Here is a 72,089-nt window from a genome sequence, read left to right on the forward strand (position 1 = left end):
CTTAATACTAGTTAGCGAGGTAATACTAGCTTATATTAATAATAAATAATAGGATTAACTAGCCTTTTATATTAATTACTTAAATAACTATAATTTATTCTTAGTTTCTAGGTTATATTAATTTTAGCTTTTTATGCCTTTTTATACCTATAACTACTATTCTGCTTATAATTATACCTATAAAAAAGCTAATTTTATTAAAGTTTTAAATATTATCTAATTAAATATTATACTTCGCGATTATATTTACTATAAGCTAAAATTACTTATAGATAATAATTAAATCTTCGCACTTAGCTCTCTAATAATTATATTTTTTAAAAAAAAATATATCTTAAGCTCTAGGTATTATCTAACAAAGTTATAAGCCTAATGCGTGCTAATTAGTAGTACGGCCGCGGTCGGCAAATAATTAATTAGTTATTTCTTTAAAACTATAAAGCTAAGGGGGAAATCCTCGCGAATCTAAGTTAAGAATAAAGTAAATAAGGATCTATTCCTCTAGATTAGATAGCTAATATAATTTCTAGATAGTATTATATTAAGACTAAATCTCTTTATAGCGATTAATAAGAGTATTATAATTAACCTTATAGATTATTATAGCTTATTAGAAGCTAAGTTTTAATTAATTTTAATAAGCTTAAAGGGTAAAAAGCATTCTAGCCTTATAATTAGTAGATAATATATTAAATAATTATAAATTAATTAGTTAAATTATAAAGATATTAAATAAGAGATTTTTAGCTAACTTACTTATATAGCTAATTTACTTATTATATAATATATATATATAACTTATATAATAAATAAGTATATATAGTATAGGTATTTATACCTTATAAAAAGAAATTAAAAAGCTCTTAAAATTTAAGATAAAGCTTAAAATAAATAAAGTTTTAATATTAGACTTATTATATAATATATTTTTTATATATTTTTTTAAAAATCTTATAATACTCCTTATAAGGTAGTATAAAAAGTATATTTATATTATATATTTAATTATTTCTCTATAAAGGGCTTTTTTAAAAAATCTAAAAAAATTATTATAAGGTTTCTTAAAAGATTAAGTTTATAAAAATACTCTTTTTAGGTTTTTACTTATTTTATAAAAAAAATTAAGAGGTCTAGGGTAAGTGGGATTTTAATAATATAATATACTATTATATATACTTATTTATTATATAAGCTATATATAACATATATAATAAGTGAGCGCCGCAGACAAGCGAGCGCCGCACTTTTCCCTCCTATACCTAACTTTTCATTTAATCAATTAATTATTAACCACCAAATATATCAGACCTAAATACTAAGGCTAGAACGCTTCTTGCCCTTTAAGCCCTTCAAAATAACCCAAAACTAAGCATTTAAAGCGCTATAGGGATATATAAGATTAATAAGCGGCGGCTACGTCGCCGCCAGCAGGGCATTTAATCCCGACGCGATACTATCCTAAATTCACGCCGACTATCTAATCTAGAGGAATAGATCATAGTTTAATTCATTCTCGACCTAGATACGCGAGGTTTTCCCCCGCGATTGCGTGCTATTAAAGCAATGGCTAATCGACTACTTGCCGACCGCGACGCGCCACCCATCGGCAAGCGCTAGGCTTCTAACTTCGTTAGGCGATAAGAAAAGCTAAAGACGCGTTTTTTTCATAAATATAATTACTAGAGGGCTAAGTGCGAAGATCCAAAGGAAATCTAGAAGTGGTTTTAGCTCATAGCGAATATAATCGCGAAGTATAGTATCTAATTAGATAATATCTAGAACTTTAACGAGACTAGCTTCCTTATAGGTATAATTGCAAGCGGAATAGTTATTACTAGCGCAGAAAGGCATAATTAACTAAAATCAATATAGCCTAGAAGCCAGGAATGGATTATAGTGATTTAGGCGATCAATGCAGAGGGCCAAGCGATTCAGCTGTTTATCATAGGTGCGGGCTAATATCACCTCGCTAACTGGTATAGAGAAAGTAACCTCCCGGGCGATTAGATTATTATAACCTCCTAAAATGGCTAGACTGATAATAAGACCGGTCTCGAGTGGCTAAAGCACTTTAACCGGTATATAATTAAGCGATTAAATAGTCGCTATTATCTTTTAGTCCTTAATAGCTATAAAAGTTACTACTCTATCGACTTTAAGAGATATTATAAAGAGAATAAGATTATTACGCTTTATATACCGCCTTATTTATCTTATCTACTTTAGCCTCTTAATATCAGGTACTTTAGCCTACTTAAAAAGGCTTATAGTTAAGAAATAAAGCATTTAATTAGATGCTCTATTACCTATGTTTCTAAGACCGAGTTCTTCCTAGCCTTCTATGCCGCTTATTAAGCTATTATAATAAAACAAAATATTAGGTCTACTTTTAGAGGGGCTAGACTTATCCCTCTTAACCCGGAAAGTATGGTCTTAAAGCTTAATATGCAGCTATGGACTCTAATGCCGGTTAAGGAGGAGGCTAGGCCCTTAACCCCTTGGGCTTTAAAGACCCTAAGGATAGTGCTTAAGGCTAAATCTTAGTCTAAATACCTTAAAAGATAAATCAAAAGATATTAAAGTAGCTCCTTAGAGTTAATTCTTAAGGCATTAAAGTATCTTTTTAAGGGAATAAAGGCAATTATATATAAGATAATATTATTAAGAGCTAAGATATAGGATCTTTAATAGGCAAATGAGATACTAAGCCAGCGCCAGAGGGCAAAAAGAACCTAGCTATAAAAGAGAGGGGTAATAATAGTAGAAGAAGGAAGGTAAGTAATTAATTAGATAGATATTAATGCATAGGTAGTAGCTAAATCGTCGAGAAGTAGTGGTTAAGGAAGGTCAGCGCGACTAGGAGTTTAGCATTATAGAGTATATAGTAAGCCCGGTTATAATACTAGAATATATTAAGTAGTAATTAAGACCTCCGGGGAAGAGTATAGTAAGTAGTTTTAATTAATTAATTAATTTATTATGTTTTTATTATAATCTTACTAAAAAGAGTTAAGAAAAGTGCGGCGCTTGCTTATCTGCGGCGCTTGCTTATTATATATGTTATATATTATATTATTATATTATAATTAATAAGTAATTAATTAATAATTTCTTTTATATTATATAACTAAGGTAGGAATCCTTATAAACCTAGATTAAAAATAAACTAAATAAAAATCTCTTCCTTTAAATTAAATAACTTATATAATTTCTAGTTAATATTATATTAAGATTAACTACCTTATTAGTAGTAATATAATTATTACTTATTAATTATATAAGTACTTATAGTATATTAAATACTTAGTTTTAAGTTATTTTAAAGGGCCTAAATAGTAAGAAGAGTTCTAGCTTTAATAATAATAATTAATATATTAGGTTATTAAGAATTAATTAATTAAATAATATATATAATAAGCGAGTTAGCTAGGTAAGTAAGTAAGCTAAAAATCCCTCACTTAATATCTTTTTAATTTAATTAATTAATTCTTAACTACCTAGTATATTATCTATTAATTATAAGGCTAAAATGCTTTTTACCTTTTAGGCTTATTAAAATTAATTAAAACTTAGCTTTTAATAGGCTATAAGGATCTATAAGGTTAATTATAATACTCTTATTAATCGCTATAAAGGGATCCAATCTTAATATAATACTATTAATAAATCGCATTAACTATTTAATCTAGAGGAATAAATTATTATTTAATTTCTTCTTAACTTAGATTTATAAGGATTTCCCTATTAGCTTTATAGTATTAAAGAAATAGCTAATTAATTACTTATTAATTATAATATGCTACTAATTAGCACGTATTAGGCTTTAAACTTTATTAAGTAATACCTAGAGATTAAGATATATTTTTTTTATAAATATAACTACTAAAGAGCTAAGTATAAAGATTTAATTATTATTTATAACTAGTTTATACTTATAGTAAATATAATTACAAAGTATAATATCTAATTAAATAATATTTATAATATTAATAAGACTAGCTTTATAATAGGTATAATTTAAAGTAAAATAGTTATTATAGGTATAAAAAGGCATAAAAAGCTAAAATTAATATAGCTTAGAAATTAAAAATAAATTATAGTTATTTAGGTAATTAATATAAATAGCTAAGTAATCTTATTATTTATTATTAGTGCGAGCTAATATTACTTCGCTAACTAATACTAGGATAGTAACCTCCTAGGCAATTAAGCTATTATAATAACCTAAAATAATTAAACTAATAATAAGACTAGCCTTAAGTAGCTTAAATACTTTAATTAATATATAGCTAAGTAATTAAATAATAATTATTATTTTTTAATTCTTAATAGCTATAAAAGTTATTACTTAATTAAATTTAAGAGATATTATAAAAAAAAAATTATTAAGCTTTATATATTACTTTATTTATCTTATTTACTTTAGCCCCTTAATATTAAGTATTTTAATATATTTAAAAATACTTATAGCTAAAAAATAAAGCTTTTAATTAAATACTTTATAATATATATAATAAGTATATAATATATCTAAGTATATAATGCACTTTTCTTAAACCTTATTATTATAAATTAAAATAAAAATATAAAAAATTAATTAATTAATTAAAACTACTTACTATACTCTTCCCTAGATATCTTAATTACTACCTAATAGGTCTTTATATTATAACTAGGCTTACCGCAGATACTATAATGCTAAACCCCCGGTCGCGCTAACCTTCCTTAACTACTACTTCTTAATAATTCCGCCACTACCTATGCATTAATATCTATCTAATTAATTACTTATCTTCCCTCCTCTACTATTATTACCTCTCTTTTCTATAATTTAATCCTTTTTGCCCTTTAGCGCTAGCTTAGTATCTTATTTACCTCTTAAAGGTCTTTATTCTTAGACCTTAATAAGGCATTCTTATATATTATTACCTTAGTCCCCTTAGCAAGTGACTTAAGAGCTCTTAAAATTAACTCTAGGGAGCTACTTTAATGCCTTTTAATTTATTTATTAAGGTATTTAGACTAAGATTAGGCCTTAAGGATAGTCTTTAGAGTCTTTGATGCCTAAGGGGTTATAGGGCTAGCTACCTCCTCGGTAGGCGTTGGAGTCTATAGCTATATATTAAGCTTTAAGACTATATTTTCCGGGTTAAGAGGAATAAGCCTAGCTCCTCTAAAAGCTACCTTAATATTTCTTTCTATCATAGTAGCCTAATATGCGGCGTAGAAGGCTAGAAAGAACTTAGTCTTTAAAACATAGGTTATAAAGCATCTAATTAAATGCTCTATTTCTTGACCATAAGCCTACTTAAGCAGGTTAAAGTACCTAATATTAAGAGGCTAAAGTAGATAAGATAAATAAGGTAGTATATAAAGCGTAATAATCTTATTTTCCTTATAATATCTCTTAAAGTTAATAAAATAATAACTTTCATAGCTATCTAGGATTAAAAGATAATAAGAACTAATTAATTAATTACTTATATACTAGTTAAAGTATTTTAGCTACTTAAGACTAATCTTATTATTAGTCTAGCTATTTTAAGTTATTATAATAGCTTAATCGCCTAGGAGGTTACTTTCTTAGTATTAGTTAGCAAAGTAATATTAGCCCGCACTAATAATAAATAGCGGGATCGCCTAGCCTTCCGCATTAATCACTTAGATTACTATAATCTATTCCTAGTTTCTAAGCTATATTAATTTTAGCTTTCCACGCCTATCTATGCCTATAACGACTATTCCGCTTATAATTAGACCTATTATAAAGCTAGTCTTATTAAAATTATAGATATTAGCGAGGTTAATATTATATTTCGCAATTATGCTCTCTATAAGCCTAAACTAATCGCGAATAATAATTAAATCTTCGCATTTAGCTCTCTAGTAGTTATATTTACGAAAAAAATATATCTTAACCTCTTTATATCGCCTAACGAAGTTATGAGCCTAGCGCTTACCGATAGGTAACGCATCGCAGTCAGCGAGCAATTAATTAGCTATTTCTTTAATAGCACATAGTCAGGGGGGGAATCCTCGTGAATCTAGGTCGAGAATAAACTAAACTATAATCTATTCCTCTAGATTAGATAGTCGGCGTGATTTTGGAATCTAATCGCATCGCGATTAAATTCCCTGTCTGCGACGACGCAGCCTTGGCTCGGAGACCTTATAGATCTTTGCAGCGCGTTAGACGCTTAGTTTTAGGTTATTTTAAAGGGCTTAAAGGGCAAGAAGGGTTTTAGCCTTAGTATTTAGGTCTAATATATTTAGTAATAGAAAAATTAATTAATTAATTAAAAAGTTAGGTATAAGAGGGAAAAGTGCGTCGTATACTTAGATGCATTGCATGCTTATTATATATATTAACTTATATTTTAAAGACTAAGTTCTTCTTAGCCTTTTATATTATATTTTAAGCTATAATAATAAAAAAAATATTAAAGTAATCTTTAAAGGAGCTAGGCTTATTCCTCTAGACCTAGAAAGTATAGTCTTAAAGCTTAATATATAGCTATAGACTCTAATACTAGCTAAAGAGGTAATTAAACTATTAACCCCTTGGGTTTTAAAGACCCTAAAGATTATACTTAAGGCTTAATCTTAGTTTAAATACCTTAAGAGATATATTATAAAGCATAAAAGTAGCTCCTTAAAGTTAATTTTAAAAGCTATATAGTCTTCTTCTAAGGAAATAAAAATAATTATATATAAGGTTGCCTTATTAAAGGCTAGGGTTAAAGACCTTAAATAGGCAAATAAGATACTAAGTTAGCGCTAAAGGGCAAAAAGGACCTAATTATAGAAAAGAGGGGTAATAATAGTAAAGGAAAGAAGGTAAATAATTAATTAAATAGATATTAATACGCAGGTAGTGGCGGAATTATCGAGAAGCGGTGGTTAAGGAAGGTCGGCGCGACCGGGGGTTTGGCATTATAGTTGTCAAATGTAATGATGTATTCAATTGTTGTTCTTCTTATGTTCCTCGGCGAAGCCTCGCTAAGGGGAAGGAGCGATTTCTGCGCCTTCCTAATTGAGCCTAGTGTCATCACGTGACACCCTTCAAGGCATGTGGCAGGCTGTCACATTTGACACACCCCCTTTGGTCTGCCCTTCAGGCTAACCTAACCCTATGATGCCTTCGATGGGCTCTCTAATATATAATTTAATTTATCCCACGGATCTTCCTTTATTAATAGCTTCTCTAGTCGCTGCTTATTATCAGCGAGCTCTCGGCGATAATTCTCCTTAAGTAATTCCTTTTTATTTATTATATTTAATTATTTTCTAAAGATTCTAAAGGGCCCCTTAGCTAGGCTCTTTATCAATCTATTAGCTATTATCTAAGTAGATAATATATAGTTAATTAAGACCTTTCCTTTAGTGACTACTTATTAAAGCTAGTAATTATATATATCTATATGCTAGAGCTTTATTTATAGCTATATAAGCTCTATAGTAATGAGTTAAATAGTCTAAGTATTATTATATTAAATTTAAATAATTAAAATACTTTAGTGAGTGCTTATGTAGTATGCGGTAGATATATACTTATTAGGAAGGGAGATCTAAAGCAAAGAGATAAATTAGCTCGCAAATATAGCTTCTTTTGCTATGCTTAAGAGGGCTAGGAGCTCTATTTCTATTATTAAGGTTATTACTATTATCTCCTTATTAGCTCTCTACGCGATTATCCCTCTAAATAGCTTTATAATAAAGGCTTAGGAGCTCTAACGGTCCAGCGAGTTATTAGCAAAGCTTATATCTAAGGCGACTTTAAGGGTATTATCTAGTCCTCTAGGGATCGCGCTGAACTCTAAGCAAAGGTGCTTTGAGCTATTGAGGTATCTAAGTATGTGATTTACGGCCTTATAATATAAGGGACCTAGATTCTAGTTAAATCTCGCTAGCCGGCTTAATACAAAGGCGATATCTAGTTAAGTTATCACCGCGGCATAGAGGATCTTACTAATCTTAACCTAATAGTTATAAACTTTATGTGTTAATGCTATTCCTTTGTATGGGAGAAGCTCTTCCTTTGTTATTAGGGTCGGCGGCCCTTCGCTAGGCTCTTAGCTTAACCTCTTAATTCCTCGGGCTGCCTTCTTATAATAAACTACTTATGAGAGCTAGATCTTATATTAGCTATAATCTCTTATGACTTTAATGCCTAGGAACTATTAAAGGTCCTGACCGCCTTTGAGATAATATTATTACTATAGTGCTTAGATAGCTATTATTATAGCTTCGCGGAGCTCTCGGCGAAATACTAATATATAGTTATTAATATAAAAAAAGAATATAATACTTCCTTTCTACTAATAGTAATTCTCGCCGGCGACCCTTTAAAAGCTAATTGCCTTTAATCTAATCTCTAGGTGCTATTACTAAAGTAAGGGTAATCTTCTTAGGCTATATAGTACTTTCCTTAATTATAAGACCTCGCCGTGCTCTTAATAACCCGGCGGCATCTATATATAAATAACTTCGTTAATACTAGTATATATAAATATATTTATAGCATCGTATTAAAGTAGCTCTAGGTTAAAGCGCGCTATAATAGCTATAAGTATCTTAAATAATATTCCTATAAGTATTATTACATAGGTCTCTCGGGGATCCCTTGCTTATTAGTCGCCGCAGATAATTAATTATGCCTTAAACTTAGTTAATCTTCTATGCTTATTAAGTTTATAGGTATAAACCTAATAGCATCCTAGGATTTAATGCCTTGCGGCGTACGCTTAGGGAACCTTTTCCTAGGAGCTAGTTACCTTATGGCCCTATAAATAACTCTTTTTTATTTCTTTAAACTTATTCCTATAAGGGTATTATATTAGCTAACTATTAGATAGGAGAGGATAGAGGTTTCTCTAGTGAGTGCTAATTAGGCTAGCTTTTTTCTTTTTTAGTGAGCTCTTAGGGGCGCTTCTAGCTACTCTCTTAGTAAGAGTGCCTAATACCTTTATCTAAAGTCTTATCTTATCTTAGCTTTTATTTTTACTAGCATGTCTTTGCTATTAAAGTAATAATATATTACCCTTATAGGCTAATATACTCTTATTAAAGTTTTTAAGGCGCCTACCCTATATAGCTATTATTAGGTAATTAGGCTAATACGCTTTATATAAGTTATTTTTAAGTCTCTTACGTGGTTTTATACTTATTAGAAAAGCGGCTTTCTATAATATTTAATATATAATCTACTCCCTTAGTAACTCTTCCCTAAAGGGGCTACTTTTATCTTTATTACTACCCCCTATGCTAATAGCTATAAAAAAAGCTACTAGCAGAGACTGCGGCGGAGTTAGTATAGGTTTAAATCTTACCTTTATATAAGAATTATTACTTAAGGTTTATTATATATTTATAAAGGTATTAGCATACTTTTTTATATTATTTCTTTTTATATTAATATCTTATATAACTCTTATATTTTTACTTATTTTAATTAATTAATTAATTTATTATTATATATTATATAAGTTTATTTTTTTAATCTCTTTAATAAGCTTTAATAAGTTATTATTAAAGTATTAATACTTATTAAAGATAATATCTTATATTATAAATACTTTATCTTTTAATAAATTTTAAATTTTATATAAATTACTTAATATATAATTAATAAGAAATCCTAGCTAAGCCCTTAGCGCAAGCTTTCTCTTTCGCTAGCGGCTTAATTATATATTACTAGTTATAATATATGCCTTATATCTATAAGATTATAGGTATAAGAGGTTAGGCTAAGTAAGAGGTAAGCACTTACTAAGGCAAAAGCATAAATAAAATAACTTATATAATAACTTTTACTTCCTAGAGGTAATTAGTATTTAATTATAAAGGTAATATATATAATAAGCGAGTGGGACAGACAAGTGAGCGGGATAGCTAGACTATGTACTAAAACTAGGATTTTTAAACTTTAATAAAAACTTTAATAAAATAGCTAGAAACTTATAAAGAGTATTTCTAGCTATTTAACTTATAAATAAAGTATATCTAATTTTTATAGATTTTTAAAAAATCTCCTTTATAGAGAAATAGCTATTTATATAGTGCGAATATACTTTTTCTAAACTACCCTATAGGGTATTTTTCTAATAATCTATAAAAATCAGGATTAATAATATATTATATAATTAAGCTAACTTCTAATTTTTAGCTTTCCTTAGCTTAATATAAATTTTCTAGAATTATTTAAAAATCCTAGTTTTAGTATATAATCTAGCTATCCCGCTCGCTTGTCTGTCCCACTCGCTTATTATATACGTTATATTATATAAGTTATTATTTTAGGCTATAAGATTTCTAGAAAGTTAGCTTTAATTCTTATATATTAAGCTTTAGTCTTAATAACTCTTATTATATATTTTATACCCCTATTTTAGGCCTAAGTATTTAAGGCTAAAGGCTTAATAATAATTCTATAGGTACTTAGTAATTAAGTAATATCTAAGTACCTTAGTAGCTTATTATTAATCTTAATTCTTTTTACTTAGATTTTATATTAAGTTAGTAATATTACTAAGAAGTTATTTAATATTAGTAATAATATATTAGATATTTGCTTTATAAGATAAAAGTCCTAGGTATAGCTTATTACCTAGTATATAATTATTATTATAAAAAAAGAACTTTATATAACCTAGCTTAAAGTTATAAAAGTTAATAGCTAGCTAATTACTTAGCGAGATAAGTATAAGAGACTCCCTTAGCGCTCTTTGCACTTATCTCTTTATCTTGCCTTAAGTATATAAATTATACTTATATATTAAGATATGCTCGGTGAAGGTTAAGTAAGCTCCTCGCGCGGCATTTAATAGCTATAAAATAATATTAGGGCCTAGATAACTAAGGCATTAATACTAATAGTCTATATTTTCTTAAATAAGTTATTTCTTTATATATATAATATATTTATTTCTTTATAGAGGAATAAGTACTAACATATATAATAAGCAAGCGCCGCAAATAAGTAAGCGCTATACTTTTCTTAACTCTCTTTAGTAAGATTATAATAAAAATATAATAAATTAATTAATTAATTAAAACTACTCGCTATATTTTTCCCCGGAGGTCTTAATTATTACTTAATATATTCTAGTATTATAACTAGGCTTATTATATACTTTATAGTGCTAAACTCTTAGTCGCGCTAACCTTCCTTAACTACTACTTCTTAATAATTTAGCTATTACCTATGCATTAATATCTATCTAATTAATTACTTACCTTCCTTTCTTTATTATTATTACCTCTCTCTTTTATAGCTAGGTTCTTTTTACCCTCTAGCGCTAGCTTAGTATCTCATTCGCCTATTAAAGATCCTATACCTTAGCCCTTAATAATATTATCTTATATATAATTGCCTTTATTCCCTTAAAAAGATACTTTAATACCTTAAAAATTAACTCTAGGGAGCTATTTTAATATCTTCTAATTCGTCTTTTAAGGTATTTAGACTAAGATTTAGCCTTAAGCACTATCCTTAGGGTCTTTAAAGCCTAAGGGGTTAAGGGCCTAGCCTCCTCCTTAACCGGCGTTAGAGTCTATAGCTGCATATTAAGCTTTAAGACTATACTTTCTGGGTTAAGAGAGATAAGTTTAGCCCCTCTAAAAGCAGACCTAATATTTTATTCTATTATAATAGCTTAATAAGCGGCATAGAAGGCCGGGAAGAACTTAGTTTTAGAAATATAAGTAATAAAGTATTTAATTAAATACTTTATTTCTCGATTATAAGCCTTTTTAAGTAGGCTAAAGTACCTAATATTAAGAGGCTAAAGTAAATAAGACAAATAAGGCGGTATATAAAGCGTAATAATCTTATTCTCCTTATAATATCTCTTAAAGTTAATAGAGTAGTGACTTTTATAGCTATTAAGGACTAAAAGATAATAGCGATTATTTAATCGCTTAATTATATACCGGTTAAAGTGCTTTAGCTACTTAAGATTAGTCTTATTATTAGTCTAGCCATTTTGGGAGGTTATAATAGTCTAATCGCCCGGGAGGTTGCTTTCTCTATACTAGTTAGCGAGGTAATATTAGCCCGCACCTATGATAAATAGCTAAATCGCTTGGCCCTCCGCATTAATCGCCTAAATTACTATAATCTATTCCCGGCTTCTAGGCTATATTAATTTTAGTCAATTATGCCTTTCTGCGCTAATAATAACTATTCTGCTTATAATTATACCCATAAGGAAGCCAGTCTCATTAAAGTTCTAGATATTATCTAATTAGATACCATACTTCGCGATTATATTCGCCACGAGCTAAAACCACTTTTAGATTTCCTCTAGATCTTCGTACTTAGCCCTCTAGTAATTATATTTATAAAAAAAACATATCTTTAGCTTTTCTTATCGCCTAATAAAGTTAGAAGCTTAGTGCTTACCGATAGGTAGCGCGTCGTAATTAGTAAGTAATTAATTAGCTATTACTTTAATAGCATATAGTCGCAGGGGAAAACCTCGCGTATCTAGGTTAAGAATAAATTAAACTATGATCTGTTCCTCTAGATTAGATAGTCGGCGTGAATTTGGGATAATATCGCGTCGGGATTAAATGCCCTACTAGCGGCGATATAGCCGCCGCTTATTAATCTTATATATCCCTATAGCGCTTTAGATACTTAGTTTTAGGTTATTTTAAAGGGCTTAAAGGGCAAGAAGCGTTTTAGCCTTAATATTTAGGTCTAATATATTTAGTGGTTAATAATTAATTAATTAAATAAAAAGTTAGGTATAAGAGGGAAAAGTGCGGCGCTCGCTTGTCTGCGGCGCTCGCTTATTATATATGTTAGGTTATTTTTTAATAGCTTTATAATTATAGTTATTACTATATCCTTAGCGAGCTATTAGTGCTTAAGGACTTACTAATTATATATCTCCTTAAGGTAATATAAGAAGCTATAATCTAATTATCTTAGGTAGTTATTCCTAGGGCTTATATCTTACTATAAGCCGCGCTTCCTTAGCCTTATAAAAGAGACTAAGTTACTTATAAACTTCTTATAATATATTATATTATATAGCTATAGCTTCTTTAGCGAGCTATTAGCTCCTTTTATAGTAATATTAATTAATTTATAGCTATTAATAGCTATAGGGATAATCCTTATTTAAAAGAAATCCCCTAGTATAGTAGTAATTAGTTAAGTAAAGCATAAGAGATTATTAAAGATATATATTATAGCTCCTAAGTTAAGAATAACTAAGTTCTTTAGTATATATATTAATTATTATAAGAAGTAAAAGGTAGCTTAAGTCTTTTCTTAATATTTACTTAATAATTAGTTTAAAAACTTTAATCTCTTTATTTTTTTAATTTAATCTATAAGTAACTTATTAATAAGCACTTAGCTCTTTATAAGCTTAATAATCCTATTATTAGCCTTCTACTAATTAAGCCTTATTTCTTTAATTATATAATAATAAGCTAAGAGTAAGTAAAAGCTATAATAGGCCTTATACTTACTAGACCTCTTTTCTTCTTTGCTTTATTTATGCTTAATAGGGCGACTATTACTTTAGCTATTTCTTAGCATGCCCTCGCGGATTAATAAGCTACGCGGGTTTTATCCCCTTTGTGCTCCTTAATAGCCTCTTTTATGCCTTTCTCTTTTATAAAAGTTATTCCTTTCTTAGTTATTATTTATATCTTTAATACTCTTAGTTATATTAATTAGTAAGTCTTTAGTGGTTATTAAGCTAAAAGCTCTTAGCTTAGCCTTTCTATAAGGTATTATATAATTATTTATAATACTATTTAAGAAGAATTATATATCTTATAATACCTTTACTAATATAAAGGTATTTTTTCTTATCTCTTCTAGGTATAAAGAGTAATAAAAATAAATCTAAGTCTTATAATAGCTTTAGCTAAGGGCCTATATATATTTAATAAACTATAGGCTTACTTCCTTTAAGTCCTTAAATCTTACTTTAAGAAGCTTATAATATACTTAATTTTACTTATTTAACTAGTCTTTTATTTCTTTCTTTATTAATAATTTCTTTTAATAAGAGATCGCAAGGGTTTTAATATATTCTTAGCGAGCTTATATCTTATAGTTAAATAGGTTAATGCCTAGGTATAGCTTTAATAAGGCATATTACTTATTAATCTCTTTATCTATAGTATAATATTAGTAAAGATACTCTAAGCTTATAGTCTTATATATTTATTCTTATAGATTATTAATCTTTTTTATAAGGAGCTTATAATCCTTTCTTTTAGATATATATTCCGCGTTTAACGCGGTCTAAAGAGGCATATTATTAATATATAGCTCTATGATATCTATTACGCATATACTCGCTAAGCGATTACTATTAGTATTCCTCTTATAGAATCGCTTTATCTATGGCCTCGATGGGGCGACTATAGCTTTATTGAGGCTTAGGCCAAGTCTCTATGATGCCTCGGGGTCGATATAGCCCTAAAGCTAGGCGCGTTTTACCTTTGATTTAAACTAATTAGCCCAGAGGGTCTAGTCTTCGGTGGTATATAGGTAAATCCTCGCTGAGGATTTAGCGTTTAAAGATATCTTAAGTAATTAATTAATTGATTGATTGGTTGATTGCGCAAGTGGCTAGTATTCTGACTATTAATTGTCAAATATAACGATGTGTTTAATTGTTGTTCTTCTTATGTTCCTCGGCGAAGCCTCGCTAAGGGGAAGGAGCGATTTCTGCGCCTTCCTAATTGAGCCTAGTGTCATCACGTGACACCCTTCAAGGCATGTGGCAGGCTGTCACATTTGACAATAGTATCTACGGTAAGCCCGGTTATAATATAAGAATATATTAGGTAGTAATTAAGATATCTAGGGAAGAGTATAGCAAGTAGTTTTAATTAATTAAATAATTTATTATATTTTTATTGCGATTTCTAACTAGAAGGTTAAGAAAAGTAGCTAACTCGCTTGCCTGGCTAACTCGCTTATTATATATGTTAAAAAGTTAAGTATAAGGTAAAAAAGTGCAGTGCTTGCTTAACTACGGCGCTTACTTATTAAGTATGTTATATTGTTACTTTAAAGTTTTATATAATTTACTATAGCGCCGCTTTAATAGCCTGGTCGAGGTTCTCCTTTTGCAGTCCTAGCTGCTCTAGTTTCTTTAACTCCGCCATATTAACCTTGTGGTTAAAGTCGCCGCCGTGGCCCTCCAAGAAGTGTGTGACAAAGAACTTAACAAAAGGTGCGAAACCGTCGCCCTGACTAATTTTTTCCTCATACTCCTTAGCCACCTCGTTCACATTCCGGGACTCAAGGTCCCAATCCGCGTCCGTCGTGCCAGTTGCGCGCTGAACAGCGTCTAGGATCTCCCGCTGCGTAAGGTAGAACGATGGCGTGTACACAGCTTTGTTCTTGTACTTGGCCAGATCAACCTCCGGCAGGCTCAGCGCCGCAGCAACTGCCTGACCAGTGTGTGCGATGGTCGCCGTATTGACCTTGGCGTCGGCACCGCGCCAGATCGTTGCCTTGCGAGCCTTGGCGTCGATACCCCATAAGCCCGCAGCGAGACCGCCATCGAGCCACGGGCCGACCGCCACAGAGACCCAACTGCTAACACCGAGCTTTTCAATCAAATCACGAATGCTCTTCTTTGCAATAAGAAGCCCATTCTCCTCTACAAGCTGGCCGGCGAAGGGGTCGGGGCCAAACTCAGATGGGAAGACGTAGGGGACGCCCACCTTAGCGGCCGCGCGGATCGCAGGCTCCTGAAGGTGGACGAGTTGAGGCAGAGGCGGCATTAAGACTAAGGCATCCTGGCCTTTGAGCACGTCGGCGAGGAAAGCTTCATCTTCAAGGTTTCCGTTCTTAACAATGACCCCGACAGGAAACGTGCTGATAGCCCCGGGTCGCTGAATAGCGGTAATAGTATGGACGCCCAGTTTGAGGAGGGATTCGATAGTCGGCTTCCCGAGCTGGCCGCTGCCGCCAGTAATGGCGATCTTCCGTCCCTGGATTTCTGGAGCCATTGCGTATTAATTGTAGGGCCGTGGTGGGTTCACTCGGGGTAACGAGACGGTCGGGCTGATTTGCAGTCAGTATGTGAGGTTATTTTGGCCAAGTCGAGCTGAGCTTACCTTTAAGTAGTTGAGAGACTTGGAAGTTGAGGGAAGTTTAAGTTACACTGGGCGGATTTTAGGTTTGCCTAGACATACGGCCGTGATAATCCATGCTTTTTGGTTGATCGGAACTGCTTTTCTCTGCAGAGGCAGTTACTGCACTCTTACCTCACGATGATTTAGCTGTGATGATTTGCATTGTCCTTTTGTCTGATTAGTAATTTTCTAGAGCTTTATAATAATGAGATGGTCAAACGCAGGTTATTAATCCTGATTGATGGTTGATGGCATTACCACGCCTGGAAACCTCGCTAATCGGGGCGGGTATTTCCGCCTTTGCCGCCTTTGCCGCCTTTGCCGTCTTTGCCGTCTTTGCCGTCTGTATTTTCTGTGCTTTGCTCAGGCCCTTGAATTTGTAATCAGGAGAGCGAAGTAGTGATAGGAAGAGGTGATCTTAATGCGGGGTTAAAAGCATCGGAATGTCCGGTGGTGGTCATAGCATTCAAGCTCATGGCACATGGGGAGAACAAAAACTTAAACTGATCACTCGGCGAACCTACCAAACCGGATGTCCGGATGTGACGTCGCATACGCTATATGAAACCTTAAATTTCGGGCTTTTTAGAGGTCTCGGGATTATATCACTTGGGCTTTGTATCTCCTCTGCTGTGCGAAGACTTGCCGGGTAGGGTAATGTGACTTGACGCTTCTCCTCTAAGTTTCGGGCCACTTTATCGGTGAGGATCTTATCTCCTCTGCTGTGCTAAGACTACAGCAGGTCACGAGCCCCACTTGGCCGCGTCATTGACAAGGTACCTTCCGCTACCTGCAAGTTGCCCCTCGACGCAACACCATAGATTTTACTAAGGGATATCGTCAATTTCCTATCAAATTGAAACATCAACTATGCCGTCGGTACCTAAGGAAGCACCAATTACCAATGCCTATGATGACAATAGCTTTATTGAAGACCGTAATTGCAGCCGGCTGCAGCCCGACGATGTCACGTGCAGACCCAATCTCCCCGCAACCACACAGAGAGGTTACAACTTTCAACCACAACACATCACATATCGCGCCTTACGGGTCAAAGAGCTGCCTAACGAGCCTCTAGACTTCTTCTTGCACTTTATCCCTTATTCCCTCGTTGAGAGATGGGTTCAATATACCAATATCTGGATCGCCGGCCTCTTCCATGAGCGACCACTTCGTCCGCAGGCCCGCCTTCGCAAGTGGAGGCCAACAACGGTTCCTGAGCTTTACATCTGGTTAGCGATACTCCTCTACATAGGAAGCTTCAAAGAAAGCAAGGTTGAGGATATTTGGAAGATCGCTGACTCTAGCCACTAACGGCCAAATCACTCTATTATCAAATATATGACTTTTGACCGCTGGTGGCTCCTCTTCCGGCATCTTCGCATTTTCCCACTTCTCGATCACTGTGATGATATTCCTAGAGTCTTCCAAGCTGTGGCTGAGTGGTCTAATATTCTCCAGAGCGTTACTTTATCTTTCATTGAGCTAGGGAGTTATATTTCTGTTGACGAGGGAATGATCCGATACACAGGCCGGTCTAAGCAGAAAACCAAGATGAAGAATAAGCCGATAAAGCTAGGGCTCAAAGCCTGGGGTGTTGGTCAGCAGGGAATCCTCTTACGGTGGCTTTGGCACAGTCCAGGGAAGAAACACGGTCCCGTCGGCCTATCACGAATTACACACTTCAACAGAAGCATCACGGCCTATGGCCACAGCCAAGAACGTTATCAAAAGCTACGAAAGAAGAAGGGAAAGAGCGAGATGACGAAGAAGCAGAAGAAGATAACCCTCAACCCCACACAGAGCGTTGTGCCGGCTCTCGTCAACCTCCTTCCCCAAGATCATCACTATCACGTCTTTTTTGACAACCTTTTTAACTCACCAAACCTCCTACGAGTCCTCCGCATCTCAGGCCACGCCGGCACAGGTACGGCACGTGTGAATAGTGGCATTTATCGCCCCATACGGCAGCTCAAGAAAGACGATACGAACGGTGCCCGGCTTCTCAGATTCAACGAGGTGGTTGCAGTCCCCACAGAGGATAACCTTGTACGCTTTAGAGACGCGTTTTAGCTGCGTTTCCCCTACTAATTAGTCGTCTTCTAGGTCAATCAAATCGCTTGGAAAGACAACGCCCTCGTGCTCTTTATGACGACCTTATACACCGGTCAAGAGCGCATTTTACGGAAGAGGAAGAGGCCCAACACCATACACACCCGTGCCCGGCCGATCCAGCGGTTCTTCGGCAATGAGAAGATCAAGGAGTTCGAAATCCCCTCTATTGCCGCCGACTATAATGACTGGATGAACGGTGTAGATCGGAGCGACCAGTTGAGGGCATCACAGGGTTATAAACACCCGTATCGGCGCGGCGCTTGGCAGGCTCTCGCGTGGTCCTTCTTGCTCGAGATCATGATCGGCAACAGCTACAGTCTGCAGCTTTATGGGCAGCCTGCTTGGGATAAGATCAAGGTGCAACGGAAGTGGCGAGAGCTCGTAATTGATGGTTTAATTGCTAGGTTTCACTCACGAAGTCAGTCAAGGCGAAGATACCGATCTGGAGACGAAATTACGCCTATTTCCCTACATAAACGCGTCTCACGAGGAAGCCCGTCAGCCTGCCTCGCTTGTCAGCATCAACAGCTAGGAGAAATCAGGTCACGAAGCAAGAGGCCGCCGTTAGTGAGCATCAACGGCAATGTGAGGCCGCGGGCCAGGGTGCCGCAGTCACGAAGTGGCTGCGAGCAATGCAATGTCGCACTTTGTAACAACGCAGATTGCTGGGACTTTTATCATCATATAAATTAGGTGGGCTAATAAGTACCTTTCATTTTGCGCATTTTAATTGGGCTGACACCCTGGTCGTGACCCCGCTGTAGTCTTAGCACAGCAGAGGAGATAGACGTCAAGGCTGATTCGGTCATCATTGCCAAATCTGGGGCTAATATTCTAGCTTGTAGTTCGCTGACCGTTGATCCACCTGAAGATCTGTTCGACGAACCATGTCAAATGGGTTTCCCGGTTCGGCGATCCCACGGGGGGCACCTTGACTAACAAATGGGTCCGTAATTCGCAAAACACCTCCTGCTATATAGGGAATGCCACCTTCAAGTCCGACATGAAGTTCAAGGGGGACATGGAAGAACGATGTATGTTGAAGTATAAGCAAGTCATGATATTACTGTGATATAATAGCGGAATAATTAACGCGGCTCGTGCCCCCTCATCACAGCTGGGCGATTGCAACCCATCCTTGTCTCCGCACAGCATATGGAAGGGTCTCTTGAGTGTGCATAAGCCGTTTATGAAACGACTCCATCCACACAGCCTCCTCCGGAACATACTGGGTCGTTATGTGGATACATCGAAAGCACCGCATCGCAGCTCTCATAGGCGCAATCAAAATCTCGGGTTGCAGGATATTGACCGACGAACTGAGGCCACGACATATTTCTGTAGCTATCTCACGGGCGGTCTGCATTTGCAATGAGTAAGTTTCTTTGTCAAACGGTAGTTTTTCGTGGGGCGATGGCTGAGATATGACCCGGCGCAGGGTTTCGATCCTGTGGCAGATGGCGAGTTGTGCAAACCAATGATACAGAAATGCAACGCCTGTTCGACCATCTTTCAATGAATAAGAAATCGGCTGATGCGGTCGAGACGGGGGGCCTTCTTGTTCGATGGCCTCTTGGTGCCAATGGGTGAGCCGTTCTTCTAACGAAGAGAGACTGCGTGTCAATGATTCAGCGGAGGTTCGTCGCTCTGCTGTCGCCTGTAGAGGTACGATCCTCTGTATCCGAACCAGGAGTGGCGGAAGTAATATCATCAAGTCGATGAGCCGGTCAAAGTAGTCTTTTGCATAGAACTGCCAGGGTATGCAGCACCATTCTGGAGCCGAAAGGAAGGTTTCTCGCCTTTCAAGTATAGCATTGCCAATCTGGTTTCATGACTCAGCCCTTATTTTCTAAGACTTGACGGGTGAGACTGGCTTGCAATGGCCGAAAGACGTTGACGAAAAACTGGTAGTTAACGAACTGGCGGAAGAAGGTTGGGTCTAACCGTTGGACCACACTTTCGATCCACTCCAAAGTTCTCGCTGGTATGTCATGCTGCAAGCAGATCAGGAACAGTATTAACATTGGCGAGGGGATTATGCCATACCTCAAAATAAAGCGTTTCACAAGCGCTAGTCATAGTAGCTTGGCGACTGGCGTATTGCAGTCGAGCAAAGCATCGTACCTCCAAACGCAAGTCGATATTGCTCAACAACGGGTACGGGCTCGAACTGTGTGGGGCAGAATGCCATGGGCCTGCAACTGGTCCTGCGTTTCGTGACGATGATCTAGCCTGCGTCAAGTTCACAGCAGGATTTTCATGCTTATGGCCAAATCACCAGGCGGAGACGGAGTTTGGTGTGACTCGGGACTTGCGGTGCCCGGCGGCGTTAGTTGTCCGTGAGCTTCAGGCCTCCTCTCCTTCGCATAATAGACAACTTTCCCTAGTTTGTCTGGCGTCCCTGTGATAAAAACTCGGACCCTATCATAGCCTTCACATTGTCTTCCGCGGGCAATACATTTCTTGCAAAACGGTCTTTCGTTGCTGCACTGTTTCGTTGTTAGCCTCTAGGTGTAGTTTTGCAGAACATCGACGCCAACGACTAACCTTAAGTCTGCGTTTCCGACATGTCTCGCAACCTTCGAACTTTCCAGGTACACCGACCATTGCATTCAGCTGTGAAGTTGCATGCCGTTACTGCTATGATGCAGAATCTTCGAGGGAAGGAGAGCTATCCCTTTTAAGCTGGATTATTCGCTATGAACTCTCATTTAGTTGTGAGGGCTGACCCTTTGGTTACACCTTTACTACGTAGTAAGTCCCCTACAGGGGTCGGCCGCTCCGAGCTGATAAGTGGGGATGTACTCACCGGATTGTCGTGATGCAATTCATCTAAAGTGCTGTTCTACGTGCTGATCAGTCGCTGTAGGGCTGTCTTTGGAATCAAGTGAGGAAGAATTATTAATAGGAAAAGCGGGCGATTGGCTACTCAGGACTCTGAAGACCTCTTCCGTCAGCGCTAACCAAAGCCATTCAACTCATCACTTGGATATTTGGAAATATAAACGTTTTTGAACTAATGCAGGAATGATATTTTGAGAATGTGAGGACTCCTTTCTCTCAGAAATCACCGCGCGTAGAGACAACAGAGCTACGGAGATGTTGAAAGCCTATCAGCTTTCCATTCCACACCGACTGATTGTTCACCAATCAATGTTTTCAGAATCATTCGACACAATCCTTGCCTACAACGTCAGCTAAGGTCAGCAAGCCATTACCGCAGTACCTTAAGCATGGGCAGTGCTGATGCCAGACCCTGTTTCTTGTCACCTTTAGCTTCGTATTCAAGCTTCCCTAATAACACAAAAACATATAATACGAATCATGTAAGCCGTGAATGGACTCTGTAGTTAGAGGAAAGGCTTGCCTTTGAAACTTCCCGTGAGAACCCTCAGCGTTAGTCTACCCAACAAAACAATGTAAGCCAAACCGTTTATGACCCTTGTAACTGCTGATCTCACTGGAACGACTGGCACGGGTCGTGATTGGGTGCGTTCTATTTTTAAGCCTTGCAAACTCCATGTGTTCATATTTCCATTCTTGTGGGATATCCACCACAGTTGCATGGCGCTTCGCCAATCAAGTATCAAGCGGTCCGAGTACCATTACAATATATTGAGGATGAGAAGTATGGCAAAGTTGTCTCAAAATTTTCGTGGCTTTTAAACCCAATATATCAGGGTGATCCAGGTGCAGGCTGCATCTTGCGATCATCAGCTTTTGCGCAACATTATCAGCCTGGCTTCAAATTCCTCATACAAAAAGAGTTCACAATTTAAACCGAATTTTGTCCCCTTGCTAGATGGTCAACACTAATACTCTGCTGCTGGGCCTGGTCAGCTCTCTCGCAGCGGCATCCGCCACAGACTCTGCAGGCGCTAGTAAATAGCGCTTTCTTACGAGACGGATGGGCGGGCGGTTCACTTCGCGATGTTACCTTTGCATATCATGTGACAAAATTTGGCATCCCCCTAAAGATCAGACGTCAAGCTACGAGCTCTTTTTAGCTTCGGAGGGCGAGCCATAGCAGATCTCTTTGCTGACAATAGGGGGTACATACCTCAACAGCACCACACATAGACCCAAGAACGCGTTATATTATAGCTGATTATATCTTTGGGACTTCCATAAGGCAAACCGGGAAATCTAGGATCTAGACGGGAAGTCTGCAACCTTAGACTCATTCCTGACACTCGTGAAGGATGGTGGTACACGGCGAATGGTGCAAAGAGGGGAATGCTACCGCTTTGATGAACAGAAGCGGGATAATCCACCGGATCAGCGGGCCAGAATCCTGATTAGTAAACCGGATCCAAGAACTCGCACCATGAGATTTGGATATTTCATTACCCCCAATTAGCTCTAGTCCACGTACATATCGTTGGCCAAAGTTCAAGGCGGCCAGACACCCCGAGCAGATATGACGACAGGAGAGCTAATTTAGAGCTTGCTTAGTTATTTTCTTTGGAACTCGTGAACCTATTAGCTCCCAAGGGTGGGACTAAGTACCTTTCCCCGCTATAGCCCGTTTAAAAAAAAAGAAAAAGAAAAAGAAAACTAAAATCCAATTTATGGGCTAAGCTATTATTGGACAGGCTATTACCAAGCAATTTGCCACTTAGGGGCCGTACGGAGTATGCATGTAATCACTCCGGATCAGCGTTGCCGGCTCGAAAGGGAAGCTGTTATAAGTCAAGGCAGGTTATTCGGCCGTTGTTGGTCTCTGTCTGAAAGCGTTCCCTTGCACCCGACTCCTTTTTTCGTTTGGCCAAGCGCCTCAAATCAACCCCAAGATTGGTTGAGACCAAGAGGGTTACAATTCTTGAGAATGGCGTCAATCAAGTCTCTATATCCCCGGGCTTGGGACAACCGCCTGCCAAAGAACAGCCCGGTGCTGAAGAAGGCCCGCAAGCCCTTTTTCATGGCGGTCGGCACCAACTTCCTCTATCTCCAGTTTCTTTTTCTTGGCCTCTTCTGCTACATCTTTGGCTCCCTATTCTTGCAGACGAGCCATACTCACAATCTTCACGTCGTCTTTGTTGACTACGATGGAGGCGCCATCGGTCGCGCTGTGCGGGGTGCATATGCGTCTCTTCAAGGGCAGAGATTTCCTTCTTTAATCGAACGATCACCCTCGGACTTTCCAGCCACGGCCGATCTGCTGAAAGCGGTCTGTAAGACGAGATACTGGGGAGCTCTCTATGTGGCACAAGGCGCATCGAGCAGGCTGCAGGAGGCATTGTCGGGGAGCGCAGCAGCGTCGGCATACAACAACGCGGACGTCATGGCGTACATATGGAATGAGGCTATGTATGCACCCACCGTTGACTCCGCCATATCAGCCAACCTTCAGCTTCTATCTGGGGCTGCCAGGGTGGCATACAGTACTGGGGAGGGGACGGGCAATATTACTTCTGTCTCCGGCCCTGCTGCACTTTCGGTCTTCGCAGACCCGTGGGAGCTCCAATCCATCAACATCCAGCCAACGACGCAAGGATCGAGGGCAATCTATAACACCGTGGTCATCATCTTGATTCTGATCCAAGAGTTCTTCTACCTCGGCACTATCAACGGTCTCTACGCTCAGTTCAAACTATACGCCCGCGTCGACCCGTACCGGATCATCGTCGTCCGCAATGTGATTTCCTTTTCTTACACGTTTATTGGGTCACTATGCGTTATCAGTACCATCTGGGCCTTTAAATCAGGATGGGATATCAACGGGAACCAGTTCGTCTTGTCCTGGGTCGCGTTATGGCTCTTCGCGCACATCAACTTTCTCACTCTTGACGTCTTTACGATATGGCTGCCACCTCCGTTTGTCCCAATGGCCCTCGTATCATGGATCATCTTTAATGTCACCTCCATCTTGTTGCCGTTTGAACTAAGCCCGGCATTCTATCTCATCGGGTATATATTCCCGGCTCACGAGCTCTATCAAGTACTGATAGATATCTGGTCTCGCGGTTGCAATCCGCAACTGCACTATGCGTTACCGATCTTGTTTACCTGGGAGCTGGTGACCCTCATCTTAAGTGCTCTTGGGGTCTTTCGCAGATGTCACTTCGCGACACTTGGGGCAGAACTGCAGGAAAAGGAGTTCACGGAGCGCCTTGATGCCGCGGTGGCATTCGAGATGGCAAAGATGAATGAGATGAAGCGAAACCATCCCGAGCCTGCGAAGCCAGAGGCTGAAGGAGAGCCTAAAGAAATACTCTCTGGGAATGCTATCTCCGAAGGTGGAGACGGAGGGGAGGTTGTTCGAGAAGAGCTGGCCCTTGTTCTTAAGCGGGTCGACACCAGACAACAACGGGAGCAGGAAAGGGCGAGCACGGCCTGCAACTTTGGGCCAGCATTCAACCTACCATTCCGTCATGAGATTAGTGATGACATGTAGTTTACGTAAAAGTTTAAGGACAGCTAAGATGGGAAAATGCAGGGCAGAACGGAGAAGGGGCAGGAGAGGCGAAATGCAGACAAGGGAAGAAAGGATACCAGGGAAATGGAGAAATCACCTCAAGGAAAGCCCCGGGAATCGCATCGAAACTCTTGACTAGCAACTCAAAATTGTGGTGGCTTGAGCGCATTGAGGAACTTGATAGTGTGGATAATATCTCAAGAAAAGCATTTTGGAATATGAAAATAAGGTAACGGGCGTAAAACAAGTGATAGATAACTGTGCTCGGTAGATACGCTAGTCAAACCCAGTAATACGAGTTCTCGTGCTAACTGAACGTAATAATAATCATCACCGAGGGCCAGATACTACCATCCGATTTTTTCATCCCAAATGTGTGTGTTGAAGCCCCTTCAGCTTACAACTCCGAGTATAAAGATGGCTCTTAACCCACCTGAAACTCCCAACCCGCTCGGGCTCTAGCATCATTCTTCCTGCACTATCCAGAAGAAAGAAAGATTTAAAGAGCAAGTTTTAGGAACCATGTCGAAAAAGCTTCTTACACTTGTTGAGGGGCCTGGCACTCAGGGTCTTTGCTTGATCAACGCCGAGGGGTGTTAAAGTAGTGCAGGCAGATGTCAACGACAAACAATCTCTCGCCAACGCCTTTGAGGTGAGATGAAAGACTACAGGGTCTCGAAAAAAAAAAAGATGATATCTGCAACCACAGGGCTCATCCGCAATATTTGGCGTGACTAACTCCTTTGAGCCGTTTGCTAACCACGGCCCTGAAAATGCAGTGGAGATTGAAACCGCCCAGAGAATTAACAGCGCTAAAGCTGCGTCAAAGACCACTATACTGGAGCATTTTATCTAGAGCACTCTCCCTAATAGCGCCAGGGTAATTAAAGATAAATAAAAAATCCCATACTTCGTGGCAAGGAATCAGGTAGACGGCTATATCCGGCAAGATAAGGCCCTACTTATTAAAAGTATATTCTTCTAAAATACCTTCTATAATAATAATTTCTTATAACATATATAATAAGCAAGCGACGCACTTTTTTATCTTCTATCTAACTTTCATTTAATTAATTAATTGCCAACTATAAAATATATTATAGTTAGATATTAAGGCTAGAACCCTTTTTACCCTTTAGGCTCTTTAAAATAATCTAAATCTAAGCATCTAAAAGGCTATAAAGACTTACTAGGTTTCTAAGCTAAGGCTATATTAGCAATAAGATAGCATTTAATCTTAATATAATATTACTATAAATTTATATAAGCTATTAGATCTAAAAGAAAAGATTTTTATTTATTTTATTTTTAACTTAGATTTATAAAAATTTCCCTCTTAGCTTTATAATATAAAAGAAATAAGTAATTAATTACTTATTAACTGCAATATATTACTAATTAATATATACTAGGCTTTAAACTTTATTAAGTAATAATATATATATATAGCAAGTGCACCAGACAAGCAAGTGCAATCCTATACTATACTGTAAAAAATAGCCTATCCTATACTTCCTAACTTTTTCTATAAAATAGCTATAAATATAAAAAAAGTATTTCTATAAACCTAATATTTTAAAAAATCTTAAAATAATTCTTTTAGATTTTTAAAAAATATTCCTTTATAGAGAACTAGCTAAGTATATAATATAAATAAGCTTATTTTTAAACTACCTTATAAAGAATTTTCTTAGAATTTTTTAGAGAATTATATAAGATTAAATAATATATAAATAGTATTTTACTAAAATCTTATTAATTTTAAGTAAGATTTTAAATTTTAAGGTATTTTTTAATTTTCTCTTTTTAGGTAAAAATACAAGTAGTGCTGTTGAATAAGAGGAGCAATTGCGATCGTGCCGAAAACTAGTGGCGCGCCCTGTTTTTTGGCGCAGTTGAATTGTTTAACAAGTGCACTCACTTGTCCGGTGCACTCGCTATACATAACGTACATAATAAGCGAGCGCCACAGACAAGCAAGCGCCGCACTTTTCCCTCCTATACCTAACTTTTCATTTAATTAATTAATTATTAACCACTAGATATATTAGACCTAAATACTAAGGCTAGAATACTTCTTGCCCTTTAAGCCCTTTAAAATAACCTAAAACTAAGCATCTAAAGCGCTGCAGAGATATATAAGATTAATAAGCGGTAGCTATATTGCTGCTAGTAAGGCATTTAATCCCGACGTAATATTATCCTAAATTTATGCTAATTATCTAATTTAGAGAAATAAATTATAATTTAATTTATTCTTAACTTAGATATATGAGGTTTTCCCTTATAACTATATATTATTAAAGTAATAACTAATTAACTACTTATTAACCGCGATGGGCTACTTATTAGTAAGCGCTAAGCTTTTAACTTTATTAAGTAATAAGAAAAGCTAAAGATGTATTTTTTTTATAAATATAACTATTAAAGGGCTAAGTATAAAGATCTAGAGAAAATCTAAAAGTAGTTTTAACTTATAGTAAATATAATTATAAAGTATAATATCTAATTAAATAATATCTAGAATTTTAATAAAATTAGCTTTCTTATAGGTATAATTATAAGTAAAATAATTATTACTAATATAAAAAGGCATAATTAATTAAAATTAATATAGCCTAAAAGCTAGGAATAAATTATAGTAATTTATTTAATTAATATAGAGAGCTAAGTAATTTAGCTATTTATTATAAGTATAGGCTAATATTACCTTGCTAACTAATATAAAAAAAGCAACCTCCCGGGTAATTAAATTATTATAACCTCTTAAAATAGCTAGACTAATAATAAAATAGGCCTTAAGTAGCTAAAGCACTTTAACTAGTATATAATTAAGTAATTAAATAGTTACTATTATCTTTTAATCCTTAATAGCTATAAAAGTTATTACTTTATTAACTTTAAGAGATATTATAAGAAAAATAAGATTATTATACTTTATATACTACCTTATTTATCTTATTTACTTTAGCCTCTTAATATTAGGTATTTTAGCCTACTTAAAAAGGCTTATAATTAAGAAATAAAATATCTAATTAAAGACTTTATAACTTATATTTCTAAGACTAAGTTCTTCTTAGCCTTTTATGCTGCTTATTAAGCTATTATAATAAAATAAAATATTAGGTCTATTTTTAAGGTAGCTAGACTTATCTCTCTTAACCTAGAAAGTATAGTCTTAAAGCTTAATATATAGCTATAAACTCTAATGCTAGTTAAGGAGGAGGCTAGGCCCTTAACCCCTTGGGCTTTAAAGACCCTAAGGATAATACTTAAGGCTAAATCTTAATTTAAATACCTTAAAAGATAAATTAAAAGATATTAAAGTAGCTCTTTAAAGTTAATTCTTAAGGCATTAAAGTATCTTTCTAAGGGAATAAAGGTAGTTATATATAAAATAGCATTATTAAGGGCTAAGATATAAGATCTTTAATAGGCAAATAAGATACTAAGCTGGTGCTAAAGGGTAAAAAAAACCTAGCTATAGAAAAGAGGGGTAATAATAGTAAAGAAAGAAAGGCAAGTAATTAATCAAATAGATATAGATGCTTAGGTAGCAGCGGAATCATCAAGGAGTGGTGGTCAAGGGCGGTCAGCGCGATCGGGGGATTAGCATTATAGTATCTGCGGCAAGCCTGGTTATAATATGTAAGACTGAAAAATATAGATGTAACGGTCTGACCCCAAAGGGGCTCAAGCTGCAGCTAACTAGCTTCTACCGTGCCGCGATGCTGCGGCCCCTTAGCTGTAACGGTCCAGCTGAGTATATTGACAACTAGCTGAACGACTCTAACGAGTATCCTAAAGCTAAGGAAGAAAGGAAAAGAAAGTGAAAAAGGAGAAGCAAAAAGAGCCCCTTTTAGCTATTGAGCTTATATGGGTCTTAGTCGAGAGTGCAAGCCGAGACCCCCACGGGCTTAGCCCGTTATAATACCCCCCTCCTCTCCTCTTCTAGGGGGAGGTTTAGATCCCATCCTGCTATGCTGAGCCTTATAGCGTGCTAAAGCTGCTATATTAATTATTTAATTAAGTGGTTCCCATGTTGGCTTTATATAGCCTGTCTATTTCACTAGGGCTTTTTATTACTTACGCACCTTCTTAACTTATAAGATCTCCTTAACTTTATATTCCTCGCTATTATCTATTAGTATAGCAGGCGGCTAATAGTTATTAGACCGCTAGGAAGGCAATGAGTTATCTATAGCTAGCCATAAGAGGGAAATATGGAATATATTATAGATCCCTGGGGGGGTATTAAGGCGGCAAGTATATAATCTAATAGTCTTAAGGACGGTGTACTTGGCTGAGAGCTAGTTGAACTTCCTAGAGGGTCGGTCTAAACGTATATAATAGAGTCGTAGCTATACCTTATCTCCTGGTTTAAACTAATTAGATAGTTGCCGTCGGGTATTTACGTTCTCCTCTTATCGCTCTTGCGCTGAGGCCATTATGGCCTATGCCTATTTGGCAGCTTCTTTTAGTCTTTAGATAATAGACTCGGCCTAAGCTACCGGCGACTTCCCATCCGGTTAGAGCCGTTTATTAATCTCGATAGGTTCTAGGTTATAGCTATGCGTGAGGAAGAACGGACTTAGTCCTATAGATATTACTAGACGGTTATTAATAGCTACTGCTGCTATAGGCAGGAGTTCGTCCTAGTTATCCTATGCATAGGTAGCGAAGATATAGATATATCTCTTAACCTCCTGATTGGCCCTTTTTATAGCTCTATCGGTCTCGGGGTGCTAGGCTATTAATAGCCTCCGTTAGATGCGGAGTAGCTTATATAGCCTCTTCCATATTCGGCTTATAAATTAGGTCCCTCTATCTATTATAATTCCCCTAGGGATACTATAGTATTAGATAAAGCACCATAATAAGGTCTTAGCAATAGCACTAGTTATAATCTCCTTTATAGGTTTAAGGATAATGCTCTTTAAGAGATAGTCTATAATAACTATAAGGTTTATAAAACTATTTAATTAAGTAGGTGGGAGGTCTATAATAAAGTTAATAGATATCTCTGATTAGATTTGGTCTGGGATTAAGAGTGGCTTTAAGAGGCTATAGTATTTCTCTCTCTAGATAATGCTCTAGCTATAAGTATTATAATTCCGCATAAATTGCTATATATCTAAGTCAAGTCCTAGCTAATAAAACCATCTATTAATAAGGGACTTTAATATATCCCATCCTAGGTAATTAGTAAGCGCCGAATTATGCGTATCTTAGATAATCCTCGTACGGAGCAGCTTATAGCTCGGGACCTATATCTACTCACGCTAATAAAGCTATTCTCCCTCGTTAATTAAGCATTTAAATAGCATAATAGGGAGTCCCCACTATGAAGGTAGCTGCCTTTCGCCTTATTATATAGCCTTATGGATTAGCTAGTATTAGTTATATTGCTATAATCCTTAGTCCCATAGTTATTATAGTTAACTATTAGCAAAAGGGTTCTTAATTTATCTATCTCGGTCTACTTCTTAATCTCTAGGTTAGTCTATATTACCCTTTGAAACATAGCTTACTTTTCCCCTTATGATTAGATGCTTCTTATCTTTCTTTTCGCTTAGCTATAAGAGCTATAGGTACCGGCCTCTAATCCGGTTATCCTCGTGATCCTCTGGCATATCCTACTCTCATCATAAGAGGGCATCTAGGATAATAGCCTCTTTGCTAGGTCGGAATTAGATTATAAAGTTAAACCGCGATAATATCTCTGCCTAGCAGACCTACCTTTCGCTAAGCTATTACTTCTTTATAAAGTATTAGAGGTTAAGGTGGTCTATGAGGATTAGGAAGGAGGCTATGCTCCTTAATTCCGCGTCTTAGTATTCTAAATAGTAGATAATTATAAGTAGCTTTTTATTATAGATTAAATAATTATATTTAGTAGGTAGGTTTTTCTTTAAGAAGAAAGCTATTAGCTAGAGGACTTTATTCTCCCCTACTTATAAAAGGGCACCCCTAGTGATATATCTAGAAGAGTTAGTCTTAAGGATTATCTCTTAGTCGGGGTCCTATTGGGCTAGCATAGGTGCATTAATAAGGAGCGCTTTAAGCTCCTTAAAGGCTATTTAGTAATTATTTAACTAAATAAATGCGGCCTCTTTCTTTATTAGGGCTATGAGAGGTAATATAATAGAAGAGAACCTTAGGATAAACTACTAATAATAGTTTATAAAGCCTAAGAACCTTCTAACTTCCTTGACCAAATAGGGCCGCTCTTATAGTTAGATTACCTTTACCTTCTCTAGGTCGACTTAAATTCCTCGCCTAGCTTTAATAATAAATCTAAGGTATTTAATACTTATAGTCTCAAATTCGCATTTATTAATATCAATCTATAGGCCTGCCTCTTGCAACCTCTGGAGGACTAGCTTCACCTTCTTCCTATAGTCAGCTAGGGACCCATCTAAGTAAATAAGGATATTATTAATATAGGCCGAGCAGAACTTATCTAAGTAGTCCCATAGCGTGTGGTTAATATATCGTTAGAAGGTCACTGGGGCGCCCATAAGGCCAAATAGTGTGACTAGCTATTTATAAAGGCCATACCAGGTATAAAACGCTGTTTTCCACTTATCTCCCTCTTACACCCGCACCTTATGAAAGGCAGCGATTATATCTAGCTTAGTTAACCACTTTGCCTTAGATAGGGACCTTAAAGTCTCTTTAATAAGCGGTAGTAGGTATCGGTCCTTTTTAGTGATCGCATTAAGACCTCAGTAGTCTATGTAGAACCGCAAGCCGCCCCCTGGCTTCTATATAAAGAGGACGGGGGCTAAGGCAGGGGAGCTACTAGCACATATGAATCCCTTATCGAGTAACTCCGTCAGGGTTCTTCTGAGAATAATCAATTCCTCGCGAGATATTCTATATAGGGGGGCCCCAAGGGGGCTCTTTCTCCCTTCTATCGGGCCCTTATTCTAATGGGATCTTATGGTCGGTACCGGGTCGGTATAGTAGCAATTAATCGGCAAGCTTCTAATTAAATGCTCTTAAGAACTCATGGTAGTGCTCAGGGAGCTTTTCCCTTAGATCTAATCTCTTCTTTAGTATAAGGGCCTTTTTAATATCTAGGAGGCTCGCAGAAAATACTCTTAAGCTATTATGTTTTCCCTTTTATTTCTTAGCGCGTTGAACTAGACCTGCGAAGACTATGCTAGTTAGGCCTAGTAGATTAGGTTATTAGAAGCTCTTAGGGTCTCGCTTGTTTACCTAGTAGTTATATAAGCCTATATATAGTTATCCTCTTATAGGCTAAATAGTAATATCCTCTTTATCTATCTAGGTTTATCTAAGAATAACTTTATCTCTCTGGCTTACTATAATATAGAGGAAGACTTATTTCTTGCGGTAGCTATTAATATCTATATCTATATATATCACGTGCCTAATAGCACCTGGCGAGGATATATTTACCTGCTTGAGTGTTCGTGGGATAATAGGAATACGCGGCAGGCGCAGCTTGCAGGTGAGGGCATTAGCGATCGTTCCATAGCATAGATATCTACTATTAATAAGGGCTATTAAGTAATATTCTCAATTAATCCCTATATTAATATAAAAAGGTTAACTATCTATTTAATCCTCTAGCTCCTCCTACTTAGCTTGAGCCTATTAGTGCTCTTAATGGCGATTTTAATTAGGAGCTACTTATTTTCTAATTCCTCCGCCGAGGCTGCCTCGCTTAGGCTGCTAGCTTTGTCTTTATCGCTTAGGTCTTAGTCTCTCTTCTTTCTTAGCTTGCTCCTTATAGCCCTGGTTTTGCGCTTAGGCTTCCTTACCTCTTTTAAGTCTTACTAGCTTCTTTAGTATTAAGTATAATAAGTGATAATATAGCTAACCTCGCTGCATTAGTAGTATTTCCGCCTATCTAGGAGCTTTAATCTATATCTCCTAACCTTCGTGGGTTCCTAATCTATATAATTAGATGCCTCCTTTGATGGCGGTGACCTCTATCTAGGTTATTCCTAGTTAGGGCTTGGGCCTCGTCGTTGCTCCTGCTGGTTGCTTAGCTTCTAGTTATAGAAGCAGAGCTCTTCTAAGTTGGCCCTAAGGCTCTATAGCGTATTAATAAAGGAGGGATATATCTTCAGTAAACTAAGCTAGCCTATAAGGTAAGAATAGAGCTCTTAGTTAACTATACGCTTAAGGGCATTAATTTATACTAAGTCTACCTAGCTAGCTCCTCTGCTATCTATGAGCTCCCTCTTAAACTTAGGGAGGAAGGATATAAAGCTTTTCTTATCTTCTTATTTTATTATCTCTAGCTGGCTAAGAGCTCGCTGCTTAATATTTAGGTCCCTATAGTAGCTAGCTAAGTATATTATAAATTCGCTTAGCTTAAATTACTAGTTTAAGCCTCTTTTTTTAAAGAAAGCTATTACTATTACTTATAGCATTTTAGCTAGTTTAGAGTAGATATAGGCAAATTAATCTAATAGTTCGCTAAAGGCAGGGTTATTAATGCATAGTTTACTCTATATTTTGAGTTACTAGGCCTAGAATTTCTATTAAGTTTTATTAAATCATAGGGGGTTTAAGAGGATTAGTTTCCTCTTTATTAATAGTTATTTCAGCGAGGAGCTTCATTAAAGTTTAGGTCTAGCTATATTTAGGGGCTCTAGTGGTTACGGCGTTAGAGCTAGTATTATAATCGCCGACTAGATGGCGCGAATCTGATTCCTTATCTCCTCGCGGTCGGTTTCTCGTTTGGCGCATAGGGCTCGCAGTTCCTCTGATATTTGTGTCATCATTTATATTATTATCTAGGAGGCTTAGCTAGGGGAGCCCCCGTCTTGGTTAAGAGCTTCCATCGTGGAAGCTACTTATATCGATCGTTCGTATCGGTTTATCTCATTAGGCAGGGTCGATTAATTAAATGCTTATCCCTTTAGGGGATCTTCCACTAATCACTCCGGTAGCGAGGTCTTAGGGGGGGGAACTTCTGCTACTCGTGATCTACACGAGGTCTTCGCAGGGATATACTTAGCTCGACCGCCACATAGGCAAGAGCCTTCTACTACTCGTGATTAGCACGAGGTCTTCATAGAGGTATACACACAGCTCGACCGCCATATAGGCAGGAGCCTTTTACTCTTCCGGGCTTAATTATATAGAAAGCCGAGCAGGGATTAGACTAATTAACCTAATTAATTAGTCTTCCTATTAAAGGACGGAGCTTTAGGATAATATAATAGTCTAGCTGAGTATATTAATAACTAGCTAAATAACTCTAATAAGTATCCTAAAGCTAAGGAAGAAAGGAAAAAAAAGTAAAAAAGGAGAAGCGAAAAGAGCCCCTTTTAGCTGTTGAGCTTATGTGGGTCTTGGTCGAGAGTGCAAGCCGAGACCCCCACGGGCTCAGCCCGTTACATTAGCCACTAAGGCAAAAGGGTAAGTCAATAACAGACCGCCAGTCTGTTATTATAGCTGCAACTATAGGGGGCCGGCTCGGCGCCACAGCGCCCAAGCCATCATACGGCACAGCCCGTAACAATAGACTATAAGGTCTGAATAAGGTATAGGGTAGGTAACTAAAATAGGAGGAGAATAGGCAGAGGATTCAGTCCTTATAAAAAGCTAATTAGCTAGATAAGAGATTATAGGCTAATAAAAGTAAGTTATAAAATAAATAAAAGTATAAAATAAAAGGCTAGCTCCTGATTAGTGGTCTTTATGCTTATATTACTTCAGTATGTAAAGATCTAAGAAAGGAAAACTATTCTAAGAGAAAGCTATTTTCTTATAACTAATAGCTCGGAATCTATTAGCCCGATTTAGATAAAAGTTATACCATCGAATAGCTCCTTTCCGAGGCCTTATAACCATATATAATATATATCAGTCAGATAGCTAATAGCCGAGCTATTGCATAAGAAAGATAAAACCTATAGGGTTTTATATTTAAGGTATTAAAAACCAGATAAAAAATACCTATATAAAAAGACCAGCTTTAATGGACTTATTAGGCTTTAAATAAAGCCCTAAGTCTGGGTCACGTGACTGACCCTATATGTCTAGAACCACCCAGGAGGGAGGTTTAAATAATTCTATAATATCTCACTTATTTAAGCAGTTATAGTTTAGATAAGCATACTATTAAATAGCACTAGTAGTATACTATAGGGTAGCGAATTACTAGACTTATATTTTATAAGCTAAATTTCTTAGAATTATTTATATAAAAGACCTTTCTTATAAAAGTCTTTAACAAGGATTAACTCTAGGGAGCTACTGAGTTGGGGGGAAAAGGTGCTAAGCCATTTTGGGCCATTGGGTAATTTCCTATACGTAGAAAAAGGTCAGAGGCCAGTTGCCTTCAGCCATCATCATCATCATCACTATCGTCATGGTCAACGAGAAAGGGGCAGCTTTTGGGCTCTTTCTCTAACCAAATTTTCATTGTTATCAATTGATCAATTGCCCTTACTATTTTATATTGTGTTTACCTCACTAAGAAGCATGTGAGATCCTATTTTGAAAATCCCCCGAAGAAGGTCACGAGGCGTTCAACCTCGCTGTGGTTAGTATGTTCTGTTTCTCTAACAAACTACTTTAATACCTTCTAATTCGTCTTTCAAGATATTCAGACTAAGATCCGGCCTCAAGCACGGTCTTTAAGGTCCTTAAGACCCAATAAGTAGAGGGTTTAGCCCCCTCCTTAACCGGCGTTAACATCCATAGCTACACATTAAGCTTCAAGATAACACTTTCCGGGTCAAGAGGAATAAGCCCGGCTCCTTTAAAGGCTACCTTAATATTCTTTTTAGTTATTATAACCTAATATATAAAATAAAAGGCCAAAAGAACTTAGTCTTCGAAACATAAATTATAAAGCATCTAATTAAATACTTTATATCACAACCTGACATTCACCTAACCCCACAGCGCACGTGACCGCCCCACACTTGGGAATAAGCGCCAATTAGAGGAGGATTACCCTGAACCTTGATTACCCCGATCTAAGGACCACTGTGATCCTAGGATCACGGCGATCCCAGAACAACTGTGATCCCTTTATAGCTAACTTAGTATATAATACGCACATACGTGTACCCTCTTATGTACTTTGTTGGAGGAACAGAACACACCAACCACAGCCAGTTTGTATGGTCATGTAACTTTTCTCAAAGACTTCTAAAGAAGGATCCCACACACTTCTCGGTGAGGCAAACACAATATAAAATAGTAAGGGCAATTAATCAATTGATAGCAACGTAGATTTGGTCAGAGAAAGAGCCCAAAAGCTGCTCCTTTCTCATTGACCATGATGACAGTGATGATGATGCTGATGGCCGAAGGCAACTGGTCTCTGACCTTTTTCTACGTACAGGAAATTGCTCAATGGCCCAAAATGGCTTAGCACCTTTTTCCCCCAACTTAGTACTAGCTACCTTAGCTATTAATATAACTTGGTTATACTTAATACTATTAAGCATATTACTAGACGTGACTTATACCCTGTTTAAGATAACACTAGCTTCCCCTCTACTAATATAAACCAGCACGACTGGTTTATTCCCATAGGACCAGCACGATCATTACACTTTATTTCTTAACCATAAGCATTCTTAAGCACGCTAAAGTACCCGACGTCAAGGGGCTAAAGTAAATAAGATAAATAAGGCGGCATATAAAGCCTAATAATCTTATTCTCCTTGTAATATCTCTCAAATTTAATAAAGTAGTAACTTTCATAGCCATTAAGGATTAGAAAATAATAGCGACTATTTAATTACTTAGCTATGCACTGGTTAAAGTACTTTAGCCACTCAAGGCCGGTCTCGTTATCAGTCTAGCTATTTTAAGTCGTCGTAATAGCCTAATCGCCCGGGAGGTTACTATCCCAGTACTAGTTAGCGAGGTGATATTAGCCCGCACCGATGGTAAACGGCGAGATCGCTTAGCCATCCGCATTAATCACCTAAATAATTATAATCTATTTCCAGTTTCCAGGCTATACTAATTTTAGCTTTCCACGCCTATCTATACCTATAATAACTATTCCGCTTATAACTATGCCTATTATAAAGCCAGTCTTATTAATATTATAGAAATTATCTAATATATATAATAAGCTTATATCCCAGACAAGTATGTGTCCCAAAAATCTTTACCCTTTATATTAAAAATTGCTATAAAAACACTATAAACCATTCAATTAATTAAAACTACTCACTATACTCTTCCCTAGATGTCTTAATCACTACCTGATAGGTTCTTATATTATGACTAGGCTTACCGCAGACACCATAATGCCGAACCCCCGGTCGCGCCGACCTCCCTTAACCACCACTCCGCGACGATTCGGCCACTACCTGCGCATTAATATCCATTTGATCAATTACCTGCCTTCCTTCCTCTACTATTATTACCCCTCTTTTCTATAGTCTAGTCCTTTTTGCCCTCCGGCGCCGGCTTAGTATCTCATTTGCCTATTTAAGATCTTTGACCCTGGCCTCGAGTAAGGCAACCTTATGCATAACTATCTTTGTTCCCTTAGAAGAAGACTATATAGCTTCTAGAATTGACTCTGGGGAGCTACTTTTATGCCTTTTAACTCGTGTCTCGAGGTATTCTAACTGAGATTAAGCCTTAAGCATAGTCTTTGGGGTCTTTGAGACCCAAGGGGTCAAGGGTTTAGCTACCTCCTCGGCAGGCGTTGGAGTCCGTAGCTGCATATTAAGCTTCGAGACTATACTTTCCGGGTCAAGAGGAATAAGCCTAGCTCCTTTGAAGGCTGACTTGATATTTTTTTCTGTTATAGTGGCCTAAAATGCGGCGTGGAAGGCCGGAAAGAACTCGGTCTTTGAAACGTGGGTTATAGAGTATCTGATTAGATGCTCTATTTCTTGACCGTAAGCGCTCTTGAGCACGCTGAAGCACCTGACGTCAAGGGGCTGAAGTAGATGAGATAAATAAGGCGGCATATAGAGCGTAATAATATTATTCTCCTGGCAATATCTCTTAAAATCGATAGAATAATGACTTTTATAGCTATTAAGGATTAAGAGACGATAAGAATTAATTAATTGATTGGTTATATACCGGTCAAAGTGCTTTAGCCACTCTAGACTAGTCTCGTTATTTGTCTAGCTATTTTAGGTCATCGCAATAGCTTAATCGCCCGGGATGTTGCTTTCTTAGTACTAGTTAGCGAGGTAATATTAGCCCGCACTGATGATAAATAGCGAGATCGCCTAGCCTTCTATATTAATCGCTTGGATAACTGTAATCTATTCCCGGTTTCTAGGCTATACTAATTTTAGCTTTCTACGCCTATCTATGCCTATGACGACTATTCCGCTTTAAATTATGCCCATTATAAAGCCAGTCTCGTCAAAGTTATAGATATCTTCTAATTAGATGCTATACTTCGCGATCGTATTCGCTATAAGCATAAACTAGTTATAGATAATAGCTGGATCTTCGCACTTGGCTCTCTAGTAGTTATATTTCCGAAAAAAACGCGTCTTAAGGTCTAGGTGCCGCTTAATAAAGTTAGAAGCCTAGCGCTTGCCGACGGGTGGCGCATCATAGTTAGCGAGTAATTAGTTAGCTATTTCTTTAATACCACGTAGTCGCGGGGGAAATCCTCGCGAATCTAGGTCGAGAATGAACTAAATAATAATCTATTCCTCTAGATTAGATAATTTATGTAATTTAGGAATCTAATCGCGTTAAGATTATATGCCTTTCTAGCGGCGACCTAGCTTTTTAGGGCAGATATTATAGATTAATATAGCGCGTTAGATATGTAATTTTGGGTTATTTTAAAGCGCTTAAAGGGCAAGAAATATATTACCCTCGCTATTGAATTTAGATATGTTTAGTGGTTAAGAATTAATTAATTAAATAGAAGAGAGAGAGATTAAGGGATTTTTAAGACATATACTTATCTAGGACATAAGCTTATTATATACGTTAATTAAATACTATACTTTGCGATTATATTCGCCATAAGGGTAAACTACTTATAAATAATAATTAGATCTTCGCACTTAGCTCTCTAGTAATTATACTTATAAAAAAAACGCATCTTAAGCTCTAAGTATCACCTAATAAAGTTTAAAGCCTAGCGCACGCTAACTAGGGATACATCGCGGTCGGCAAGCAATTAATTAGCTATTTCTTTTATACTACATAGCCAGGAGAGAAATTCTCGCAAATCTCGGTTAAGAATAAAATAAATAAAGATCTCTTGCTCTAGATCAGATATCTTACATAATTTCTGCTAGGGTCGGACCGGAGCTTATGTAGCTAAGGTGAACTGGTTGATTAAATATCTAAGACTAAGGAAGGGAGAGAAAAAGAGAAAGAACTAGCTGTGACCTCGCTGCGGATTTTATGCAGGGCTCGCAGCGGGGCTACGGAGAAGGATTTCTCCGGTCTTGGTTTTTCCAGGGGGAAACAACCTTCCTCACGGGTTCGCCCGTAATAATTTCTAGATGGTATTACGTCTAGATTAAATACCCTTCTATCGACATCAGAGCGTTATTAAGTTAACTATATAGATCTTTACAGCGCATCAAAGCTTTAACTTTAAGTTATTTTAAAGGGCCTTAAGGGCAAGAAGGATTCTAGCCTCTCTATTAGACTATAATATACTAGGTAGTTAAGAATTAATTAATTAAATCAAGAAGGTATAGGTTAAGGGATTTTTATTTCACTTACTTGTCTGTTTCACTTACTTATCATATACGTTAGTTAATAAGTAATTAATTAGTTATATCTTTAATAATATAGTTAGAAGAAAAATCCTTACAAATCTAAGTTAAGAATAAAATAAATAAGAATCTCTTTCTCTAGGTTTAAGAGCTTATATGATTTAAGGATCTAATTAAGTTGAGATTAAATACCTTATTGCCAGCGCTATAGCTTTATATCACTAATATTATATATCTCTATAGCACGTCGGAGCTTTAGTTTTAGGTTATTTTAAAGAGCCTAGAGTGCAAGAAGGATTCTAGTCTTATTATTAGACTGAGATATGCTAGGTTATTAAGAATTAATTAATTAAATAAAGACAATATATATTAAGAGATTTTTATCATGCATGCTTGTTTGTCATACAAGCTATATATATATATTATATAACTTTAAGTTAACGTATATGTATAGCTTGCGTGACAAACAAGCATGCGTGACATAGGTATTTATACCTTATAAAAAGAAATTAAAAAAGCTCTTAAAATTTAAGATATAGCTTAAAATAAATAAAGTTTTAATATTAGACTTATTATATAACGTACTTAATAAGTATGTGCACCAGACAAGTAAGTGCACCACTTGAATTTCTACCTTAAAAGACAATTTTAAATAAATTCTTAAAAATTCTGTAAGGATGCGAAGTGCCTGAGGGCCTCCTTATATACTGATGTGGCAGGCAGTGCCAGCACGTTGTGCTGACACTGGCGGATCTTTTGGTCTATTGGATTAGTTTTACACCTGCCCGATACTCTTACAAATTCAAACTAGGCTTAAAATAGCTAGGTTTAAAAAGTTAGGCTTATTGCATAATATATAACCTATGGTAATTTTTTTAGATTTTTATAAAAAATTCTTACTAAGCTAGTATAATAATAACCTATTTACACTGTGTAATTCGCTATTTCTATATAAAAGAAAATTTTTAAAAATCTATAAAAATTATTTCTAAGCATTATATATAATTAAATAGCTAGAAATATTTTTTTAATAATTTTAATAGTTAAATCGCTAGTTTTAGAAATATAAGATTTCTGTATTTTTAGTTACATAGTATGCTGGTGTATATACTTGTTTGGTGCATATGCTTATCATATATATTAGTATATTAGTTTATATATATTTTTAAAAAATCTTATAATACTCCTTATAGGGTAGTATAAAAAAAGTATATTTGCACTATATATTTAATTATTTCTCTATAAAGGGCTTTTTTAAAAAATCTAAAAAAGTTATTATAAGATTTTTTAAAAGATTAGGTTTATAAAAATACTCTTTTTAGGTTTCTAGCTATTTTATAGAAAAAGTTAAGAGGTCTAAGGTAAGTGGGATTTTAGTAATACAGTATGCTGTCACGCATGCTTGTTTGTCACGCAAGCTATGCATATATGTTATAATTTTAAAGTAATAAAAGTATTATTAAATTTAATAAAAGTTATAAATAAAATATAATATAAAATAAAAGAGGTAAGAGTTATTTATCTTAATTCTTAAGGGTAGCTGTTAGAAATCCTAGGTCTTCTCTAGGTTATAAATTTCTAAAAAAAAAAATTAAAAGCAAAATTTAATAATTTATTTTATAGCTAATCTTAAGGTTCTTGTAAGGAATTCCTAATAAATTCTCTTAAATTTCCCTATGAGAGCCTTATAGAGAGTTTATAAAAACTTTCTAAGAATTTTCTAGGAGTTCCTTAGCCTTTTTTATTATATAACTTTTAAGAGATTCTATAATATAAGAGCTATTATAAGCTTAATAATATAATAAGTAAAATATATATTTAAAATTATTTTTTTTATTAAACCTAGCTTATTAATAAAAGGGCTTAAAGGAATTAAATAAAGTAATTAATTAAGGTTTTTAATATCTATTAAAAAATTAAAAAAATTTATTTATTTAATAATTAGCTAAATATCTAATAAGGCTAAGTTATAAGGGACTTAACCTAGGTATTAATAAATATTATTACTAAGAATAATAACTTTATAAATCTTATAAATAAGAATTAAGAGTATAAAAATATTAAAAAACACTCAACTCAACACAATAGCAGCATTTAAACCCAATGCCGCAGAACACCGTATGGTTCGAAGCCATTATCCATACTTTACCCCAACTTGAGGGATTCTCATCTCCGTATTCCCTTGTCCCTCCACATCTGCGATAGCCTGACCTCGCCGTGGCTTGACCGTAGGTGCATCAACGACCATCTCCAACTGGCTGTCCTTGCCGACCTCTCTCACTACAGTCATGAGCCTCCAAGGGTGCCATCTCTTGACCCCCGCTCCAGCGTTTTTCAGACCTTCCGGGGCCTTGGACCGTAACGCAAGCGTCAGCAACTGGCCGAAATCTTCCCATGCGGAGCAATGCCATGGCCTTCGAGCCAAGACAATGATGGCTAAATGAACAAGCGCAATAGCAACCTGGAGAAACAGCATTGCGAAAGCAAAGGGAATAAGTGTGCCCGCCCCGAACTCATAAGCGTAGACATGCTCAAAGTACGTGTTATCGATAACTGTGGAATTGGAGTAAGGCACCGGCGAGGTAGGGCTGTCTTGTTCATCGCCTTCAATGTCCTTGGTTCGGGCTAAATTGTTTGCAAGATAGGCTGCAAGAAAGGGTGGGAGACAACTGGGCGACAAGACTTCACCGTCGCAGTAGTCAAACGCCTTCAGATAGGCAGGGTTTTTTCGTGAAGCGTTAGTCGAGCCCGGAGAGGCGCCGATACCCTCCAACCAATCCTCTTCCATCTTGATGGTATTCTCAACGTCAGCCGTTTGCTGAATATATTGCGTGGCATTTCCCATTGGAAACCGTAGCTGGGTTTGTACCTCCAACGATTCCTGCGGCCAGAGCCAGACCTCTGCTTCCACCCAACGCGCTTGGACAAGGCAAAGCTTTGACGTCAAGCCCAAGTCTGTCAAGTAGGGCACGAAGAAGATACTCGCCGAGACTAGTATGGGGAGTAGGTGTTGGATATCCAGAGGTATAACGGCCTCGTTGTACCAAGCCAAGTCGTCAGGCTTTGTAGGCATGCTCTTGCGAAGGTCGGGTGTATTTTGGGGGTCAATTCTCACAGTAAAGTTGTGCGGGAGACCCCCCCAAAGTCGAATGTTGCCGACATCTTTGACTTCATTGATTTGTGGTCCATTCTGGCCATGTTACAGCGGACCTCGACCAACGGTTGTTCCCACAACTCCTTTCCAGATAGCTTAAGGGCGTTGGATCTGATGAGAATCCGCGTCTGAAAAAGGTATTGCGTAAAGTCGCGCCGGAATCCTTCAGCAACAAAAGCCATTGGGCTGACGGCATAGGCAATGTTGTCAAAAGGTGCTTCTTCCTCAGGAAGTGAAATCGTGATTTGCCTATGAGGCGGCTCTGGGGGAGAGGTTGTCGATATGTTTCCCACTCTGGTCGGTTGCCCTACCTGGTCCCCACCCCCGGGCATTATCTGCTTGAGGGTTTGCAGGATCACGGACAGATCATGGTTTATGCAGTCCTGCTTCTTGGCCAATTCGCAAGTCTTGTAGCCAGGAATACTTCGGTTGTCGAGTTTCATGGCGTAGGGATCTAGTCCGACAAATTGGGCCTTTCATCGACTCCTCAGTTTCGAATGAGGTAGGCGTTGGTGGCCGACGCTGAGAGCTGCCACCAGTCAAGGCGAGGGAGCATTGCAATAGCAGAGGATGGGCCCGCCGCCAGACCTAAAAGCGAAAAGGCGAATACCACCACGGCAGTAGCAGTATGAGAGTATCGGCTTGCGGCAGGGCTTAGCTTTGCGGACCAGAATTCCCGGCTGATGAGGTATCGTAGGGAGAAGCCGAGTTGGAATGGGGACGAAAGAAATCCCAGCGGAATACCAGCGTTGCCGAGAAGGCTGTAGTGAATTCTGTGAAGGAGGATGTCGGCCAAGGAGACTAGGGTTAAGGTTTCTTGTACCTTTGCTGCGAACTGAAGAGCAGCGAGCTCATCGGCAGTGGGGTGAAGCGGATGCCAGCGTATGTTTTTGAGATGAAGTGCTAGGAGAGCGGTTGATACTAGTATCGCTGGAAGATGGAATAGCATAAAGTGTCCAAGTGCAGATGGTCTGCTGTTAGAGCAAACCTCTTTGAGAGGTTCAGTGGTATGTGCAGAGCCGTTGCAGCAGCCGTTCCTGTTTCGCAGTCTTCTAAACAAGGTACAAGAATTCATCCTGGGTAGTAGAGAAGTAGTCCAGTGCAAGACATGAGTTTTCGACTCTTGAAATGACGGCCGAGCGACGGTGTGTGAACCCGTGTCGTCTATCAAGTCACTTGCAGGTCGAAAGTTCGTTTCAGAGGCATCGTGGATTCTCGATTGCAGAAATTCTTGCCCAAACTCAGTTAGCGCAGCAGATTGCAGGTTCTGTGCCATTCTCTGAGTGTGCATGCAGCTTGAGAGTTCATGGTGCTAATTGCCTGGTGGTCTTGCTGACGATTTGTATTCCCGTTAACCACCTCTACCGCCTTGCATGGCTACAACATCCTACCCGTGATGATGGAATTGTTACATTGGGGCTGGCAGTGGCAGGCATACTTTGAACTTTGTTGGGCCCAGCGGCCACATCCTCCTACACATCCTTCGACCAATGAATGAGATCGCTAATGACATCAACCTCCTCAGCAAACGGCAAGGCATCCGCGGAGGTACTCATTCAACTGCGAGGAGGCCTACTGTATCCCAAGGTTATGCATGTCGTATTCGTTAATAAGAATGGTGCCGCCAAATTTATCGAGGCTTAAAGGAACCTTCCGTTCTGCACCACAGCCGTGTCTCCTTTACAGACAATAGGGAGACTCCGCATCCAGACATCCCAAGCCAGCTCGCTATTTTAGGTTTGGCTTTTGTACTTTGATGCGCATCTACACGTGCCGCGGGGAGTTCTTCTGTGGCGGCGTTGTAACAACTTTCCATGGTCTTTGCTGCGAGCCTGCTCCCCTCAACTCTCGCTCCATGGTCTTTTCCGGTGAAATGAGCCAACCAACCGGGCTTGCCACATCCTTTTCACTGACAGTAAAATATCCAATGTTCTCGATGCGCTCTCAAAAACATTACCAAGCTCAGCCAACGCCTGGCAGCAAACATCCAGATGCGCAGTTACTTGAGTTCTATCACGGTTCTCCAGCTCTGATACAGCGGCGTAGACCAAGATCAGGGCTGCCGTGAATGCTATATGGACGAACAAGACATTCGCACGACGCAGAGAGAAGCGGAGTTTATAGCCTCCAATCAGCTTAGCAATGTCGATGGCAGATTTTACGCACATGCTCCGTGCATGCTCGTGTCCTGCACCAACTCGAGGATAGGGCTGAATATAGCTTTTGGCAACAAAGGGGCGGTGAAGAATCATGATGCAAAAGGCATGTTGCATACTGTTGATGAGCGGTCAGATGATATCCAGTGAGATGTTCTCATGATGAACTTACTGCAGGATCAGAGTATGCGGAAGATAGACACCGGCACCCAAATCATCCACATTCAGTGCCAGTTCCGGTGGTAAGGTTGATTTCCACATGTTCAGCTCATGGAGGGTGTTTTCAGCCAAAGACTGCAGTTCAATCTTGTTGACGTCCGTCCTGCAGTACCTGAGTTCTGTTAGTTTACATTGAAATAGCAAGGTTATGCCAATCTCACATCTTGTATCCAAGCTCCGACATGATCTCATACAACGCGACCCATCTACTCGCGATGAGTTCCTGTGTATCTGGCCACGATTGTTGGTTTGCAACCGGAGTCCCATACGGTGTCCAAAAGGTGATAGGATGTGTGATAGAGTCTTCAGAAGGCCGCTTTAGAGTAACGTTCTCGAGTGTATTATGAAACGGTCTGCCGAGATAGAAACCCCACATCCGATCCGTGGCGAATATTCCCCAGAACGTGACGTTTCGGACCCGGGCTTCGATATCTGACATTCTGCCACTTGCGACATACGGTGTCGGATCAATATGGAGACCTAAGTCAAAGGCAAGCCTCATAGCCATACCTAAACAAGTCGGTACCTGTCAGTTGAATGAACCAAGACAAGACAATCACAAGACATACCGCTATACAACCAACCTCGTGTATCACGGGTAGCTCCTCCTTCATGGGTGCTTAGAATAGCAAGGGCCTGAACAGTGCTAAGTCGAGGTTTGTCCAACTCCGAGTCCAGAAGACTCTTTGCCCGATTAGCGAAGAAGTCACTCAACGGAGCCGGGAGTTCTGGATGTTTGCATCGCTCGAACGATGCTCCAACAGCGCACCTATGAACTGTTAGCAAAAATCGAAAACTTTGCTGGGAAGTGCGTTTTACATCGCATTCACAAGAAACTCGCAATAGAGTCCGTCCTCTTTGGGGCTCAGCATAAATTCGTCGCGAGCAGTTTCGAAAGCCGCCTGATCAACCACGCGAAGACTCGGGTTCTGCCAGGTAAAGTACAGAGTGATAAGGTGGTTGATGAGCTGTTCGTCAACCGCATGGCCCACGCCTGCAGTATCAAGTATGGCTTGAGCACTTTTTCGGCGACTAAAGTTAGGAAAGTCATGCCCAAAATCACCGTGGACCAAATGAAGATTAGACGTGGCGCCGTAGAATCTCCATTCCCCGTTGGCATTCAGCAACAATGTCCCCAGTCGCTCAGAAAATTGGTGCGAGACTTCTGCTGAATCCTCCTCCTCCGTGTGCTCTTCATCGTCATCCGGAAGAGGAGCTAAAGCCGAGGGATCTGAACTACCATGGTTATCCTGGAGTGTTGTAGGGTTCTCACTGCCCAAAGAAATTGGCAGTGGACCAACTAGCCGATCTCCAATATCTGCGGACAGAGACGGCAGGGTAGACATGTACCATATAAAATCTGCATCAATGTTCGTATCCATAGGTAATTGATGCGATGATGATGTACTGCAACCCACTCTAGTCTGGTCTGTCATGTCTCCGGATAGTGTCATAGGCGTTTTGATCGTCTCTGTCGAGATTGACGCGTCAGACTGGAGATTTGCCGCGCCATCACCTTCAAATGTTGAGGACTGAGCGATATTCTCACCCAAGGGCATGGCTTGGCTCAACTCAGGCATCTCAGGCGCGACCTCTTTCTCAGGGATTGGCAGAGAGTCCCCATACGACTCTGTGAGATACTGCAACATTACACTGTCTTCCTCGATAGGCGTGGGAATCTCCATGTCTTGATGGCGAATGCATGCTTCCAACTGAGAAACGCGACGCGAGAACACTTCAACAGCCCGCCGCAATGAGATCCTGGGTAAAAGGTTAGGTCTAAATCTTTAGAGACGCGCAGTCCACGTACCTTCGCTTGTCCATACGAACATTGTAGGAACAATCACGATTTTTGCTGCTACATATACCACAAGTGGGACGCTTCCCGTCACACTGTAGGGTCGTAGAATGTGAGCTGATGTTGGAGCCATCGAGGGCTTGATGATGCTATCACTTACCTTGACCTTACTCTCTCTGCATCGTGCACAGGCCGTCGTGATGTGACGCCGGCTCGTAGCCTGGGAAACTTCAACATCTGACATGGTCAAAACTACCATAAAGCGAAGGGATCGTGAGAATGAAGGTGGAGAAGGGAGTTGGGGAGGAGAAGCGTTGCTTTGGTCTTCCCCGCATTCGACTTGATTAGAAATTTACAATGTTACGCCACTAAGACGTTATTGGTTAGATACAGATCGCTCTAGAATGCGGGGTTACGCAGCTCCTTTTCACGGTTACTCTTTCACCTCAAAATCGCCTGTATTAAGCCCATGCCATGTACTTCGAAGCCTTACACCAATTGCATCTGTCTTGATATCTTCTTGTCTTGTCATGTTCTTTTCTTTGATGAACTCGTCGTAACCATCAATGGAGATATCACGTGAACAAACTTCAAAGACACTTGTGGCAATATTGGCCACCCCACTCGGAATCTATTTCCCGATAATGTCTCTAGCTGGAATCCACTTATGGAATTGCACTGGTCTTGGTCACCCTACCAACTGCTTGATGAGACAGGCGTCAGTTTCGCGTGGTGATCACACTGGTCGCGAGGCCAAATTAAACAACAGACTTTCTGCATTGCTTTGTAGTATTTGCGAGAATTGGTGTCTACTCATCAATTATGCTACATGTCTCCATAGAATGATTTGGAAATGACGTCAAGAGTACACGTAGATTGCAATTTAGAACTAACCCGAAAAGCACTGAATCAGAAAAAGATCATTGTAATGTATTGAGTAGCTAAATCGAATGGCCTATGATAGCATTGAGAGATCAAATTTATTTGAAGGTGAGCCTCGGCCAAATGATGATGAAAGGGATTTAATTAGAGCATGAGGCTACCGAATTTCTTCAAGTTTTCTGCTCGAGTACAAGACGTGTTCCTTGCAGGGCCCTTTCACCTACTCCCTGGTGCTGTTGTTGTTGCTGCTATCATCCACATGGACGACCCGCGGGTCCTTTTCAGCACCTTCATTTCGAGCTTCCTCGGCATCAAAAGCAACGCATCTCTCAAACAGGTCATCAATCTCCTCCAGTGATAACTTGGCAGTCTCGACATAGAAGACCTGGACAATAATAACAAACGCTGCGTTCAAGACCGCATAGATCAAGTAATACCGCCACTGGATGTTGCTGATCCCGACGGGTGTCACCAATACCACGACGTAGTTACTGATCCAGTTGGTAGCTGTTGCGATTCCGGCTCCAGCAATACGCATTTGTTGAGTGTTGACCTCTGCCGGGTAGAGCCAGGGAACAGCAATCCAAGACAGTCCAAAGGTCGTGTAGTACCCAAAGATAAAGGCTACGGCGACCGCTTGCCATTGCTTAGTGTTGATGCCCAGACCAGTAGACACCAGAGCAAAGCAGAGAGCCTGTACGGCTGCGCCATAGACCATCATCTTCTTTCTTCCAAACGACTCGATGTACAGGGCTGCAATAAGGGTTGAGCACAGCAAGTTGACGGCATTGCAGGCGCCAAGAATAAGAGAGAGGTTTCGGTTGACCCCGAGCGATGCAAACACCACAGGCAGATAGTAGTTGATGATATTGATGCCTCCAAATTGCTGCATGAATTGAGTACCAGCACCAAGCAGCATACGTCGAGTCGTTTGCAGGCGATCGTTCTTGAAGAGCGACTTGAGGCGGAATTTGGGCATTTCGGCTTCATGGCGGAGATTGTTCATCATCAAATCGTAAAGCTCCTTTGTTTGCTCTTCCGACCTGTTCGAACCGCCAAGTCTCTTCAGGATTGTGTACGCCTCCTCGTTGCGGCCCCGCATGGCGAGCCATCGTGGTGAGTCGGGGAGCCAAGGCAGGAACATGACAGTGAGCAAAGCGAAGAAACACTGGAAAGCCAGGGGAAATCTCCACGAGACAGGGTTGGTGGGGATGTGAGACATGCCATAGTTGAGCCATTGGGCCATGACGTTGCCGACTTGGTTGAGTCCCAATTGCAAAACCATGAACCGTCCTCGGTGACGAGGATCTGCGGTTTCGGATTGCCAGACGGGGATCGCAGTCGTGTTCATGCCATTTCCGATACCAGCGACGAAGCGTCCTATGATCATGACAGGGACGTGGTATGCAACTGTTTGCATGACAGCTCCCACTACCAGGATAGCACATCCCCATGCGATAGTCAACTTGCGGCCCATTCTGTCACCAAACCACATGGCAAATATAGCTCCAGCGAAGCAGCCGAGATCATAAGTAGCAGTGATCTGGCCTTGGAGTGTCGGGTCGGGGTCGTTGAAGGTCTCGATAAAACTGGCGTTGCCAAGGAAGGCTCCGAAGACTCCTTGATCGTAGCCGAAGAGCGCGAAGCCTGCCCCTGAGGCGAAGGTGATCATGGACATCAAGGCATGGCCTTGGAGGTTGTCGAGAAACATTTCGCTTATTATGCAAAGTGTGAAATATGGTAAAGAAGTAAAGCGGTGGAATCAATTGTGATGTGATTAATGACAAGAGGGACGAGGGCTCGTATCCCTAGTCTTTATACCTAGAGGATACATTGCCAGCCTACCGCCTATGCTCCCCCAAATGATGGTCATAGCACAGACGACGTACCCGTGGGCTCGACTAAAAGGGATCCCACTAGAATAGTCGGCCCCCTTTAGGTCGAGCCTACGGGTATCTCACAATGGATTTCACTTCCCGAGATTAGGGTTTCCGTTCGTTAAAGTTCAGACCCCGTGGGGAATTCCGGGGTGAGGTCTATGGTGCGACATGGCCCTGTCAGACCCCATCAGATGTTCATTTCAGAGCCATGGCTGAAGTCTGGGCCACAAGAGGTGCCAGAGTAACCAATTAGGAGACAGAAAGCCTACCCCTTATCGTCAGCCACTCACTAACGGACCAGGTTTTCCCTTACGTACGTGATTTTTTGCTCAAAAATGAAGCTATCGCAATTCTGACTTCATATTTAAATTCAGAATGAGCAAGGGTATTGATGGGAACTTTCAGGCGGCGCTGGAGCTCCACCAAAGTGGTGTTTCTATGCCGGCAATCAAGAAGATCAGGCAGAAATGCCGATATAACATGGACAAAGTAGGAATAATAGAAGAAATCGGGCTCAATGATATTTTTCTAGGAAGCTCAGAGAAGAAAGGCGTGATGGTGAAGCAGCCGGGAGCACGCTCTTGGATTTCAATGCTCGAATGTATCTCGACGGAAGGGAAAACCCTCACTCCAGCAGTCATTTTTAAAGGAAAGACGGTTCAGTAACAATCGTTCCCGGATGATCCCGACTTCCTCGAAGGCTGGAACTTCACATCATCAGAAAATGGCTGGACCAGCAACCAAATTGCCCTGAAACGGCTTCGCGAGGTGTTCATTCCACAGACTCAGCCGGAGAAGAAGGGGGAAGCTCGCCCCTTATTGTCGGCGGCCTCAGCAGTCCGGAAGGTAAAAATGGAAGATTCATGCCATTAGTTCCATTTAAACCTTCATTGATATTTCTTTTTTTCAGATTTATTAAATTGTGTGTTGTTGAGATGTAAAAAACGACATCTGCATCTCTTCTTTGGTGCTGTGAAAAACTGGTCCGTTTCCGGGGGTGGTCCGTTAGTGGGTGGCTCACGTTATTCAGGCCCTGAGTCCCTAGGAGATAATCGTTCTAATCTAATAAAGCAGGAAATGTGCCGGAAATTAGGTGGTTTGATAGATCTATTGAGGTTGCTACTGGGTCTGATCACTCTTCAATTGGGCGGAAGAAGCTTGGCGGCCCTCATTCTTGCCCAAGACTGAATGTACCCATCGACTGTATCAATCTCTTCCATGAACCCAACAGAACGTGCATGAGAAAGATCGTACTGTCTATCAAAGTCGAAATCCACCATCATGAAGTGAGTGTGTCCCCAACCCTGTTCATCAATAAGCCTCTCGTTGAGCCCATGTCTCTTAGCGACATTGATCCATGCTTGCTTGTTCTTCTTGACGAAATCCAGCATCGGAGTGGCACTAGCATCAGGCTGACCGCCAACGAGACCGAAGTGCTCGCAGAGCTTTGGCCAGACCTGAGCCCAAGTGATAGTCTTTCCATCCGCTACATTAAAAACGCCACCATCGCCACATTTATCGGAATTCAAGGCAGCGTAGATCTCCATCTTGGATAGAATATCCTGGAAAGTGTCCGAGTGCGTCGAATGATACCCGTGTTCGTAGCCGGGGAATGGAACTTTGGCTCCAGTGCCGTTGACTTCCTTGAACATTGTAAGATAGATGGCAATACCTTGTGCCATGTTCATTGCGTTAGATCCTGGGGCAAAGCCCACGATGCCGTCAGGACGGATCTCAGAAAATGTCCATTTCTTCCCATGGGAGAGGTCCTTGAGTAAATCATACTGGGTGTAGTAGAAGATCTTACTCGCCCACGGTTCCGGAATACGGGGATGCGTTTCTTTCAGAGGGGGTGAGATGTTGACCTCTTTAGGAAACTCGAGTCCATAACTGGGAGTTCATGTTAATACTGAGATGAATAGTCAGAGGAGAGGTGGATTACCCTTTGCCGCCTGTTTGCAAAATGAAAACCTCGAACTTTGGCGAGACCGTTTCTACAGCACGCACAGCAACTTCCAAAAGGCTCGTGTTTACTGTCCTGAGCGATTCGAAATCATCTTTCGGAATGTACGCTGGGCCATGTTTAGTGACCTGGACAATATTGTCAGGATAAAAATGGTAAGCAAAAACTCACCAGTAAAAAACACGTGTGAAACAGTGTCAACGTGTGGGACCTTTTCCTTGAGTGTGGCAACGACTTCATCGACGCTTTTGGTCAAATCAATACCCGAAACCAACTGAATTCGATCGTCGTATGGGATCTGGAGCTGTCCAATGGAAGTTGGTCGGTTCGTGGTACCGGTGATACAAGCGAATGCCGTTGGCGAGGGGTAGATCCTTGCTTGGTTCATAAGAGACCAACCGGAAATACCGGAGGCGCCAAAGATCAATGCATGAGCCATGTTATCGTGGTCTGGTTTTGAGTAAAGAGACTGTCTCGTAGAAATTGGTGTATTTAGCAGTGGATTGAGTGTTTCGACGCAATAAATAATAGGCCGAGAGCTTTCGTTCGTAACGTGATGCGGACCCCTCACAAACCCTAAGATTATCAATATGACGTGCATCCTCTCGGAAAATAGATCCCGTTAGTCAAAGCGCCCAAACAGTCTCGAACGGGTGTCTCGGCCACCTTTGATGGAACAATCAATTGGATTGTGGAAGGTTCTTGAATTTAAGTTCTAATTCGCGCTAGATACACTAGCCTGACTCGTAGACTGGATGTTGAAATCCGGTTGTGCAGCTCAGATTGATGCAGTATTGATGTCGCTTATCGGGAATCACTCACCGACCGAGGATCGGACTCGGCAACGATGAGAGGGATGCAACGATTGTAAAATATTCGCATAAAGTAAAAGGCTTGAAAGATCACAAGTAACGAATTCAGAAATCTGGGCAATTGCAGTCAACCATTAGACATGGCGACTGCAGTATTAACCGAAACCATCCAAGCTCAAGAGCTACGAGGAGCGAAGGATCTTAGACAAGTATGTCGGCTAAACCAAACACCAACGTCTGCCATGTGGCCGACATCCATCTTGACAGCAACTGACAACACCCCAGGTTACCAGAACAGTTCAAGCACCGCTAGACGATGAAGTACAGATTGCTATGAGGGCTACAACTCTCTGCGGCTCTGACCTTCACTATTTCACTTACTATCGGAACGGTGACTTCTGCATCAGAGAGCCCTTGAGCCCTGGACACGAATGTGCGGGTCTCGTCGTCGCCGTTGGATCCAAAGCCGAGCAGCAATATGGTGTAAAGGTTGGTGATAAAGTCGCTGTCGAAGTAGGCGTACCTTGTGATGATTGTGAGCAATGCTTGGATGGAAACTACAATGTGTGCGAGAAACTGCGCTTTCGGAGCAGTGCTACTTGTTTCCCTCACTACCAGGGCACCTTGCAGCAACGCTTCAATCATCCGGCCAAATGGGTACACAAGTAAGTGTCTGATATCATGGACAGATACCTGTCAATCCACTAACAACTCCACCCGTTTAGACTGCCTGAAGGCATATCTTATGCTGAAGGTGCCCTTCTTGAACCTCTTGCCGTTGCGATACATGCTGTACGAAAAGCGAACGCAAAGCAGGGTGCAAGCTGTCTCGTTGTCGGAGCTGGGGCTGTGGGGCTTCTATGTGCTGCTGTTGCAAAGAGCTCGGGTTACAGCAACATTGTGATGACGGATATCATACAAAACAGACTTGATTTCGCGCTGAGCAATGGATTTGCAGACAAAGTTGTCAAGCTCCCGAGTAGACGGGCGAAAGACATCGAGCAAGGCCTGGCCTTCGCCAAGGAAGACGCCATGAACTTACGAAAGGAAAACGACGGCAAGACTTTCTCAAGAGTGTTCGAGTGTACTGGTGTCGAAGCATGTGTCAGGACATCTATCTACGTGAGTACTAGCTTATGCAAACCAGTTTCGTTATCTCAAGTGCAACTACTGACATACTGGGATGAACAGGCAACACGTAACGGTGGCAAAGTACTCCTTGTTGGGATGGGCACGCCAATTCAAACCCTGCCAATCTCCGCTGCAGCTTTACGAGAAGTTGATTTAGTCGGAGTCTGGCGATATGCCAACTGTTATCCCCACGGGATTGAGTTGATGCAACGCGCTGGTAAGGGAGGCGTCCCTGATGTCAGGAAACTTATCACACATCGTTTCCGAGGGTTGGATCAAAGCCTGGAAGCTTTTGACATGGCCGCAAAGAGTTGTGATCATAATGGAAATTTGGTTATCAAGGTAGTTGTAGAGAATGAGTAACAGAATCCAAACTTATGTCAATTGCGCTCGGTCCTCGATCGCTAGAGGAAGAATTCAGATGATATTTGTACCCGAGTCTGTGCTCGTATTCAACCAAAGTTTTCTTGGTCGGAATATGGATGACCTGGAGTATGCACAAGATATCGATCTCCACTGCGTTTAAAGTGACAAATATGTCTATATTTTATTGTAATCTACCCTACAAGCCGCCATTGGGGCAGCCCATCTGCCTCTCCTCTATGCTACGTGGATATTAGTACAAGAATGTGATGTTGATTGATACTCACTCGCAAGGATCATCTTCATGTACACCAGTGACGAAAGACGCACTGCTTGTCAGTTTTTATCTTTTTAATACTTGATTAGACATTCAGCCTTGCTTAATTTAGTTAGAGAACCAGAAGGGTACTCTATCAACAGTGCCATCACTGATCTAGCAAGAGTTTCTGATAAAAGATATGAGATACGAGATACGCTACCTCACAGCCAGATTTATATGCACCACAAGGTATTTCTTAACTCATCAAAATTAGTCGAGAAATTTACCATTCGCTGTGTCTGCCCCCGCACCCCCAGCGGATTCTGCGACGTTAGCAAGGGAGCCTGTTGGAAAGGAAGATCGCAGACAGGTCAAGTTTGATGATCCCGTGCGCATCATTGAGACAAGATGCATGGAGCCCAAAAAGTGAGAGCAAGAAACAATTCGTCTAATCATTTTACCCCAGAGTACACTAATGTTTACCTGCCAAAGACTCGCTTTTCCCCGCCCTGTGATCCCTTAGCGCGTGGAGGTGACACTTCCAGGCCGGGATCAAGTTTCCGACACTCAATTGTGGGCCGAGCTTACCGTCTTCACTTGACTCAGTACCCTAGAGTTACATATATCTCGCCAGTTCCTGGCTCAGCCTATATCCCTCCTTGCTTACTACTACCACTTTCTTTCAACTTGTTTCTGGAGAGACCAAACGAATATCATAACGAGCTTGAACGTTCATTCAATTAGTCCCCAAAATGCCTGCACAAAAGAACAATGCCCCCCGAAGACTAAAGGTCGGGCTGGTGGGAATCGGCCGCATGGGGCGACATCATGCCATGAACCTGCTCCATCGAACTCCTCGAGCAGATCTCATTTGTGCCTGTTCACCCGCTGAGGCAGATCTGGTGTGGGCAGATGAACATCTAGTACCACATGGAGTTCATGTCGTCCCCACTTTTGAGGAAATGATCGAAACTCCAGGTCTGGAAGCCGTCCTTATCGCATCTGCAACGTACCTCCACACCTCTCAAACCACGACTGCCTTGGACAAGGGATTGCATGTGCTTTGTGAGAAGCCAGTATGCCAAACTTTGGATGAGGTCAGTAATGTCGTACAAACTTTACACTACTAGAGTCGCTTACATTACTGCAGCTAGTCGCTCTTGTCGATAAAGTCGAGGCCCGCCCTGGGGCAACGCTCATGGTGGCATTTGTGCGTAGATTCGATGAGAACTATCAGAGCGCCCTCAGCCAAATCAAGCAAAATGCCATTGGAAAGCCCGTGGTAATTCGCTCTCAAGCCAGCGATGTCATTGATGAGAGTCCATACTACAAGCAGTATCTCAAGGATTCTGGGGGTATATTTGTGGACGCCACCATCCACGACATAGACCTTTCCCTTTTACTATTCGGAGATGACTCCCAGCCCAAGTCCGTGTCTGCCGTTGGTGTGAGAGCTATCCACCCAGAGATTGAAGCTTGTGGCGATGTCGACAATGGCGTGGGTATTTGCGAGTATTGGGATAATAAGATCGCATTTTTCTACAACAATAGGATGGCAGCACATGGATATGACAACGCCACAGAGATTCTCGGAACTAAGGGTAAGCTATCTGTCAACCTCATCCCAAGACGCAATGCTGTCGAGCTTTGCGACAAGGATGGCGCAGTCAAGACGTTTGCGCACACAGGCTGGTACGAACGTTACGAGTCAGCATTCGTTGGGGAAACTAATGGATGGGTAAATGCGCTTCTTGATGATACGCCTCTGCCTGTACCTCTGCGATCGTCTTTGACATCCCTCAAGATCGCAACTGCGCTTCAGGAGAGTCTGAGAACTGGGAACAAAATTTGTTTTGATCGACAAGGAAACCGAATCCAGGAATGATGTTTCTACTCTACAACAGCTATATAGCCATGGCAATCATAGAAAATTAGAACATATTAACTGTCAGGTTCGGTTCCAAAGATGCTACGTGTGACTGTTACCACAGGCTAATCAATTTTGTGGTGCATATGACATGTTTGTCGACCATTATAAAGCTAGGCTTCGGTTGACCAGTATAATAGGTCGATATCCTTCAATCTCTCGAATTCCTAGTTCATGGCCTACAGCAGCGAGACTAGAGTAAAACCTAGCTCGAAAAAGCTCGATAGCGGCTATGGTCCGTTGTTCGAGGTTGTCAGCGTTAAACGGCAAAAAGTTGGGCTTCCCGGTCTATGGGTTTATCTAGGTTTGGATTGCATTTTCTCCTAAGTCGAAACTACCGACTCGTATAGTTGCTGTCGCCATTGGTACAGAATTGTAGTAGTTGTGGCCGTATTTATTATGCTGGTGAAGACGTGATACTATTCAGGTTGACCAAAGTTGGTGATGGAAGCGGGAGTTACAGAACGCGGAGTCAATGAGCGCAGAATGCGGGATTATTCATGAAAGAGAGGTACATTTCAATTGGTGGCGTTGTCACCTGTACTGAGGTATCTTTTTTTTTTTTTCCGAGTTAAGGGCCCCTTTTCCTAGTTATTGGACCCCCCGTGGGAGCGGAAGCTCCCACGGGGAACGCCGGACTAGAGGCCCCCACAAGTAGAATGAAGTACTTGCTGCTGAGTCGGAAACTGACTTAACGAACTTCGGGGTGTGAATTCCGGGTTGCGCATGGCACCCTAGCGGAAGTGCTGATGAGACTGACACCCTAGATCGGCCGTTGTCAAACGCATGCACGGGTCAAATAGATAAGAGCAGTTAGCAACCCAGGTTGATTTGTGTATAATGTATTATATAAACAGCTTTGGCACAGCATAACACAGCATACACCAAGATTTGTTTCCAATTATCGTCGAAAATGACAGTATCCAATCAGACCTTGGCGCCGCTAGTGCCTCTTAGCCGAGAGGAGAAGGCAAACGGCTGGCCTAAGCACATCGACGACGACGATCAAGCCGTCCTGGTGCTACGAAACCTCATTTTCGACATTTGTAACCAGAACAATGGTGGACATGGTGGGTCAGCCATTGGTATGGCCGCTATTGGTGTTGCACTATGGAAGCACACAATGCGTTACAATCCGTCGAATCCAGAATGGTTCAATAGAGACCGTTTTGTACTATCCAATGGTAAGTTACTGGAGCCTGTGAGTTGGCGTCATTTCACCAGCATTGCTAACTTTCTTTGATAGGTCACGCCGCCATGTTTTTGTATGCTCTGAACCATCTCGTCGGCTATGACGACTGGACGATGGACGAAATCAAGGGCTATGGAAGTGCTAAAGTGGATGGCTACACGACCCTTTCCCATGCTCATCCAGAAATTGAGGTTCCAGGAGTCGAAGTCACTACAGGACCCTTGGGTCAAGGTATCGCCAATGCTGTCGGTCTCGCTATTGCAAGCAAGAACCTGTCTGCGCGCTTCAACCGGCCTGGCTTCGATGTTGCCACGTCTCGTATATACTGCATGACTGGAGATGGGTGCTTGATGGAAGGAGTGGCACTGGAAGCCATGTCAATCGCTGGCAACCTTCAACTGGATAACTTGGTCGTCATCTATGACAACAACCAAGTTACTTGCGATGGACCCCTCGACTGGATCAATGTCGAGGACATCAACTCCAAGATGCGTGCAAGTGGCTGGCATGTTCTTGAAGTTGACGATGGGTCCTACGACGTCAAGAAGATTGCCTCAGCACTGGACTATGCAGAAACTCTCATCAAAAAGCCGGTCTTCATTAATGTCCGCACAGTCATTGGTCTTGGTACCTCTAGTGCTGGAACATTCAAGGCGCATCACGGTGCATTTGATGCTGAGAGTGTGGCTGAATCAAAACGTTTGGCGGGACAGGATCCCTCTGCAACGCACCAAATACCTTCTTCCGCCCTTAAGTATTTCAGAGAGAGGAAGCAACACGGTCAGAAGCTACAAAGCGACTGGGAGAGCTTACTCGAGGAATACCGCTCAGCTCATCCCGAACTAGCCGAGGAGTTTCGAAAGAGACGAGCTGGCGACAATGGAGATGAGTGGCGCAGGAGTCTTGAGACGATAGACTCAATGCAGTTCAGTAAGAATGCCACACGTGAGGTCAATGGATCTCTCATGGAAACGCTATGGAAAGCCCATCCCGCGCTTACTGGAGGCGGTGCGGACTTGGTCAACTCCAACAAGGTTACCTATGACCCTGCCGAGGTGTTTCATCCATCTGTCGGCTATACTGGGCGATACATTCGCTACGGTATTCGCGAGCACGCTATGGCATCTATTTCGAATGGCATAGCAGCTTATAGCCCAGGTACCTTTCTTCCATTCACTGCCACATTCTTCATGTTCTACATCTACGTAAGTTTAATTCACTTCAAGGCATTGGATGAACTAGCCTAAAACTCAAAACCGGTGCTGACACTATGCACAGGCTGCTCCAGGAGTTCGAATGGGTGCTCTGAGCCACCTGCCTGTGATTCACATCGCAACGCATGACTCATTTGCTGAAGGCCAAAATGGCCCAACTCATCAACCTGTCGAACTGGACTCTCTGTATCGTGCTATGCCGAACTTGACTTTCATCCGACCGTGCGATGCAGAGGAAGTGATTGGTGCTTGGATGCTTGCTATCTCAAAGACTACCGGCCCTTCCATGCTTTCACTTGGGCGAGATCCAGTTGGACCAGTTCCAAACACGGATCGATATAAGGTTGCTAAGGGTGCATACGTTGTCAAGGACGTTGAGAATCCTGATCTTATCTTGGCTAGCTGCGGTACCAACTTGCACCATGCTGTTGCGGCTTCTGAACGTCTACTCGCCTCAGGAGTCTCAACCAGAGTAGTGAGTACTCCAAGCTTCGACCATTTCGACGCACAGGATCAGTCGTATCGAGAGACTGTATTTCCGTTGGATGGAACCCCCATCGTGAGCGTTGAGGAGTATGTTGCAACAACCTGGGCACGTTATGTAACCGCAAGTGTGGGCATGAAGAGCTACGGTTACTCGGCGTCTAACGCCAGCAACTATAATCGATTTGGTCTTGATGCTGCAGGCATAGAGGCTAGAGTTAGAGGCTATCTGAAGGACTTGGGTGGAAAAGATGCTAGGAAATCAGGATGGCGAGCGATTTAGACACAAATTGGCGGTAGGATGCCGCCAAAGATCATGGTGACATATTGGCAACCATAAAATCAATAAGATTTGCACATTCAGACAGTTTTATTGCTTTATTGTATGGTGCATGCAAAAAGTAGGTATAACACTCCCTTACGTGAGCCGTTTCTTTGCTCACAACATGGTATCTCACTTCTCAGTGACAGAATGTACTGCCAACATACCTATCATCAGAAGCCCCAGACTGTTGAATAGTCTTTTTATTCCAACTATATAAGAGTAAACTGTAATAAAAACTGGAGTTGCAGTTATATCAAGATTGCGCCCAGCTGCATAGAACATCGAGGTTGATCCTGAGAATCATGCAGTTCACTGCTACGCCAAGAAGATCACCAAGGCAAGGGTTTATTCTGGAATTCATTCCTTACTATGCGCTAAAGAACTTACAAAGAGAAACGTCGGAACATGGATCCCGGACTGCACAAGTATATAAGGCTTGTATGTGCGGAGTCTCGCCCCTCCAATAGTACACTCAAAACACACGGGTATCCTTTTTCATACTCAAGCTTTTCCCAAACTCGATCTATACTCGCAAGCTGGCCTCGTATCAACTTCAAGATGTCACATATTCTCTCTGGAAAGGTTATCGCGTAAGTGTGGATGAAACTAGGGTCAAAATGTACAGAGCGTTTACGATCCAAGCATCGCTGGTTGCAGCTCTGGAATAGGACGTGCAATCGCCCTAAAGTGCGCACGACAAGAGACAAAACTCGTTCTTCACTGTCTTGGAGATCCTTAATCATCAAAGGATATGGAAAGTCTGAGAGATGAGCTAGGAAATCTCCGAGAACAAGACGGCAAATCCCGTCAAGTCGTGGAAGCCGTAGCCAACGTGACCCAGCCAGATGCTGGTGACTAGTCAGTACCTTCTAGTGATGTTATTTGCGACCAAAGGTCCCGTGTTGTAGCTCAATGTTCGGTGTAGAATTGTCAAAGCGGCGGTTTCAACGTTTGGTGCTATCAATGGCATCGTTCATAATGCTGGCATCTACCAATTCGAAGACTTTTTAGACGTCACGCGACCACAACTCACAAACCACATGGATGTGAACTTTACTGACCCATTTAGCATCACGCAAGCGGTCGTTCAATAGATGAGCAAACAGAAATCTGGAGGCTCCATCTTCTGTATCGCTTCTGTTACTGCATCAATGGGATCTGAACGTCTGGCACACTACGCATCTACCAAAGCAGCAGTTTTAGGACTCAACAGGAGCTGCGCGGTGGCTTTGGGGAAACAAGGTATCCGGTTCAATTGTGTCAGTCCGGGAACTATCGGAACATCAATCAATGAGCAAGACCTGGCAGGGCCAAAGAGACTTTTGATGGAGGGCAGAGTTCCTCTCGGGCGGTTGGGAGTACCAGAGGATATCGCGAAGCCTGTTGTCTTCTTCCTCAGCGACATGGCACAATACGTCTCAGGACAGAACTTGATAGTTGATGGTGGGCCTTCATGGTACCGTCATCATGTATTTCTCATAGATACTAGCGCAACAGAACAAGACGTTGAAAGACCAAGGTCTAGGCCAAGGTGCTATTCTGCAAGGATCTAGCTACTCGGCCGAATCAGCAGCTGCAAATAACAAGTCTAATGCACAGTTCAGGCGATATTCCACAATGCCTCCGCAATTGGAAGGACCGAGGTCAAATGACGACCGAATACGTTGAGCTAGTAGATAAGAACTAATTCTCAGAGCAGAGGATCAATTCGCGGGGAAGTAAGGATCATTGAGGGGAAGCCCGAAATGATACGGCAAGTAGTCCGAAACAAGTGAACGGTGTGAACGGAATCTATCTCACGTGATGAAGCCTGCGGGACTTGGGATTTCCGTGACCCACCTAGCAGAAGGATCGAGGTGCGGCAAAATGGTCGGAAGCCAGATCCCGACCAATTTGGACGGCGAATATTGCCTAAAGGCATGACATTCGATGTGTGGGGACGATGGATTCATTTCCGCCTTGTAGAATGATAAATATAACCTCTTCCTTTGACTCGATACGATTGTGAGCTTTTGTTGAATCCAACAGAGCACTGTCATTCACAATACAATTCTCTTTGCTTCGCTTGACATTTGACAATACTGTTCACTCAACTGAGCGACGTCTGTCGAGCCTTTTTGGCCCCGCACTAGCTCCATTTCGACCTCAAGAACCACCTCAATTCAGTAAAGGATGGCTCCTTCAGCTATTATCATTGGCGCTGGGCCGTCTGGCATTGCCATGGCCCACAAAATGAAGCATGAGCTTGGCTTCAACGACTTCATCATTTACGAAAAGATGGACGGAGTCGGAGGCACTTGGAGGGCAAACAACTATCCTGGCTGGTAAGTAATTTTGAACTCAACCACCTCAAGGCCTGACCGTTTTATCTGAGTATACTAACCCGAGCTATAGTGGCTGTGACGTGCACTCTCATCTGTATTCATTCAGTTTCAATCTCAATCCCAATTGGTCGAAGCAACTCGCCGAACAAGGTGAAATCCTTGAATACATTGAGGATACAGTCGACAAGTTCCAGTTACGTCCCCATATCAACCTCTCAGTCGAATGTCTAGGCGCCAAATGGCACAAAGCAGAAGGCCAATGGCATGTGAAATTGAGAGACCTCCAGACGGACATCACCTTTGTCCGAAAAGCTACCATGTTCATCTCGGCTGTTGGAGGAATTTCCATGCCAAGAGATGTTCGTTTCTCTATCCGCGTTCGTTGATTACCATTAACTAACACTCTCCCTACGATAGGTCCATTTCAATGGCATGGAGTCATTCCGTGGTCCAATGTTCCACACTGCTAGATGGAGACATGATGTCAGCTATGAAGGCAAGAGAGTGGTGAGTCTGACCTCGTGTCACAAGATTAACCAAAGTTTTCGCTGACCAAGATAAGGCTGTGATCGGGAGTGGATGCAGCGCCGTACAGGTAGTTCCCGCGGTCGCGGAGCAAGCTGCGTCTGTTACCCAGTACGCGCGTAGCCCCCAGTGGTACCATGCTCGTCCCAACCGCCGCTTCACTGGTTTCGAGAAGTTCTGCTTCCGGTATCTCCCCGGTTTGATGCGCCTGCATCGTTGGAATATCTTTTGGGATATTGACAAGCAATCCTACACTTATAGAGGAACGAAGGCAGGTGTGGCGCAGAGATTGAAAGAAGAAGAAACAGCTCGTCGATACATCTTTGAACAAGCTCCCAAGAAGTACCACGATATCCTGGTTCCTACGTTCGAGCTTGGTTGTAAGAGAAAGATTGCGGACCCAGGTTACCTCGTAACCTTACATCGAGACAACGTGGAACTCATCCCTGAAGGCATCCAAAAGATCACAGAGGATGGCATCGTCAGCTCATCCGGGCGCCACGATCAGTACGACATGATCGTAATGGCGACAGGTTTCAAGGTTACCGAGTTCCTCACTCCGATGGAAATCATTGGTGCAGACGGTAATACGCTTGACCAACAATGGAAGGAAAGCCGTGGTGCCCAGGCCTACCTAGGCACATTCGTGCACAATTTCCCTAACATGGCTATCATGTAAGTTGAAGTCAAATATAAAAACAAACATGGTGTCTAACGTTTATAGATTCGGCCCCAACACTTTCCCTGCCAACAATTCGGCCCTTTACGCATGCGAAGTCCAAGTCAGCTATGCTGCAGAAGCTCTTGTCAAGCCCCTCATCGATGGCCAAGCTTCTGTCATTGAGGTAAAGGAAGCAGTCGAGAACTACACCACGAACCAGATTCATCAGAAGTTGAAGAGCAGCGTTTTTTCCGGAGATTGTAGTAATTGGTACATTGGAGACTATGGACGCAATGTGGCTTCGTGGCCTGGTCTAGCGATTGAGTTCTGGATTGCGACTCTGTTCCCTGACAAGAAGGCCTTTGTCAAGTCCGGAGGGTCTCGATCTTGGCTATCTAAGGGGCTGGTCAGGAATGTCCGCCAGTACGGAGGAATCGCTGCAATTGTTGCAGCTGCAAGCACGCTGCCAGTGTATTACTCTTGGATGAAGCTTCCATAGAGGATGTAGTTTAGGTCATGGCCGTGTGTTAGAGTTGGGACTTGGGTAGTAGCAGTATCAAAAATCATTTTAGTCGAAACATCAGTAAGGTCAATACAATGCATAGTTTAACGATCTTAATGGCATCGTCAAAGTCTGATTAATATGTAATCCCTACTGTACAATGACTAACGTACTCCATAAGCGAGTGCAACATATAAGCGAGTATAATAATTATAACGTACTTGATAAGCAAGTGAGCCAGACAAGCGAGTGAGCCAGTATATTGTGCACCTAGAATTAACCTATCCTAGATAACCTAACTTTATCTATAAAATAGTAAAAAATTTATAAAAGATATTTTTATAACGTACATGTCACCCGAGCGCCGCAGTCAACCGAGCGCCGCACTTTTACCTTATAGTATAAATCCTGTTACATGCCCCAGTCACAAGGGTCCCCCACGTGACGAATCTGGCTCTATAATAGTCAAATCCAGCAGCCATTAGATAGAGAATCAACTTAGATTAGATTACCTCTTATGTGCCTTCTTTGCATTGTGACTTATGTTTATTTTGACCTTATAGCTGCCAGAGTCAGCTATTCCCCCTTCGTTTTCAGCGATACAAAGGTCTCTTGCCAGAGCCAAGGGACCTATAACAAATCCTGCTAAAATAGAAAATTACTTTAAAAATTCTACGAAATTTAAATTAAGCCCAAACTAGCTATAATTTTATATTTAAGCTATATTTCTATATTAGAATATACCCTTATTTTTATAGGTTTTCTTAAAAAAACTACTTATTAGATAAGTAAGAAAAAAAGTATATTTACACTGTATAGTTAGCTATTTCTCTATAAAGGAAATTTTTTAAAAACTTAGAAAAATTATATATAATTTATTTATAAGTTAAATAGCTAAAAACCTACTTTTTAAGTTTTTAACTATTTTAATATGGTTTTTATTAAGGTTAAGACTTTTTAATTTTAATATATAGTTTAGGTGCGGCGCTCGGTTGACTGCGGCGCTCGGGTGATATGTATGTTAAAGTTAAATCTATAAATAATTTAAAAATAATTTTTTTTAATTTTTAAAAAAATCCCTTTATAGAGAAATAACTAAGTATATAATATAAATATACTTTTTTATATATTACCTTATAAGAATTATTATAAGATTTTTTTAAAAAATATATAAAAAAAAGTATATTAACATACTTAATAAGCATGCAGATTAAATAAGTATATAAATTAAAAATCCCTTATCTTATAACATTTTTATTTAATTAATTAATTCTTAACCACCTAATATGCTATAGTTAAATAGAGAGGCTAATATCCTTCTTGCGCTCTAGGCCTATTAAAATAACCTAAAATTAAGTCTCTAATGCGCCGCAAAGGTCTATAAAACCTCTTATATTACTCTCTATCGCTAATAGCATGGTATATCTATGCGTTGTAATTAGATCCCTAAATCACATAAACTATTTAATCTAGAGGAATAAATTATTATCTAATTTATTCTCGACCTAGATTTATAAGGATTTCCCCCGCGACTATATAATATTAAAGAAATAACTAATTAATTACTTGCTAACTATAACGCGCTACTTATTAGTAAGTGCTAGGCTAGAAACTTTATTAAGTAATACTTAGAGCTTAAGATATGTTTTTTTTATAAATATAATTATTAGAGAGCTAAATATAAAGATTTAATTATTATTTATAATTAATTTAGGCTTATTAAGAATATAATCGCGAAGTATAATATTTAATTAAAAGATATTTATAACTTTAATAAGACTAGCTTTATAATAGGCCTAATTTAGAGCGGGATAGTCATTATAGGCATAGAAAGGCATAGAAGACTAAAATTAGTATAGCCTAGAGACCGGGAATAAGTTATAGTCATTCAGGCGATCAATGCGGAAGGCCAGGCTATCCAGCCATTCATCGTGGTTACGGGCCAATATTACCTCGCCAATTAGTACTAAGAAAGTAACCTCCCGGGCGATTAGGCTATTGCGACGTCTTAAAATGGCTAGACCGATAACGAGATAGGTCTCGAGTAGCTAAAGCACTTTAATCAGCATATAACCAACCGATCAACTAGTCCCTATTATCTTTTAATCCTTAATGGCTATAAAAGTTACTACTTGGCCGACTTTGAGATATATTGCGAGGAGAATAATATTATTACGCTTTATATACCGCCTTATTTATCTTATTTACTCTAGCCTCTTAATATTAGTTACTTTAAGCTATTTAAAAAGGCTTATAATTAAGAAATAAAGCATTTAATTAGATATTTTATAACTTATATTTTAAAGACTAAATTCTTTTTAGCCTTTTATATTATATTTTAAGTTATTATAATAAAGAAAAATATTAAGATAGCCTTTAAAGAGGCTAAGCTTATTTTTTTTAACTTAGAAAGTATAGTCTTAAAGTTTAATATATAGTTATAGACTTTAATAGCTACTAAGGAGGAGGCTAGCCCCTCTAACCCTTAGGTCTTAAAGACCTTAAAGACTATTCTTAAGGCTTAATCTTAGTTTAAATACCTTAAAAGAAGAATTAAAAGATATAAAAGTAGCTCTCTTAAATTAATTTTAAAAGTATTAAAGTCTCTTTCTAAGGGAATAAAGGCAATTATATATGAGATAGTATTAATAAGGGCTAAGATCTAAGACCTTTAATAGGTAAATAAGGCATTAAGCCGGCAGCAGAGGGCAAAAAGGACCTACCTATAAAAAAGAGGGAAAATAACTTTAGATAAAGGAAGGTAAGTAATTAATTAGATAGATATTAATGCATAGGTAGTAGCTAAATTATTAAGAAGTAGTAGTTAAGGAAGGTTAATATAACTAAGGGTTTAGCGCTATGGTATATATAATAAGCCTAGTTATAATATAAAAATATATTAAGTAGTAATTAAGATATCTAGGGAAGAATATAATAAGTAATTTTAATTAATTAAATAATTTATTATATTTTTATTATAATTTATATCTTAGAGATTAAGATTTTTAATTTATATATTTATTTAATTTATATACTTATTAAGTATATTATATAATAAGTCTTATATTAAAATTATATATATTTTAAGTTATATATTAAATTTTAAGAGCTTTTTAATTTATTTTTTTAAGATATAAATATTTCTAGCTTATTTACTTAACTAGCTTACTTATTTATAAAGTATAATATATATAATAAGCAAGCGCCACAGATAAGTAAGCGCCGCACTTTTCCCTCCTATACCTAATTTTTTATTTAATTAATTAATTATTAACTACTAAATATATTAAACCTAAATACTAAGGCTAGAATGCTTCTTACCCTTTAAGCCCTTTAAAATAACCTAAAACTAAGCATCTAAAGCGCTATAGGGATATATAAGATTAATGAGCGGCGGCTATGTCGCCGCTAGTAGGGCATTTAATCCCGACGCGATATTATCCTAAATTCACGCCGACTATCTAATCTAGAGGAATAGATCATAGTTTAATTCATTCTCGACCTAGATGCGCGAGGTTTTCCCCCGCGACTGCGTGCTATTAAAGCAATAGCTAATCGATTGCTTGCCGACTGCGACGCGCCACCCGTCGGCAAGCGCTAGGCTTCTAACTTTATTAGGCGATAAGAAAAGCTAAAGACGTGTTTTTTTTATAAATATAATTACTAGAGGGCTAAGTGCGAAGATCTAGAGGAAATCCAGAAGTGGTTTTAGCTCGTGGCGAATATAATCGCAAAGTATAGCATCTAATTAGATAATATCTAGAACTTTAATAAGATTGGCTTCCTTATGGGTATAATTATAAGCGGAATAGTTATTATTAGCGCAGAAAGGCATAGTCGACTAAAATTAATATAGCTTAGAAGCTAGGAATGGATTATAGTGATTTAGGCGATTAATACGGAGGGCCAAGCGATTTAGCTATTCATCATAGGTGCGGGCTAATATTACCTCGCTAACTAGTATAAAAAAAGCAACCTCCCGGGCGATTAGACTATTATAACCTCTTAAAATAGCTAGACTAATAATAAGACCGGTCTTAAGTGGCTAAAGCACTTTGACCGGTATATAATTAAGCGATTAAATAGTCACTATTATCTTCTAGTCCTTAATAGCTATAAAAGTCACTACTCTATTAACTTTAAGAGATATTACGAGGAGAATAAGATTATTATGCTTTATATGCCGCCTTATTTATCTTATCTACTTTAGCCTCTTAATATTAGGTACTTTAGCCTACTTAAAAAGGCTTATAGTTAAGAAATAAAGCATCTAATTAGATGCTCTATTACCTATGTTTCTAAGACTAAGTTCTTCCTGGCCTTCTATGCTGCTTATTAAGCTATTATGATGGAATAAAATATTAGGTCTGCTTTTAGAGGGGCTAGACTTATCCCTCTTAACCCGGAAAGTATGGTCTTAAAGCTTAATATATAGCTATAGACTCTAACGCCGGTTAAGGAGGAGGCCAGGCCCTTAACCCCTTAGGCTTTAAAGACCCTAAGGATAGTGCTTAAGGCCAAATCTTAGTCTAAATACCTTAAAAGATAAATTAGAAGATATTAAAGTAGCTCCCTAGAGTTAATTCTTAAGGCATTAAAGTATCTTTCTAAGGGAATAAAGGCAATTATATATAAGATAATATTATTAAGGGCTAAGGTATAGGATCTTTAATAGGCAAATAAGATACTAAGCCAGCGCCAGAGGGCAAAAAGAACCCAGCTATAAAAGAGAGGGGTAATAATAGTAAAGGAAGAAAAATAAGTAATTAATTAGATAAATATTAATATATAGGTAGTAGCTAAATTATTAAGAAGTGGTAATTAAGGAAGGTTAGCGCGACTAGGAGTTTAGCACTATAGAGTATATAGTAAGCCTAGTTATAATACTAAAATATATTAAGTAGTAATTAAGACCTCTAGGGAAGAATATAGTAAGTAATTTTAATTAATTAATTAATTTATTATGTTTTTATTATGATTTTATTAAAAAGGGTTAAGAAAAGTATAGCGCTCGCTTATTTATAGCGCTCACTTATTATATATATTATTTCTATTTAATTAATTAATTCCTAACCACCTAGTATATTATAGTTAAATAAAGAAGCTAATATCCTTTTTACTCTTTAAGCCCTTTAAAATAACCTAAAATTATCTCTTTAATACGCCGCAAAGATCTATAAAGTTAGTCCTATAATGCTATAGAGCTAGTAGCAAGGCATTCTTTCTCTACGCGATACTATACCAAAGTCATAGAAACTATTTAATCTAGAGGAATAGATCATTATTTAATTCATTCTTAACCTAGATTCGCGAGGATTTCCCCCGCGACTACATAGTATTAAAGAAATAGCTAATTAATTGCTCGCCGACTACGATGCGCTACCTATTGGTAAGCGCTGGGCTTCTAACTTTATTAAGCAATACTAAGAGCTTAATAAGTTAGGGAAAAAAGGTGCTAAGCCATTTTGGGCCATTGAGCAATTTCCTATACGTAGAAAAAGGTCAGAGACTAGTTGCCTTCGGCCATTAGTATTATTATTACTGTTATTATAGTCAATGAGAAAGGAGCAGCTTTTGGGCTCTTTCTCTGACCAAATCTCCGTTGCTATTAATTGATTAATTGCCCTTACTATTTTATATTATATTTTCCTTACCGAGAAGTATATGGGATCCTTCTTTAAAAGTCTTTAAGAAAAGTTATATAACTATATAAACTAGCTGTGATTGGTGTGTTCTATTCCTCTAATAAATTAAGATATATTTTTTTTATAAATATAACTATTAAAGAGCTAAATATAAAGATCTAGCTATTATTCGCGATTAGTTTAAGCTTATAGAAAATATAATCGCGAAATATAGTATTACCCTAGGTGATATTTATAACTTTAATGAGACCGGCTTTATAATAGGCCTAATTTAGAGCGGAATAGTTATTATAGGCGTAGAAAGGCATAGAAGACTAAAATTAATATAGCTTAGAGACCGGGAATGGGTTATAGTTATTTAGGCGATTAATGCGGAAGGCCAGGCTATCTAGCTATTTATCGTGGTTATAGGCTAATATTACCTCGCTAATTAGTATTAAGAAAGTAACCTCTCGGGCGATTAGGCTATTATAATGTCTAAAAATAGCTAGATTAATAATAAGATAAGTCTTAAGTAGCTAAAGCACTTTAATTAATATATAACTAACTAATTAATTAGTCCCTATTATCTTTTAATCCTTAATAAGCATAAAAGCTACTACTTAGTTAACTTTAAGATATATTATAAAAAGAATAATATTATTATATTTTATATATTACTTTATTTATTTTATTTATTTTAGCTTCTTAATATTAAATACTTTAAGTTACTTAAAAAAACTTATAATTAAGAAATAAAATATCTAATTAAATACTTTATAATTTATATTTTAAAAATTAAGTTCTTTTTAGCCTTTTATATTATATATTAAGCTATTATAATAAAAAGAAATATTAAGAGAGGTTTTAAAGTGTGACGATTATGTGTTTCCCGGGGGATAAACTGGTCGTGCTAGGTTTATATCGGCAGAGAGTGCTAGGCGTAGTCTAAGCAATAGGTAGTAAGTCACGTCTAGTAATATACTCAAAGGTATTAAGTATAACTAAGTTATATTAATAGCTAAGGTAGCTACTATATAAGAAAGTGTAAATAAGCATTCTATATACTTATAATTAATCCTTAGACCGATATTCTCTAGGTTTAATCTAAGGTAAGGCTAATATTCTTTATATTTAGTCCTAGGACCGATGGGAGTAATATTTAGTCTTTTTGGTCTTACTTAGTTAGAGTATTTCTGCTATATTTCCCCGCCTAGCCCATATCATAGCTATAATATAAGGTTCTCCCTCCGTTAGTCTTATCCTTAAGACTAGTTTCAGCGACTAAGTATTATCAGTAGGTAACTCTAACTTATAAAAATCTCTTTTTACTAACGCGATATTAAGCTAAGTTTCTAAGCATACTTCTTTATAAAAACTTTCTAAAGCATAGGGTCTTTCTACTTATATTAAGGCTTTTAGTTCTAAAATCATACCTTATACTTATTATTTCCACTAGGGCCTATCCTATATAGTAGTTTCTAATTATTCTAACTATTATTCTAATTATATTAAGGCGAAGGTTATATGCAATAGGGCCGGTATGGCTTCGTTCCGTAAGTAGGTATTAATACTTTTTTTCACGGTTATTAGCTAATCTTCTATAGTTATAAAAAATATCCGAGAGCGTAAGCGTCTAGAAGGTAAGGAGGCCAAAGCAGAGGCTATTTTAGAGGAGGTAATAGCCAAGCTTGCTTGCATCCGGAAGCAAAAGAGGTTACTTAAAGCACGTAGTAATAAGGCTTTTAAGCGCGGCTTATATGCCTTAAAGGAGTTAGGCGAGCTCCGTGAGGAGTTATCTATTATTATAGAGGCGCATTCTTTTAGGGCTATTAATTTAATTAATTAAAATGCTATTAGTCTTAATGGGCCTATACTTAGCGTTATTAGTAGAAGTTCTTTAGAAGGCGTTATGCGCTAATGAGGTATACTAGGGGTTCTTATATGTTTTCTAAGTTAAGGTAGTCCTTCTATTTAATAAAATATATTATTTTACTATTAATTTTATTTATATTAAGGATAGCTTCTATAATATATTCTTTTAGTTTATTAATTTTTATATCTAATTCTTTATTTATTTTTACCTAGATAATATCTTATATTAGTTTAAGTAATAAAATATAAAAAATTAAATAAAGCTTAACCTTAGGTAATAAGTCTAGTTTATAGTTATATTTTAAGATTTTTTATTTAATTTTATATAATCTAATATATTTATAGTTAAGTTTTTTATTTTATTATTTTATTTTAATATTTTTTATTACGAGGTAGATTATATCTCCCTCCGAGAAGATTAGTCCCTTGATTTTTTTCTTATTAGTATATATTATTATCCTATTTCTAATAAATTTGAGTTTTATTCTTATTTCTTTATATAGGTTCTATAATTAATCGCTAGTAAGAATTACTTTAGGGTTAATAGTAGCGTCTTAGGATTATTAGTAGATATCTAATATAAATCCGAAATTAGCATATACTAGTATGACCTTAGTGCTTTTATTAGTTATTATATTATAGGCTAGCTAAGCAGCTAGTAGCTTTTTAACTCAATTAGTCTATTTATAATTAATATAGCAACAAAGGTATTATTCTAATATTTAGTTTATTTATTTTATTTATCTATTAGTCTCCTTATAGTATATAGTAGAGAGTTTATAGTTAATTCCTAAATATTCTATAAGGCTTTGCTAGAATTTTAATATAAATAATATATATAATAAGCTTATATCCCAGACAAGTATATATCCTAAAAATCCCTTAATCTCTCTCTCTTCTATTTAATTAATTAATTCTTAACCACTAAATATATCTAAATTTAATAGCAAGGGTAATATACTTCTTACCCTTTAAGCGCTTTAAAATAACCCAAAATTATATATCTAACGCGCTATATTAATCTATAATATTTGCCCTAAAAAGCTAAGTCGCCGCTAAAAAGGCATATAATCTCAACGCGATTAGATTCCTAAATCATATAAACTATTTAATCTAGAGGAATAAATCATTATTTAGTTCATTCTTAACCTAGATTCACGAGGATTTCCCCCGCGACTATATAGTATTAAAGAAATAGCTAACTAATTACTCGCCGACCGCGACGCACTACCTATCGGCAAGCGCTAGGCTTCTAACTTCATTAAGCGGCACCTAGACCTTAAGATGCGTTTTTTTTAGAAATATAACTACTAGAGAGCTAAGTGCGAAGATCTAGCTATTATCTATAACTAGTTTATGCTTATAGCGAATATGATCGCAAAGTATAATATCTAATTAGAAGATATCTATAACTTTAATAAGACTAGCTTTATAATAGGTATAATTTAAAGCGGAATAGTTATTATAGGCATAGATAGGCATAGAAA

At 39.0% G+C, this 72,089-nt stretch overlaps 8 protein-coding genes across 8 annotated transcripts; 4 read left to right on the forward strand and 4 right to left on the reverse strand.

Moving 5' to 3' along the window:
• Positions 1-15,066: 15,066 nt before the first annotated feature.
• On the reverse strand, positions 15,067-15,996 carry LRP88_14651 (uncharacterized protein; the record flags this gene model as incomplete). Its single annotated transcript, XM_083250989.1, has 1 exon — positions 15,067-15,996. One exon carries the CDS (start codon positions 15,994-15,996, stop codon positions 15,067-15,069), a length of 930 nt encoding a protein of 309 aa, XP_083093024.1.
• Positions 15,997-17,676: 1,680 nt separating this feature from the next.
• Positions 17,677-18,769, forward strand: LRP88_14652 (uncharacterized protein; the record flags this gene model as incomplete). Its single annotated transcript, XM_083250990.1, has 3 exons — positions 17,677-18,171; positions 18,229-18,605; positions 18,661-18,769. The coding sequence occupies 3 exons, from the start codon at positions 17,677-17,679 to the stop codon at positions 18,767-18,769; spliced, it is 981 nt and encodes a 326-aa protein (XP_083093025.1).
• A 4,296-nt stretch (positions 18,770-23,065) lies between these two features.
• LRP88_14653 (SNG1 family protein) lies at positions 23,066-24,634 on the forward strand (the record flags this gene model as incomplete). Its single annotated transcript, XM_083250991.1, has 1 exon — positions 23,066-24,634. The coding sequence occupies one exon, from the start codon at positions 23,066-23,068 to the stop codon at positions 24,632-24,634; it is 1,569 nt and encodes a 522-aa protein (XP_083093026.1).
• Positions 24,635-41,467: 16,833 nt separating this feature from the next.
• On the reverse strand, positions 41,468-42,178 carry LRP88_14654 (uncharacterized protein; the record flags this gene model as incomplete). The annotated part of the gene is made up of 1 exon (XM_083250992.1): positions 41,468-42,178. One exon carries the CDS (start codon positions 42,176-42,178, stop codon positions 41,468-41,470), a length of 711 nt encoding a protein of 236 aa, XP_083093027.1.
• Positions 42,179-47,762: 5,584 nt separating this feature from the next.
• Positions 47,763-49,214, reverse strand: LRP88_14655 (sugar porter family MFS transporter; the record flags this gene model as incomplete). Its single annotated transcript, XM_083250993.1, has 1 exon — positions 47,763-49,214. The coding sequence occupies one exon, from the start codon at positions 49,212-49,214 to the stop codon at positions 47,763-47,765; it is 1,452 nt and encodes a 483-aa protein (XP_083093028.1).
• Positions 49,215-50,561: 1,347 nt separating this feature from the next.
• On the reverse strand, positions 50,562-51,773 carry LRP88_14656 (SDR family oxidoreductase; the record flags this gene model as incomplete). Its single annotated transcript, XM_083250994.1, has 3 exons — positions 50,562-51,312; positions 51,365-51,494; positions 51,557-51,773. The coding sequence occupies 3 exons, from the start codon at positions 51,771-51,773 to the stop codon at positions 50,562-50,564; spliced, it is 1,098 nt and encodes a 365-aa protein (XP_083093029.1).
• A 2,929-nt stretch (positions 51,774-54,702) lies between these two features.
• Positions 54,703-55,835, forward strand: LRP88_14657 (uncharacterized protein; the record flags this gene model as incomplete). The annotated part of the gene is made up of 2 exons (XM_083250995.1): positions 54,703-55,047; positions 55,101-55,835. 2 exons carry the CDS (start codon positions 54,703-54,705, stop codon positions 55,833-55,835), a joined length of 1,080 nt encoding a protein of 359 aa, XP_083093030.1.
• A 955-nt stretch (positions 55,836-56,790) lies between these two features.
• Positions 56,791-59,049, forward strand: LRP88_14658 (uncharacterized protein; the record flags this gene model as incomplete). Its single annotated transcript, XM_083250996.1, has 3 exons — positions 56,791-57,061; positions 57,124-58,274; positions 58,348-59,049. 3 exons carry the CDS (start codon positions 56,791-56,793, stop codon positions 59,047-59,049), a joined length of 2,124 nt encoding a protein of 707 aa, XP_083093031.1.
• Positions 59,050-72,089: the final 13,040 nt, after the last annotated feature.

Source organism: Fusarium phalaenopsidis (genome assembly GCF_050370095.1).
Source record: "Fusarium phalaenopsidis strain FUZ10S chromosome Unknown contig_32376, whole genome shotgun sequence".
In the NCBI taxonomy this organism is placed as follows: Eukaryota; Fungi; Ascomycota; class Sordariomycetes; order Hypocreales; family Nectriaceae; genus Fusarium; species Fusarium phalaenopsidis.